General features: G+C 34.5%; 6 protein-coding genes and 1 long non-coding RNA gene across 10 annotated transcripts; 4 read left to right on the top strand and 3 right to left on the bottom strand.

Moving 5' to 3' along the window:
* Nucleotides 1-12133: 12133 nt before the first annotated feature.
* On the bottom strand, nucleotides 12134-19216 carry LOC131953227 (protein NipSnap homolog 3A-like). Of its 2 annotated transcripts, XM_059316323.1 has the most exons (7): nucleotides 19046-19216; nucleotides 17677-17881; nucleotides 16389-16556; nucleotides 15575-15641; nucleotides 14823-14869; nucleotides 12857-12922; nucleotides 12134-12441 (listed from the first exon to the last, which is right to left on the bottom strand). In XM_059316323.1, the coding sequence occupies exons 1-7, from the start codon at nucleotides 19121-19123 to the stop codon at nucleotides 12380-12382; spliced, it is 693 nt and encodes a 230-aa protein (XP_059172306.1). In that variant the 5' UTR covers nucleotides 19124-19216; the 3' UTR covers nucleotides 12134-12379. The 2 variants fall into 2 exon arrangements, with proteins under 2 accessions (XP_059172306.1, XP_059172305.1); XM_059316322.1 differs by lacking the exon at nucleotides 14823-14869 and having other exon boundaries at nucleotides 15528-15641; nucleotides 19046-19214.
* A 4587-nt stretch (nucleotides 19217-23803) lies between these two features.
* On the bottom strand, nucleotides 23804-29587 carry LOC131953258 (uncharacterized). The gene is made up of 7 exons (XM_059316367.1): nucleotides 29536-29587; nucleotides 27478-27662; nucleotides 26493-26697; nucleotides 25843-26010; nucleotides 25308-25421; nucleotides 24342-24407; nucleotides 23804-23986 (listed from the first exon to the last, which is right to left on the bottom strand). The coding sequence occupies exons 1-7, from the start codon at nucleotides 29564-29566 to the stop codon at nucleotides 23925-23927; spliced, it is 831 nt and encodes a 276-aa protein (XP_059172350.1). The 5' UTR covers nucleotides 29567-29587; the 3' UTR covers nucleotides 23804-23924.
* Nucleotides 29551-30788, top strand: LOC131953260 (uncharacterized). The gene is made up of 3 exons (XR_009388611.1): nucleotides 29551-29687; nucleotides 29778-29895; nucleotides 30002-30788. It is a non-coding gene; the product is annotated as an uncharacterized LOC131953260 (long non-coding RNA).
* A 3155-nt stretch (nucleotides 30789-33943) lies between these two features.
* Nucleotides 33944-40735, bottom strand: LOC131953256 (protein NipSnap homolog 3B-like). Of its 2 annotated transcripts, none has more exons than XM_059316363.1 (6): nucleotides 40331-40735; nucleotides 39005-39209; nucleotides 37020-37193; nucleotides 36590-36706; nucleotides 34596-34661; nucleotides 33944-34216 (listed from the first exon to the last, which is right to left on the bottom strand). In XM_059316363.1, exons 1-6 carry the CDS (start codon nucleotides 40505-40507, stop codon nucleotides 34155-34157), a joined length of 801 nt encoding a protein of 266 aa, XP_059172346.1. In that variant the 5' UTR covers nucleotides 40508-40735; the 3' UTR covers nucleotides 33944-34154. The 2 variants fall into 2 exon arrangements, with proteins under 2 accessions (XP_059172346.1, XP_059172347.1); XM_059316364.1 differs by having other exon boundaries at nucleotides 33946-34216; nucleotides 40337-40733.
* A 2832-nt stretch (nucleotides 40736-43567) lies between these two features.
* Nucleotides 43568-49842, top strand: LOC131953255 (CKLF-like MARVEL transmembrane domain-containing protein 4). Its single transcript, XM_059316362.1, has 5 exons — nucleotides 43568-43807; nucleotides 45473-45616; nucleotides 46402-46596; nucleotides 47087-47185; nucleotides 47936-49842. Exons 2-5 carry the CDS (start codon nucleotides 45500-45502, stop codon nucleotides 48080-48082), a joined length of 558 nt encoding a protein of 185 aa, XP_059172345.1. The 5' UTR covers nucleotides 43568-43807; nucleotides 45473-45499; the 3' UTR covers nucleotides 48083-49842.
* Nucleotides 49843-51599: 1757 nt separating this feature from the next.
* On the top strand, nucleotides 51600-57339 carry LOC131953229 (plasmolipin). Of its 2 annotated transcripts, none has more exons than XM_059316326.1 (5): nucleotides 51600-51709; nucleotides 52655-52792; nucleotides 53050-53217; nucleotides 54263-54361; nucleotides 54780-57339. In XM_059316326.1, exons 2-5 carry the CDS (start codon nucleotides 52679-52681, stop codon nucleotides 54900-54902), a joined length of 504 nt encoding a protein of 167 aa, XP_059172309.1. In that variant the 5' UTR covers nucleotides 51600-51709; nucleotides 52655-52678; the 3' UTR covers nucleotides 54903-57339. The 2 variants fall into 2 exon arrangements, with proteins under 2 accessions (XP_059172309.1, XP_059172308.1); XM_059316325.1 differs by having other exon boundaries at nucleotides 51602-51709; nucleotides 52667-52792.
* A 3222-nt stretch (nucleotides 57340-60561) lies between these two features.
* Nucleotides 60562-67872, top strand: LOC131953247 (plasmolipin). The gene is made up of 5 exons (XM_059316352.1): nucleotides 60562-60656; nucleotides 63154-63274; nucleotides 63551-63718; nucleotides 63868-63966; nucleotides 64364-67872. Exons 2-5 carry the CDS (start codon nucleotides 63161-63163, stop codon nucleotides 64508-64510), a joined length of 528 nt encoding a protein of 175 aa, XP_059172335.1. The 5' UTR covers nucleotides 60562-60656; nucleotides 63154-63160; the 3' UTR covers nucleotides 64511-67872.
* The last annotated feature ends 3765 nt before the right edge of the window (nucleotides 67873-71637 follow it).

The following is a 71637-nucleotide window of genomic DNA, read 5'->3' as shown; positions in this document are numbered from 1 at the left end:
ATGGACGTGATACAGAGGCAATACCGGGATCCGAACTCGAAACTTTCGGGCTACAAGTCGAACCACTCGACCACACTTTTATATAAAAACTATGTGTAAAAGGCTTTAAGAAGAGTAGACAAAAAATTTCCTATGGCCAGGGCTGTAGACGTTTTGACTGTTTCAATATTAACCAACCACGTTGCTATTTCTTGATAGATTATGTAAAAAAAAAAATTATGAAAAAAAAAACCAAACCAACAAATGAACGGTTTTTCAAAGATTTATGTTCAGGGAAGATCCGTGGCCCGGGGTAGGGCGGTCGAGATTTCTGTCCTGTAGGGCGACGATAACTGAGGGGCCAATTTTCAGCAGACGACACGAGGAATGGTGTGCTGATAGTATCGGGGGAGAGGGGGGGGGGAAGGAGAACGACAGACCAGGGATCAGTGCTGACAATCACCCACCAGATTAATTATAAAAAACGTCAACGTTGGCCCCCCGATAAGGCCTGGGATGAAATGATGGTTACAGTTTAGACGTCCGTCATACCGTCATATCACGGCGATTCTGCTTGCCGGCTGGAACCACCGGTCTTATGAAAGCGACCGGCTTTTGTTCGTGCCGGAATGTTTATCCCGGAAGACATCCGGTCGCTATCACATACAGCGTCGTGGTGCGTCTGAGAGTTTGAGGGATTTTTTTTTTATCGTTGAGAAAAATCTTTCGTTTAATATTTTATTTTTCATCATCACTTACAGTTTGGAATTATTTCACACCTCTTCCCCAATCTTCCCCTACATATAGATGCAAAGTTGTTGTTTTTTTGTTTGTCTCACACACGTAGTTACAGACATAGAGTCATAGAGTAGATGCAAAGCTTTTTTTTTTCTTACACACGTACACGCAGACATAGAATAGATACAAAGCTTTTCTTCTTACACACGTAGTCACAGATATATAAACCCACAATTCCTTTCAATCTACCTCAACAATACCAGGTATGCTGACCACAGTGGCGCTGTTGGATGTTGCAGGATCACACTAATAAATAGCTGGTGGCAGAGCGTATGAAAAGACATTAGTTTCCTGCAGAGGCGTAGCGAGGGGGGGGGGACATATATCCCCGGGCGCCGACCTTAAGGGGCGCCAAAATGGTTTGGAAAAATAAATTGAAAGGGGGGGGGGGGGTAAATCGAAAGTTTGAGGTGGAGCAAATAGAATGCGTGAGGGGGGTGCAAATCGAAAGTTTGTCCCCGGGCGCCGGGAAGGGTCGCTACGCCTCTGGTTTCCTGCCTAAGCTTGAGACAGCGAGTCCAGATGCAGACATATCTGCTCTCAAGCTGGGCGGGATGTCAATTTTAAAAATCCTGGAAAACATTTCTGGTTACAAAAACCCTAGATATAACCCCCTGGACACAAACTCCCTGGACATAAACACCATGGATATAAACACTCTGGACATAAATCCCCTTGTCATAAACACTTCTGACACAAACCTCATGGGCTCAAACCCCATGGACACAAACCCACTGGACATAAGCACCCTGGTCATAAACCCCCTGGACATAAATCCCCTCGACATAAAACCCCCTCGACATAAACCCCCTCGACATAAACCCCTGGACATAAACCCCCTGGACATAAACCCCTTGGGCACAAACCCCTAGACATAAACCTCCTGGACATAAACCCTCTGAACATAAACCCCCTGGACATAAACCCCCTAGACATAAGCCTCCGAACATAAACATACTTTTGCTATCTGCCTAGCTTTTGAGAGAATAACTTGAAACGGCCATTCATAAATAAGAAAAGAAAATAAATAAATAAAAAACTTTAATGTTCACCAAAATCAATTATTTTTTCTTTTATCTAGTACCTGTGTTTTAGTTAGATCGAATTTTGTCGCTCCCATTTACAAAAAAAGAGCCCAAATTTTCAAACCTTGACATAAAACCGTGACAGATAAATCAAGAGATTCATTTGATACTTGTCATATTTTTCCCGCTCTCTCGCCTTGACGTGTCATTTATGTCACGTGGCATCTGTTCTGTCCAATCAGATCGAATGTTTTCATTTGAATTTATTTTTGTCAAACTTCTTCGATCTCCACGATCAGGTTTTTTCTTGTGAAACAGCTAGGCTATTGCGAGACACGGGATTGTCGAAAAGTCTTGCTACTCTATAAAGGCTCGATTCTTTATGTCACGATATTTCTATTCCACGGGGTTAGATTTGTTTGCAACAATCTTACAACTAATCATATTGTCGTATCTTAAGAATCTAATAGGGATGACGTGGTTTGGTGGTAGAGCGTACGACTGTTAACCCGAAAGTTCGGATCTCGGGGTTTGAGTCTGTAAGATGTCGCTAAACTCTAATGGGCTGGCATACTTGATTCACGTTAGGGAAAGTCTAGGCTGTTGGCTATAGTGCAGTTAGGGTTAGGGCAAGAGTTTGGGCTAGGGTTAGGCTTGAACCAATGTCTAGCGTTGGGTTAAGTTTTAGGCTGAGGTGAATGCTTAGGTTTAGGCTTTTTCTTAAGGTTAGGTTTAAGGTAATATATAGGTCTAGAGTTATCGTTAGAGTTAGAATTCTTGAACTAGGGGGAGGGGTGGGGATAAGTCCCCGGGGGGGGGGGGGGGTAATTGACAGGGGGTAATTGCTCCGGGGGTAATGTCGTGGAGGATGTCGGGGGGGGGGGTAACTAACGGGGGAAGGGGGTAATGTCCTAGACCCGCCGATACTATCCCTTCATATGTCGAGGCCACAGAAACAGGAGAACATAGTTTCTGCCCCATAGTCCACTAATTTGGAAAGGGTAACTTTTTTTTCAAAGTATCAGATATTAGTCAATGTTTAGGTCACAACTAATAATGCTGTAGTATCTTTTAGTATTTATCAATCTCCCCTTCACCTTCTCTCTATCCCCTCTCTCTATCCCCCCCCCCCCTCTCTCTCTCTCATCCGGTCACTGTCGGTCTAAGCACATTAGCCAGGCAGACTGGAATAAGGTTAAGAATCGAGCATTTCTACCACCCATTTTACCAGCCAATACTTGCTACTATCTGTGATCGTTTATCACAAGTCGACTTCCGTCGATGATGCTTTTTTTTTAAAACAAAAATATAAATGCATTACTCTTTATTATTCCATGTCTCGGGCCACGTACCGTATCTCAAACAGATAGTCGACAAGTTATTTCACTCGATGAACGTCTAGGACTATCCACTTTAACCATTTTGCAATATTTTAAGCTCCAGGTAAATCCCATTAAAATTATAATAATCTTTGAAAGTCCTGCGAAATCCCATTCCACAACCTTGCAATATTTGAAAGTCCATGTAAAATCCCATTTAACCTACCCCTCCCTCGACTATAAACCGAGTTAACCATAATCGACCCCTGGATATAAATATGACATCAGGAACAATCTTACCCGGCTATCGTTGGACTTCCGGTTTCTGACATAGCCAGTTACGTAGCCATTTCATGAAATTTATTTTAATCGCGGTTTTTTTTTAAAAATGCGATACGTGCTTTTTATAACCTGGGCGGAAGAGGTTAGAATTTCTAGGAAACGGGCGATAACGATAACTTATTTTATACATCAGGTACAGGACAGACACTCTCACTGAATGGTGTGGGTTCGAATCCCTCTGGCTCCGCCACTCAGGGGCGTCACTGGGTCGGGTGACACCTAATGAGGTAATTAAGTGTTTCATTCCCCCCCCCCCCAACCCCCCACCCCCACCCACTTCCAAAAATTTTCCATTCCCGGTTTGATGTCATCCTTGTACTATTTTGAAAAAAAACAAATTTCCCTACATTTTACGAATTTCGTCGTTGTGTCACCCCCCCCCCCCCCCCCCCCCGTAATTGGTGTCATTTTCTGCTTCTATTTATCACCAGTATAGATTTCGCCACTGCTATAAATAGGTTAGGACACTTACCCCCCCCCCCCCCCCTGATTACGTCACTGCGGTCAGATCCATATATTTCAGGCGTCGGCAACCTGCGACTCGCGAGCCGTATGCGGCTCTTTTGATGTCAAGATGCGGCTCTCCAGTTTTATAATAATTATACTATTTTACTTTCAAAACTCATAAAAATATTATTCTATAAAAAAAACTTTAAACAAGATAAAATCAATGAGAATAGGTGAAGTAGAGCGTATACGGACAGCTGACAGCTGCTTGGGTACAAGGCCCGGCCCCACAGTTGTGTTGTGGCCAGTCCCGTGGCAATGGTTCCATGCTTTCAACTACTGAAGTGCATGTTTTATTCGAATATCGTTTAATAATGAATGTTATTTTATTCTGAACGCATTTCTTTATCTGCCAGTATGCAATAATTTTCGGATATTAGATTCTAAATTGAGTAGGGATAGTGCTATAGTCAACTAATTTGATTTTATTATCATAGCAGAACTAGCTAAAATACTTTATTCTGTTTTGTGCGAAACTTGCATATGTTTTTAAATGAATACATATTATTTCATACTTAAACCTATTTTAAATGTATTTACCTAATCCTAATCCTCTACCAAATATTGAAATAAAAATTTCAGTGGCTCTTTAAAAACTGGGAGGTTTTTTAAATTGTCACTTTTGGCTGTTGAGTCTCAAAACGTTGCCGACCCCTGATCAATTTCATCGAAAATCGAATATTTGCGTAGAAGTCAAGTTTTCAACACTAAAACACTCGAACTCGTTGTCAAAGACTTAATTATCCTAACCATTTTTATTTTAAACACGCAACAAATAGAGTTTGAGCTAATGAAAGAATAGAATGGGGTTACTATTTTTAACAGCGGATAAATTCATTACATTTTTTTTTTCTCCGAAGTTTCTAATCTTGAAATCAGAAGCGTTTTATAAATTAAACGAAAAAAAATAGAGTGATGCCCCTTTTTCTGGTGCGGTTTCCCTACAGGAAATGACATATTTTTTGTGCAGATAAAACCGATAAAGTGAGCGAAAATGGGAGTTTTTAAAAGCATGTTTCAGTTGCATGTTTATAGCATGTTACAGTTACATATTTAAAGAATGTTACATTTACACGTTTAAATTATCGAAATTGCGATGATGTTGGGGGATTTATGTTTATATTTATGAATCCACCCCATCAGAATGCATAATCTAAGACCACGTGATAAGCTCGTGTCGGAGCTTCCGGTATTTTATTTTCGTGTATCCCCCCCATTCCCCCCCCCCCCAAATCCCTCACCATAAAAATGCCCGAAAGAAACTCATAACAACGCGAAGCCCGGTAATTGAACGCCATGTTTCCGGGTTAGGGGTCGTCAAGAGGGTAGGTAATTCAGTGTTTCTTTCGGATTTTTTTCTCCGGGGGGAGGGCACTTGATATTTTCGAGGGGCGGACTAAATTTTTCAGGGGAAGGGGAAACTGGTAAAAGTATGTATTTTCTATATAAGTTCGATTTCGTAGAGGGGGGGGGGGGAAAGCGAGGGGCGGTAGACTTACTTCGTGGGGGGGGGGGGGGGGGGGCTTCCCGAAGAGATGCCTATAAGAAACTTTGGTAGGAATTATTTGACGAGGGAGATGGGGTGGGGGTCAAAAACTTTGATGGCACACTTTAGTAATTTTTAATTGTTAGAAACTGAATATTTGCCAGCTGGTTTTTTTTTTTCGCGTTTTTAAAAAAATCTGTTCTGCACATTGTAATAAAAAAATACTCAATTGTTTACTGTGCTTAGAAATAATTTTTTTAGAAAGAAAAAAAAATCAATTTTGGAGTGGGATCCGTTTTTTTTTTACGAAGTGTGACAATGAAGGGAATGGGAGGGGGGGGGGTAAAAATCGTCACTAAAAGAATGACATATAATGTATGGATAACAACCCCCCCCCCCCCTCATTGCGATAGTGCGCGCTACTTAAACTTTTGAACGCTGCGCTCTTACGTGGACGTAACAGTAAGTTATCAATTTAATGAAACACGTTAAGCCGAGAAGAAAGTAAAACCACTCTAGTCAGCTGTTGAGAGCGGCGGCTTCCTTGCCCCGAGAATTACCGTCATGTAATGTAGGCTCTTAACACCGACAAAAACACATCAAGGCATAGTTGAGTCACCGGCCAATTAGGTATTTAAATCCATGCGGATATCGCGTCCCATCTCACTGCGATAATCGCCATAAAAGTTCTTTCTCTTTTTTTTTTTCGCGAGTTATCAGCCCGTGGCCACGCCCACAAAGACAATACATAATGGCGGCTCTGGCGGCGAGCGATTACTGTGATTAAAGGCCCTGCTTGTTGATGGTGGAGATAGCGACCACGGTACCGGCACCAGCGTCCAGACTGGGCTGTGTACAGTTCGTCTAGTTTGTACACAGTCCAGTTTACGTGGGCTTGTACGCATGGGTTTTTATAGACATGTACACGCGAGCTTTTGTAATACTCCGATCATGGTTTTTAACACGTTTTTAACACGTTTTTCTTAACTCAGCTTCGCGTTTGTTTGTTTGTTTGGATGTTTGTTGTTAAAATTGACATCGAAAATTAGCCCACTTCTGATTGTTCTATAGACCTGAAATTTGGCATGCATGCTACTTTTGCCTAACAATTTCAGATGCAATCATAAAAACTAGCAATTAGTGACCGTAATTAGCTTAATTTAATTACGCCCCAAGGACCATAAAATTGAGGACATGATTTCTAAAGATACCGACAAGACTGGAGGCCTATTGACCCAGTTACTTCGGCCCCAATCGATGTGAGCGCGCTGGCCGTGATCGTATAGTGGTTAGTACTTCGCGTTGTGGCCGCGACAACCCAGGTTCGAATCCTGGTCGCTCAAGTTTTTAGTCCGTGTATTTATAAACACTTTTTTAAAAACCACGTTTTTCATGTGTAGCAACGGACTAAAAAGGAGAAAATAAAATACTTAAAAAAAACTTTTTAAAAAACCACGTTTTTCTTGTGGACTAAAAAGTAGAAAATAAAATTTTCTTTTGTGCTTCCTCGAGCTGTGCAGGTTCTTGTGATGACTGACAAAAAACGTGGGTCGGGCAGATGGGTCGGGAAATTTGATGGTGAACGTACCCACGTTTTTTGTCAGTCATCACAAGAACCTGCACAGCTCGAGGAAGCACAAAAGAAAATTTTATTTTCTACTTTTTAGTCCACAAGAAAAACGTGGTTTTTTAAAAAGTTTTTTTTAAGTATTTTATTATTAACTCAGCTTCGCGTGGATGTGTTTGTTGTTAAAATTGACATCGAAAATTAGCCCACTTCTGATTGCTCTATAGATCTGAAATTTGGCATGCAGGTTACTTTCGCCTAACAATTTCAGATGCAATCATAAAAACTAGCAATTAGAGACCGTAATTAGCTTAATTTAATTACGCCCAAAGGACCATAAAATTGAGGACATCATTTCTAAAGATACCGACAAGACTGGAGGCTTGTTGACACAGTTACTTCGGCCCCAATCGATGTGAGCGCGCTGGCCGTGATCGTATAGTGGTTAGTACTTCGCGTTGTGGCCGCGACAACCCAGGTTCGAATCCTGGTCGCTTAAGATTTTTTTAGTCCGTGTATTTATAAACACTTAGTCAATTCATACTTAATCAAGTCATTAGATAAAGTAGAAAATAAACTACATAAAAAACTTTTTTAAAAAACACGTTTTTCATGTGTAGCAACGGACTAAAAAGGAGAAAATAAAATACTTAAAAAAAACTTTAAAAAAAAACACGTTTTTCTTGTAGTTGTAGACTAAAAAGTAGAAAATAAATTTTTCTTTTCTACTTCCTCGAGCTGTGCAGATTCTTGTGATGACTGACAAAAAACGTGGGTCGGGCAGATGGGTCGGGAAATTTGATGGTGAACGTACCCACGTTTTTTGTCAGTCATCACAAGAATCTGCACAGCTCGAGGAAGTAGAAAAGAAAAATTTATTTTCTACTTTTTAGTCTACAAGAAAAACGTGTTTTTTTTTAAAGTTTTTTTTAAGTATTTTATTCATAATATAATATGCTTTTATAAGCATGTTGATACGAGATTTTACACTTGTAAATGATGGCTTAGATTCTACTTTGTACACATCTGTTAATATCGTGGGCGTATACACATAAAAATTAAAACAGTTTTGTACACATAGAAAGTAAGAGTGGGCTACATGCAGAGGCGTAGCGAGGGGGGGGGCGGGACATATGTCCCCGGGCGCCGACCTTAGGGGGGCGCCAAATTGAAAGTTTGAGGTGGGGTGCAAATGCAAAGTTCGAGGGGTGGGGGGTGCAAATCGAAATTTTGTCCCCGGGCGCCGGGAAGGGTCGCTACGCCTCTGGCTTCATGACGTTTAAGACTGCATAACTATTTTCTTCATCGCTTATAAAAAAAAAAGAAAAATAAATTCCCTGTTAATGGGCTATGAAAACAAATCTACCCTACCCCACTTATCATAATTGCTACGTTGCCTTTTTAAGTCCGATCGAAAATGTTTGCATTTTAAACTGATGACTTTCATGTAACGAAGTAACAGCTTGTATATATCGCATTGAATAATGGTAAGGATTGGAGATCAACCTAGACAAAACAAGGCAGTTGAAGTGAACTCACTTGTCGCTAAAATACGGTAGAGAATAGGAGCTGAGCTGAAACAGAGACTCCAGTTGAAAAAGTGAAAGTTATTTACCGACTGTGTGTATATGCGTGTATACATGTTTGTATGTATATATGTATGTATACATGTGTATGTATATGTATATACGTACATGTGTGTTTGTATTTATATATGTGTTTATTATAGTCAGAGGGGTGGGGGGGGGGGGGTGGGGGGCGGGATGAAGCTGTTCCACAACAGCGATTAAAAGAGAAGTTAAAGAAGCATAAATCTAATGGCATGCAGCAGTAAATGGGATCAACTATTAGTAAGCGTTTAAGGTCGCCTGGTTAATTAACATCCGAGATAAGTGATAGGCTCAATCTGCGGCCCCCATCTGGTGCAACAGCTTTGGTCTATTGTTGTGGGTATGTTGCAACTCCCGGCCTAGTGACGCCATTGACAGATACAGAATGCTGATACAATTAGAGAGCAGGGGTGGAGGGAACTACAATTATAGAGCAGCGGGGGGGGGGGGGGGACTTAAAATATAGAACGAAGCGTAGATATCATTTGAATATTACGGAATAGAGGTAAGAAAAGTGCTGGAACCATATGATATTACCATGAGAATGTAACTTAAATTTATCATGTTTTACATGCGAGTGCTTTTTAAAAACATCCTGTTATGCATGAGAATGTTACTTAAATCCGCCATGACTCACATCAGATAATGACTTAGATCCACTATGTGCCACAATGTATAATTATTTTGATCCACTATGTGCCACATTGTATAATTACTTAGATCCACTATGTGCCACATTGTATAATAACTTAGATACACTATGTGCCACATTGTATAATAACTTAGTTAAACTATGTGCCACATTGTATAATAACTTAGATCCACTATGTGCCACATTGTATAATAACTTAGATCCACTATGTGCCACATTGTATAATAACTTAGATCCACTATGTGCCACAATGTATAATTATTTTGATCCACTATGTGCCACATTGTATAATAACTTAGATCCACTATGTGCCACATTGTATAATAACTTAGATCCACTATGTGCCACATTGTATAATCACTTGGATCCACTATGCCCCACACCACATAGCTACTTTAATCCGCCATGTGCCACATTGTATAATAACTTAAATCCACCATACGCTACACCAGATAGCTACTTAAATCCACCATACGCCACACCAGATAGCTCCTTAAATCCACCATACGCTACACCAGATAGCTACTTAAATCCACCATACGCCACACCAGATAGCTACTTAGATCCACCATACGCCACACCAGATAGCTACTTTGACCCACCATACGCCACACCAGATAGCTACTTAGATCCACCCTACTCTCTAAACAACGTTAGATTCCCCATCAACGGGCTATCACGTATCCCCCCCCCACCCCCATCACAGAGGTGTTAAACAGATGGTGTCGATGTTCCGCACCAGTTCACCTGACACCACTCGGGCAGCGTGCAACAGCTCCTGGACTGCACCACGCTCCAGATAACATCTGACTGACGTCCGCGGGCTCTCCCGGGGGGTGGGGCGTCCGGCCGTAATTACATACAAGTGAGCCGTCACGTGAAGCCATCAACACGTTGTTCACAGATAACGCTGTGGTAGATTAGTCCGTCAGTCTGGGGGGGGGGGGGGGGGTAGCTTGGATGTGGACAGTTGGGCTTGGTGGAGATGGGTGGAAAAATGGGATGGGGTGGTAGAATAGTCCGTCAGTCTGGGGGGAGAGATGGGTGAGGGGGGGGGGGTAGCTGGGATGTGGACAGTTTGGGGGTGGATAGCTTGAGAGGTGATGGGGGTGGGGGATATGGGATATGGACAGTTGGGTTTGGTGGGTATGGGTGGAAAAATGGGATGTAAAGTGGTAGTTTGTCAGTCTAGAGGAGATGGGTGAGGGGTGGGGGATATAGACAGTTGTGTTTGGTGGAGATGTGGAAAAATGGGATTTGGATGGTGGAGTGGAAGATGTCATGAAGTAGACAGTTCCATGAGATGTTAGAGGAGGGGGGAAGCGATGGACAGATGGAGTGTGGTCTTGGATGAGTCGATGGAGTATGGTAGGGTGGAGTTGGGTGGAAAGATGGGATGTGATGGAGTGAGGCGGAGTATAAAAATGGGATGTGGTGGATTAGTCTGACAGTCTGGTGGGGGATGGGTTTTTTTTAGGGAGAGTATATAGACAGTTGTGGAGTGTATAGTAAAAAATGTGGTGAAGTTGAAGCAAAATGAGGTGGAAAGATTATATGTGGTATAGTAGGGTGGACATTTGGGTATGGTGGAGAAGTGTGGCCACGGGATTTGACAAAGTGGGATAAACCATAGTGGTGACAGCAAAGTGGAAGGATATTGTACAGTGGAGTAGGGTTGGTGGTGTACTGGAGATGTGAGGTGGAAAAAATGCTTTGCAGTGGAGCATGCAGAATGTGGGGGAGATGGATGGACAGATGGAGGAAGGTGGAGTAAATATACAGGGTGTGGTGGATAGATTGGGAGAATGGATGAGGAGTGGAAAATGGAGTGAGGCTGGGTGTAATTGAGGTATGGATATAGTTGGATAAAAAAATATGGGATGTGGGAGAAGGATGGAAACATGGGATGCAGCTGGATGGTTTATGCGAGAAGTGCAGAGAAAGTGCAGAAAGTCATCTAGTGTTATTTACTGCAATGTATTTTAGCTGGAGCTATAATGAAAAACCTTAATAAGGTGTTTACTATTTATATATTGACTTTTTGTTACACGGCTCTAGGAAAAACATTGACAGTAAAGGATCAATCATGTGACAATATAATTCACAGGAATAGTAATGGTCACATGACAATGTAATGGTCACATGACAATGTAATGGTCACATGACAATGTAATGGTCACATGACAATGTAATGGTCATATGACAAATAATATGGTCACATGACAATGTAATGGTCACATAACAATGTAATGGGCACATGACAATGCAGCAGTCAATGCATTGGGCACATGAGAAATAATAAGGGCATATGACAATGTAGCGGATATTAACAATCACATTGGAAAGAAACCTAAAAATTCATGACAAATGTTTTAAAATATTTATTTCATTCATTGATTATAGAGATAACAAATTTGTGTAGATATCCTCACAACACACAAGCAATTATAACATTTTACATGAACTGATTTATCCTTGATAACAATCAGTCAGATGGTGAGATTCCAGAATGTACTGTAGTTAACAAAAATTAAAAGGCCAAGTTTTAGTATGAACACTTCCCCCTATCCACCAAACCTGTTATCTAGACGACTGACTCAAGCATATCATATATAACATAATATTTTTTGTTTTTATTTTATACTCAACATACAAGTCCTGATAGAGTTCATTCACCTTGATAAGAGTAGCATACTCTTTCTACTAAGATGTATTAAACATCTTATTGCTGACCCCAAAACAATAAAAATTTCTATAGCTAAAAATGTTCTTTTAATTAATGTAATCAAAATAAAGACTAAAACCATAACAATTTTTTATTTTACAAATAATTAGAGCAAAAAAATTGTTAACACAGAAAATTCTTTTTAAATGCAGAGCAAAAATATAGCAGGAAAGCTTTGAAAGCAGCAGAATAAACATTTTTAAGACTGGTTGGATATAAATTGTTATATCATCAAAAAATCAAACTGGGACTAGAATACTATAAATAGAAATCACAACTTGAAGATGTAAACAGAAACATTACATTGATTAAAGCTTTGATACACCTTGATTATGCTGGCAAATAAAGTTTCTAACAACAAGCAGTTTATCACTGAAGTGGTGAGAATGAAATGGGGTAGAGCAATAGAGAATTTCCATCTTGAGGCTCATCTGTGAAACACACACAAAAAATTAAGTTTTCACATGTTGAAGTGAATATTAGAGAAGAAAACATTCAGAACAAGAAAATAAAAATGAAAATTTATGTTAGTCAAAAAAATAAACATTTAAAAAAAAAAAAATCAACCACAAATAGAGCTATACTGCTTATTCTTACACAGGCATAAATGCAGTTTTTATATTATAAATTGACTGTAGTTATCTCCCTTTTAAAATCCAATAATCTCAAAATTCAAACAATTGTTACATTGTACATTTTAAAAATTTCAATATTTGAGACCAGTTAATGGTAAGGTTTTAAATAATTGACAGGGTAAGTATTGATTAGAGCAATTGAAATAAGTCCCTTGTAAAAAATTTTTTTCCCAATATGCCCCCATATCATAACTAGGGCGAGCGAACTTACCTAATGCTCTCTTCCAGGACGCAGCAAATAGATCATCAATGTCTGCATAGCGCCATAGCCTGTATTCTGTTAAAGGACAAATAATTTGTTCAAGTTTCATGCTAAAATTTAGCTCACTTTCTAAGGTGTACATAAGTTAATTGAACTAATAACCATAACCAATAAATACTGATGATTTGTGCATGCTTATTTCCCTTAGATAACTTAAAGGATTGTGACATTTTTGTATTATGTCTAATATAAAAGTACTTTAAAATACTGAGTGACAGCTCAGAGTGTTTAAACCACACCATCATGTGACACCATGCAGCAAAGAGACAGAGTCCAGTATCCTATCATTTAAAAAAACTTATTTTCATTGCTTAATACACACATTTACAATGGCCATTCTGGGCTGTATAATCCCAAAAGACAATTTATTCTGAATTTTTTGTTAATCACAACTTTCGTTCTAAAACATTATCTTACTACAGTGTGTGAAACACAGGAATCAAAATATCTATGAGATGTAAATGCCAACTACATTAGTGCCGGTATGATGTCACGGTCTTGGATGCTGTCTAGCTATGGTCTGTCTAATCTGGCAAAAGTGGAAAGAACTTTCTGTACCTGCCCCATGTGTCTAGAGTACAGAAGGGAAAACATGAATCTGATGAAGGTCTGTCTGTATAATAAATCTCTCCATCGTTCTCTTATAAGAGAGAAACTGTTTCAAGCCTTGGTCTTAAGCCAGGCAGACCAAATAAAGAGCATTACTTCCATAGGATGTCAGCTGCTAGACCACTATCCCCCCACCCCCATTCCCTAAGACAGATGCATAACGCCACATTTATATGGGGAACAGGGGGGCAGTTCAGTCAAGGACTTGAGACCAGATATGAACTCATGACTTTCAGATATCCAAGTGCACATTCCACCACTAGATCAGAATGTCCCACACTGTTTAAGGACTACATCTGTCCAATTTGTCATCTTATTAACTTTCCATTGAATCCATGCCCCATCACCTACCTGTATTAGTTTGTCCTAACACACCAACAAATCACCTACCTGTATTAGTTTGTCCTAACATCCCCATAAATCACCTACCTGTATTAGTTTGTCCTAACACGCCCACAAATTCACAAATCTGCCCACAAATCACCTACCTGTATTAGTTTGTCCTAAAACACCCACAAATCTGCCAACCAAGATCACCTACCTGTATTAGTTTGTCCTAACACGCCCACAAATCACCTACCTGTATTAGTTTGTCCTAACACACCCACAAATCTCCTACCTGTATTAGTTTGTCCTAACACACCCACAAATCACCTACCTGTATTAGTTTGTCCTAACACACCCACAAATCACCTACCTGTATTAGTTTGTCCTAACATCCCCATAAATCACCTACCTGTATTAGTTTGTCCTAACATCCCCATAAATCACCTACCTGTATTAGTTTGTCCTAACATCCCCATAAATCACCTACCTGTATTAGTTTGTCCTAACACGCCCACAAATTCACAAATCTGCCCACAAATCACCTACCTGTATTAGTTTGTCCTAACACACCCACAAATCACCTACCTGTATTAGTTTGTCCTAACACACCCACAAATCACCTACCTGTATTAGTTTGTCCTAACACACCCACAAATCACCTACCTGTATTAGTTTGTCCTAACACACCCACAAATCACCTACCTGTATTAGTTTGTCCTAACACGCCCACAAATCTGCCGACCAAGACCTCCCCTCTCTCCTACCTGTATTAGTTTGTCCTAACACACCCACAAATCACCTACCTGTATTAGTTTGTCCTAACACACCCACAAATCACCTACCTGTATTAGTTTGTCCTAACACGCCCACAAATTCACAAATCTGCCCACAAATCACCTACCTGTATTAGTTTGTCCTAACACACCCACAAATCACCTACCTGTATTAGTTTGTCCTAACACACCCACAAATCTCCTACCTGTATTAGTTTGTCCTAAAACACCCACAAATCTGCCAACCAAGATCACCTACCTGTATTAGTTTGTCCTAACACACCCACAAATCACCTACCTGTATTAGTTTGTCCTAACACACCCACAAATCACCTACCTGTATTAGTTTGTCCTAACACACCCACAAATCTCCTACCTGTATTAGTTTGTCCTAAAACACCCACAAATCTGCCAACCAAGATCACCTACCTGTATTAGTTTGTCCTAACACACCCACAAATCACCTACCTGTATTAGTTTGTCCTAACACACCCACAAATCACCTACCTGTATTAGTTTGTCCTAACACACCCACAAATCACCTACCTGTATTAGTTTGTCCTAACACACCCACAAATCACCTACCTGTATTAGTTTGTCCTAACACCCCCACAAATCACCTACCTGTATTAGTTTGTCCTAACACACCCACAAATCTCCTACCTGTATTAGTTTGTCCTAACACACCCACAAATCACCTACCTGTATTAGTTTGTCCTAACACACCCACAAATCTGCCAACCAAGATCACCTACCTGTATTAGTTTGTCCTAACACCCCCACAAATCTCCTACCTGTATTAGTTTGTCCTAACACGCCCACAAATCACCTACCTGTATTAGTTTGTCCTAACACACCCACAAATCTCCTACCTGTATTAGTTTGTCCTAACACGCCCACAAATCACCTACCTGTATTAGTTTGTCCTAACACCCCCACAAATCTGCCCACCAATATCTCCCCTTTATGAGCTCCACTGTGAGGTTTTGTAGCTGATCCTTTAATGGTCTCTAGCTGGTACACAGCTAAATGTAAACCAATGCTTTATTTTAATAAACATAGTATGTTTAAAAAAATATTAATGAATTAATTCAAATTTCATAAGTTCTTTTTTCCAGGTCTGATGGTCCCACAGAGTAGATGAAGCAGAGTTAAGCTATTTGTCTGACCTACACATAGGAGGGGAATGAGTGGGTAGCCATAACATCTTGGTTACTCAGGGACATCTAAGGACTGGAGTCAAGGAAAAGAGCATGGGACTTCCAACCTACCAATTGTGTGCTCTACTATTCATTTAAATCTACAGTATGTATTAATTTTATTTTCAGATAAATTTAAAGTGAACTAAAGCATAGTTAGTTATAATAAACAAAGTATGAAATTTTACAAAACACTGAATGATTTTTTTGTAGTCTAATATTAAAGCAAAATGTTTCAAAACTAAACAAGAACTCAAATGTGTAACTAGACATTTATTAACAGTGCTTTATATTTATCTATTTATAATATGTCTCTCAAAGTGTACCTGTTCCTTAACCCCAATCTAACTATGTATAAATCTAAACACACCTTTTTAAGAGTTGAACCAGTTTAATAACTTTTAGATGTTTCAAGTATGTTTAATTGTATTGGGATCCTTGAATAAAAGAATTATCAGGATAGTTCCTCTTTTATTTCATTGTAACTATCTGATTATGCTTCCACAGTTACACATAGGATCAATATATAAGCCAGCTTGAGGGGACTGTTATGCATTAAGTTTTTATATGTACCTCCAGGTTCTGAAGGCAAATCCAGATTGAGCTTAGATTTAGGCAATGGTGCCACCAATGCATTTGTCCAGTCATCAATTGTTGGCAACAATTTAGGCAGAAAAACTGTGGTCCACTCTTTATCCTCCATCATGCCAGTGCGAACTTTACGCCTGTGGCTTAAGCTTTCTGTAATTTACAAGTAAAGTTACAAAGTTAAAGCCATAGTGCTAACTTTTAACTGATTATCAGATGGTCCAATAAATAGAACCAGGAGAGTGCACGCCTACGATCAAATGAACGGCTGTGATACAAGAAAATGTATACATGAAAATTTTATGTAATGAAAATGATGAATGCATGAAAATGTTGTATGCATGAAAATATTGTATACATGAAAATATTGAGTACATGAAAATATTGGGTACATGAAAATATTGAGTACATGAAAATGTTTAAATGAATTGTATGCATGAAAAGGTTGTGTACATAAAAATAATGAGTACATGAAAATATTGTATACTTGAAATACTGAGTAGGTTGGGCCTACATGAAAATCTTCTATGCATAAAAATATTGAGTATGTGAAAATGTTTAAATGAACTGTATACATGAAATTGTATGCATGAAAAAGTTGTGTCCAGGAAAAAGATGTGCACATGAAAATGTTGAATGTATGAATTGTTGTATACAACACACAAAAAATGTGTACCTGAAAATGTATGCATGAATTTTATACATGAAAAAGGTGTATACATGAAAATGATGTGCACATGAAAATGTTGTATAAATGAAAATGTGTTATACATGAAAACTTATACATGATAGTGTTGTACATAAAAACATGTATACATGAAAATAAATTATAGCAATGCCAGATTAATTTCAATATTTACAAGCTTTCAAAATAGAAACAGAGCATATTAACACATAACAAAGCACCTTAAGTAAAGAATCCATATAGGAGAGAAAGAAATATATGACATTTTTTATGGAGCAAACTTAATTAGCCACTAACCCTTTTAGACATTTATATCAAACATGTAGTTGCAAGCAGGGAGATAATCACTTAAGCCTCTACAAATTTCCCTGATTAAGTCTTTAAAATTGGTCCTTTAAAGGGTACAGTGGACAAAGTCTACAGTTAAAAAAAAGGTACATCGCCTTGTTAAGTCAGACATAGAAATATATAGTAATTTAAGTTTAGGCCTGGGTTGATAGCATGGGCTTTTTGATTAGCCATACATGTGACTTGAATACAGTTAAACCGGATCAATCAACAACATAGGGAAAATGTTTGGGAGCCTACCATATTCCCATAAATGGACAAGTTGGGTTATAGAACCCCCAATCTCTCCATTCCAGAATCCCAACAGCTTAGAATGCTTGGTGCGCAGGGAGATATACTGCTTGAATAACTCTGTGGTGCTCTTGAAATCTTTGGCTAGAATTTGATAAATGCGCAGCTCATAAATGGGTGACGGCACAACTTTGGCATCTTTGCTATAGAAATTCTGAGGGAATATAAGAACAAAATTGGGAAAAATTAAATTTTCTGGGAGGCAGACACTGGTAAAAGTATATTTTCGATTTAAATTCTATCTCAGTGAATGAGATGGTAGACGTGCTTTGAAGTGTGGGGATGGGGGGGGGGGGGTGTAGCCTAAAAGAAACTCTAAATGCAACTATTATCATGAATGAGATTAGGTGCAAGGTTAAGTTGTATGGCTATGACTATATTTAGTATCAATGTGCAGTAACTACGTGTAGATCAAGCTTAAATTCGATTAAAATGGCAATTCTGGATAAAAATCCATCTTCAATGTCATTTTTCGTTGACGGTTAAATTTGAAGTTTAAGTTTAAGTGGTGATTTTGGTTTTGGTTCCAATTTAGAGAAAAGACAACACTATCAACCTAGCGCCCATTGTATCCCTCCCTCAACGGGCCATTATCTCGAAAGTAAAAATTAAAAATAGTAATAGTCTATAACTCTGTAGGCCTCAATATAACTCAATTACTCATGTTACTGTGTTATGAAATGTGTAACTGTGTAAGCACATGACACATGTTTATTTACTATATCTACAGTACAGTGGCGTAGCCAGGATCGTCTCAAGGGGGGGGTTCCAATTTTTACCCGGGGACAAACTTTCGATTTGCACCCCCTCCCCCTCAAACTTTCGATTTGCACCCCCCCTCAAACTTTTTATATATACCGAGGGGTCTATGGGGGGGGGGGGGGGGGGGTTATGACCCCCCCTAACCCCACCCCTGCCTACGCCACGTATATCTAGATCTAGAATCTATTTAGTTAGGGCCTAATTTAATATAGATTTCTAATTTCTAGATCTATATCTTGATTCTAGATCAAGATCTATATGATTATGTTTATTGTTAGTCTAGAGTCTAGCTGATGAAGGAAGAACCGTTGCTCTGGGTGCTCACTGCCGCTGCAGGTAGATCTAGAATTCTAGATCTATGTAATAGGCCCTGATAAGTATTATGATAAAGTATTATTATGTATTGTGCATAGTGCATGCATAGCATTGCGTCTAGAATCTAGATCTAGACCTAGAAATCTAGATCTAGTTAGATCTAGATCTAGATCTAGAATCTAGATTCTTTGACTTTCTAGATTCTAGATTTCTAGATCTACAACAAAAAGCAAAAACTTACACATTTTACTGCATTACAAACTCCGTTTTGTTTACTGAGATTGGTAAATAGGCGCAAGGTACTCGTTGACTTTAACATGATAAAACTCTAATGAGCTTACTTATAAAATAACATAAAATCAGGTGCAGAACGTTAAAAAAAACTTAAGTTAGGGGTTAAACAATAAAGTGGGGTAGACCTTTTTTAGGCCTATTGTTAAATAGGTCAGAGGTAATAGGGTCATGAACGTACTAAGAGAGATAATTCACACTAAATACTTATCAAGGAAAAGAATGAATTATTCCCCATTAATAGATTAAATTTAATGCTGTAAAGGATTTTTTTTTAATTTATGAAAAAATACCTGTCTGAATGCTGTAAACAAGAGGTGTGGTAGAGCAATCGGAAAGTCTTGAATTCGGTCCCTGGGCTAAAGTCAGATAGCCACTCCGCTATGATGGGTACATAAGGCCGGGAAAGTAAAGGTGGCCCCACAGACCACTAGGTTTGAAAAGGGTACATTACTTTTTTTTACTTACAATACTGTAAACCATTTACAACTACTACAGAAAAACAAACATATTTGACTGATCTAAGCAAAGTATTTAGATGGGAGACCAGATTAGATAAGATGCAGTTTCTTCCAAGTTAAGAAAAAGTGAAATGCTTTAGGAGTTTAATGTTATAATTTTGTGATCTAAGATCATTTAGTTATTTTTAAATTAATTTATATTAGGAACCATTACTCCTCAAATTCCATACTGGTACTACTAATTAACATCTTATAGTGTAAATCACACCATTTAAAAATTTCTTTTGACAGATCTAGATTGTTGTTCTCAAACTGTTAAATACCTGCAAGCACTTGCTAACAATTTCCACTCAATACTTGAAATGCTTTTGTTTTAAACATGGCTATTTGGTATTTGACTAAAGAAAAATATATAGATCCCTACACTGAAAAGTCAGACAAAAAAAAGGATAAAAAACAAAGGAAGTCACTAGTAGGTATTGTATTTAAAAAAAAGGTTTAATTGTATAAGTCAGACAGCTGCCAGTATAAAATTATAAATATCCTAAAAACTGACATAAAATAACATTGTTTTATTCTGAACACTGATAATTCAAACTAAATAGCACCAGAATTAGTATGAGCACAGCGTACTCATCTTCACAAATACTTAAAATTTTAGACACAAATTATACATGAACACAACTTTAAAACCTATTCTTAACATCCAAAATTTTGACATCAAGACAAATTTTTACCATGTATAACAACATTTTAAAATATATTGTCACAATCCATTTTAAATCACAAAATAGAATGAAATGATTTCTCTAATGCTTTAAATATTTAATATTATAGCTTAAGAAGATTTATGTTTATAATATTTATATACCCTTATTTTGTAATGTTTTTCCTGGTCATTCATTCTTGAGAGGTCAGTTTTGGTGACTAAAACTATACTATAAACTGATTTAAATCCTTGACCAGCAACTTGCTATATATTAACTCTCAATGACAATTATCTACCACATCTTAGAATCTCAGCTTTAAGGCTTGTAAGCAACAATACAAGTGAAGAGGAGTGATAATTTGTTATAGAATATAGTAACCTTTAATTTATTTTTTATAACTAATTTAATATCTGGATAGATTTGAAAATAGTAATGGATTTGTCTGCAAAGTTTGAAAGGAATTGCTCAAATTAGAAATGTGACAAGATTGAGTGACAATATTTAACCAAAACCTGATATACAACAATACGGCTAACCACCATGACCAGAGTAACAGCATGTATGTTTGTAAGTAAACACTTAATAAGGTAAAATATTTAAAAATAATGATTGCTGACATTGTCCCAGATCCATTTTGACAACACTTAACTTCAGTAAACATTAAAATATTGACAACATGAAGTTTAATTAGGGGTCATCCATTTATGACGTCCACATATTTTTGGGATTTTGGACCCCCCCAGTGGATGTCCACACTGACTATAAGTTTTTGCATAATCTTCTTCCACTATTACTCAAACTACTGCATTAAGTGTGTGTATATACTCTGTGTGTATATAATATTACAAATACCGGTACAAATATATTTTATTAATCTTCGTGTCTAGATTTACAATGGAATGTGTTTACAAAAATAAATGATGAAAGCTTGTTTTATTGAAATAGCTTTTATTTTGAATCAAACCAATACAGATTGCTAGGTTTTAAATGGTAATAAAATTTTAAAAGTATTTTGGATAAATTAAAAGAATATATTTATAGAAAACTAAATTATATTTTTAATTTACAATATTCACAAAATAAACGGTCACGTGTATCAATTTCTGATACTTTTTAAATTTGGAGGAAATAATGCCCAAGATCACACACCCTACAAGGAATGAGGGTCCTGGAATACTAGCAGCACTGTAAAAGATGCTTGTAAGTCACACACAGAAAAGTAAGCAACAGTCTTACAAAAGGGCAGCTGCTGGCCTTAGAATAAAAATTACTTTTGAATTGAGTCTTTGTTAATAACTTAATAAATAATTTTAAAATTTAAATAAGACAAAGTTTAGCTGATCCTTTAAAGAATAAATTCAAATCAAAATTAGATTTCACAATGTATTTACAACAAGAAATATTTTTTCTATTAGGTAGTGTTGAACAATTAATTATGTTATTTTACACTGCTTTTATTATTAAAATAAGGAATGTATTCATGTTTGGTTATCCCACAGTTTTTTATAAAGTGTCTAAGAAAACATGCCAAAGCCTAAAAATTTAATAATAATGAAATAATTTTTTAAACACTATTTTTTTAAAGAAGTTTAGCAATCCTCCCAGGGGCAGTTGAAAGTGTCAAAATTGTTCTGCATCGACCGGATAACCATCAAATTTGATATTGCTCCAGATCTCAGCCAACACCTCTCCTGCTTTTTAGAAGTTTTTTTTTTCTAATTCTGGATCTACAGTTCTTCCAGAGGCATTTAAATGGCTACTGAATGAATCATGTGGCTATATCAAGCCCGCCAGTTCCCTTCTCAGTGGGGCCATTCTTCATTCAACATAATTGTAGGCAGACATTCCCAGGGCATGTGTCATAGCTATGTACACATCTAAATTGTACTTTCGTAACCTGTCTGCACCCACAACTAGTTTTTAAGAAAGCGTGAGTTCTCCTCAGGTCCTCCATCCACGAAAGCAAGGAATATTGGCTTAATGTTGCCTTCATGGGTAGCTACCGCTTTAAAAGAATCAAGGTGTAGCAAATGATCCACATCTCTCCCATGTGTAAACGCCGTGCTGCTGTCATGCTTGGCACGTCTGGGGGCTATATTCCTTGGCCCAGAGTGTGTTATTGCAAACTCAGAATGCTCTGATGGTGCTTTAATTGTGCAAGCTGCATAGACAGAGGGTATAAGCTTGTGTTTAGCAGCTATAACAAAGTCATGATCTGGAAGTCTGACTTTGTATTCCAGACACATCAGCAGTGGGGCTTGTTTGTTGGCTGCAGCCAGACAGATGAGGACTTTAGCCTTTTCGTCAACTGACAAGACAAACACAGCCTGTGGCCCAAACATAGAGGAAATACTTTTTAGGTATTCCTTTGTTGAAAATGCAAAGTTTGCATTTTCATGCAACTTTCGCTCACTGTTTTCCGGCCGCCATAGCTTTACCGGTACTGTTTGGATATGTTTTTTCAGTGGTGTCTGTGGTGAATCAGTCTCAAGTGTAACGCTGACCTGCTTAGAGAGAAATCTAGATTTTTTAGCTCAGCTGCTAAGTCATCCAGAGTTTAACAGGCATGCAATACTTCCGCCCTTCACCTTTTATCTGCTCCAGCAACTCTTATGCAGATCACCATGTTCTTCTCCCAGAGATGGACGCCCACATCTCGGCCAGGCAAACTTTTCTACACTTTCGTGAACTTTCCAATACCAATAAGGAGTGATTTTAAACTTGATCGGCGCTCCCTTTGTCGCTCAGCATCTTTCTGCATACGACTTAACTTTTGTTCACAATTTTTAACCAAATTTTTGGAACATTCTAGCTGTTTCAAATTTTTCTGCCGTCGCCAAACCAGTCTTTAAGCTCTTGTAATTGGACGATTCGAGCTTTTTCTAAGTTTATGTTTTCTTTTAATTTTTCTTGCGCTGGTGCATTTTTTTAATAGAATCATCCACATCTAGTTTTGCTTTTATTGCTTCTAAAACTGATGGTCCAGACTCACTTGTAGAGGTGGTTGGTTTTTGTTCAGACTCTGATGGACCAGGAGCTTGAGTTTTATTAGTTCGCTCAGTAGCAATACTTTCATCAGTCCCTCTTTATTCTAGACAATCAAGATTTTAAAAAAATTAAATCAGATCTTATTAAACTTTTTTACCATTTTCATATTTTAAAATACTGAAAAATCACATTAATAAAATAGTAGACCAAAGTATTTATTACCAAAAAATATTATATTCCTGAAATAAAATGCAATTCTTACCTGTATCCTTTTTGGGTAGCCTGGCCCAAAATGATAAAGATTGGGACTGATTTATCCTGATGACATCCTGCAGTTCTACTAATTTAGCTGTACATTGTTCCTCTGGCTGCCTCTTTAAATTAAGCCATAGGCTATTAACCACTTTTTGAGGTTGAATTTTTTATTTGGAGGGATAAGCCTTTTGATACAAATCATTTAATTTAGCATATTTTGCTCTGTTTTGACTAGCCATTATTTCTTACACTTGTAGCCTAATGGACACAAACATTGGGCCCCCCCCCCCCGTGTTGACGTCATAAATGGATGACCCCTTAAGTAGATATAAAAACCTGACAGAAATGTATATAAGTAAATGTATAAATAAGGCCTGAGTGGATTAGATCTGCTGCCAGCTGAGTATTGAAAAGTTTATCTCAAAGCTGAGAACTTGGTAGGATACAATAGGAGAGATGTGCCATCTTCAGGGTTAGCTGTAGAATAAAATAAGCGGTTTTATTAAGTGATTTTATTTTATGTTATAACAGACTTTGATGTCTGCAGTTAATTGAATATAAATAATAATATGATTAGAATACATGAAATATTAGATATACTTTTAAGCCATTTATATCCTTGCAGAAGTACCAAACAATAGTTTATAGTCACTTTAAGGCAGCATCAAGAATCAGAAATTTAAATAAAAAAAAAAGCAGGTTTTATTTAGGTCAAGTTTTTTCTTCTTCAGGATTCAATAATGCTGTTTTTTAACATATACTTTAAGTTACACCAATGAGCCATCTTGAAATAGATAAGTTATGCTATAAAATTAATGACTATTTCAATTACATAATATCTTCTTCCATGATGAAGCCTGCAGGTGGTGGATTGAAGAATAGCGCCACAGTCTGTATTCTGTAACATCAACACAAAAAAATTTCAATATTTCAGCCACCTACACAGCCAATAAGACATAAGAAAATGAAAATTTAAAACTAATCCGGCCAAATATATTGCAGTAATCAGATTACATCATGCCTACAATCTTATTCTACTAATCATTTGAAAAATCCATTTTTCCAGCATCATACATGCCTCCTAGGTTATTTATCAACCATATTATTTAAATAATAGATAGCGTTAGTATAATTAAGACAGTCTAGATGTGCTAGCTTACTCAGGAGCTAGACACAACATGTCTCTTCTACAGCACAACTATGAGAAGCAGAGGATGGGTAGTTTGTGTTATGGAGACACTTTTTGCAAAAGTGTCCTCAAAGTTGTGTAAAATATACTTAAAACTGTACAGTCTTTAAAATAAATTCACTTAACCTTTAATTATACGGTACACTAAAAATATTTTATTTAAATATTGGAAATTGGTTTCTGGGTTTAATAAATACACTAAAAGGAGTTCAAGACTTTGTTACTGAAGTGAATAGGCTTTTATTTATACGGAACATTAGCAAACATATTGGCTAAAAATCTGAATATATAATAAACTGAATCATAATAAAGATAGATTGAATCTCCTGGTGCACTGTGAAAGGGGTTAAATAGTACATGACAGACAAAACTTAAAATGAGATATTTGAAATTTTCTGTTTGCAGGCTTACACATTCAGGTTTGTGAAAAAAAAAATCAAGTTCTGTAAACATTTTAAAAAATGAATGTTCTAACTCATTTAAAAGACACTGATATACTAATATTGATTAATAAACAATATGGAATTTAAATTTATGGAATTTAAAGAATAATGATCCAAAGTTTAAAAAAAAGGCAGACATGATCAATAGAAATTAGCAGCAACATACCAGTGTTGGTGGATCCAAACACACCAAGAAATCTACCAACAAGAACCTCATTACCGTCTTTAGATTTACTGGGCGCTGCTTTGTATCCTTTTAGAATTTCTAGCCTGTAAAGAGCTGGAAATATTTATAAGTTGTGTAGAAACACAAATGAAAATAAGTGTGCTACAATAGGATTTAAAAAACTCTGTACTTGTAATTTAGAATAATAAGTATAATGCTGATCACTAAACCTATTAAAAGAAGCTAATGAACTCTACTTCATTGACCATATAGGTGAATTTTACTAAATACTTGCTATCAGATTTGTGCCTTCGAGTTAGTTAAAGGAAACAAAAATGATAAAACCATTTTAAATATTTTGCTTTATCATTTCATATTTTTCATTCTGTTTAGGGTTAGGGCCAAATAATCATGTTTGTTTTGTAAGTAGAAAAAGTTAATATTACATTAATTTGTTTCCAATATATTTCAAATGCTGTGCTGTTTAAATCGAGAGACCCTAACTGTAAACCAACAACATACAGAGCTTAAGTACCTTCTGAGGAACTGTCAAAGGTGGTGTTGATCTGAGAATGAGGTACTGGTGCCATCAGAGCATTGGTCCAGCTTTGGACAGATGGCAAAAGATATCGCATAAAGCCTGTTAGCCATCTGATGTTGTTTGATAATTCACCTTGAACTTTCTTACGGTGATCCAAGTGATCTAAAGAGGAACATTTCATGGTACAGGCAACAAAGTTGAATTAACTTTCTGGAATACCAGTATTGAAAATCTCAGAAATATTTTTAAATACTTTTTTTTTAAAAATCTAATAATAGAAATAGAAAACGGATGTGATTAAAAGTTTATTAAAATAATATTCACCATTCAACAACTACAGAATATTGCAAAAATAATTATGATCTATTTTATTCATTTCAGAATTTTTTTTGGGGGGTTTGAGTTAGTTTAAAATGTTTAGTTCACACATTTTTTTTTTATTTATGGCACAAAAACGAAAGGAAATCTGTTTCATAAAAAAAAAAAATTCCTTTAGACCTAAAGGAGATTTTAATTTTTTTTTTTTAGTTTCTTCAAGTTTACCCACAAGACAAAAAAAAAAAATATGCAAAAATCATGATGATATATAAAGATCATATTTGCTGCTTTGTAAAACCTAAAAGAAATTATGAAGCAACAATTACCATACTGCTCTATCTGTACAATTTGATTTATTGAGGCGCCAATCTCTCCTGTCCAACAGCCCAAGACTTTAGAAAAAAGGTTGCGATGTAGACTCATTTCTTCAAACAATTTCAGTGTGTCTGAAAAGTTCTGTGCATAAATATTATATATGCGCAACTCAAAAATTTCTGAGGGTTCTTGGTAGTTTTCTGCATTGTAATGGACCTGAAAGGAAAATAAAAATAAATAAAATTATTAGTACTAAACATAAAAATAGTAAAGAGAAAGCATTTTTACAGATGTATTTAAGTTTGAAACAGTTTTAAAATAAGATAAAATTTGGAAAACCTTGTTTAAAAAGAAAATTACATTCTATTATTTCCATTGACAGCAAATATCACTAAGGTTATTGTGGGAGAGAGATAGCATGTTTGTATGGTAGACTGCTGACTCAAAAGTCTCAAGTTAAAATCCTAGGCTCAGTCCATTGGACGTCCCTGAGTCCACCCAAATTGATGGCTACGGAAGGTGGCTGGGCATAGAGCTGACCACACTATCCCTTCATATGCCAAGGTTTTAGAAATTGGTGAACTCTACTTTACCTGACCCATGGACCCTCAGGATTTAGCATAGAATAGATATTTTGATGAAAGCGAATAAATCAATAAGTTTGCATTAAAATATGACTGACAATGCAACAAAAGAAGAAAAAAAAATCTACTCTAAGTTTTAATGTTTGTTTTTACTCAACACCGCACAATTAAAAGAAAAAGCTAGCTCAAATATAAGGTAAAAGAAATTAAAACAAATGTTTTTGAGTTTTAAAAGGGAAAAATATCTTAACCAAACAAATCTCACTGGTAAAGATAAAAAATTTGTTTTACCAAAAAATACCCAACTTCTGCTTGTATTACTAATGCAGATATATTTTTAAACAATTAAAATCTGTTGCTTTTTTACTTCTTATGTTTTATTGAAAGCTACATATATTACTAGTTTACCTACCTGTTGTGATTCATCCTTGCTTTTAATGTGAGAGCCAATGATAATAACCAGTAGAAGAACAGTATTTAGTATGATCAACAGGAGGAAAATACATGTTATGAGTGCTGACTTCCTATGAAAAAAATTGTTTCTTATCAAGGCTTTAGGGGTTGTGCTTTCTTTTTCTTTAGGTTGTTCTTCCAGAGCTTTAAATAAAAAGAACAGTACTACTAATTACGAGCCGACCCGCGGCGTATCATACGCAGCTATGTAGTTGTTTTATTTTCTACTTTTCAGTAATTCATAATTTGTGAATTCAACAGTACAATGCTGCCACTGAAAATATTTGCTTTAAAACACTATCAGTAGGTCGTTAAGGATGATAACCCCCATTACCCTCCTTTCCCCCGACCCCTGCCCTACCCCCCCCCCCCCCCCCCCGTGAAAGCAGAAGCAGCATCCTCTTAATTAACTCCCTAAGTTTAAAATCGTTTCAAACTAAATTATCTGCCCCTAGTAGCCGTCACTAAACCAGGCTCTACGATTGTAAACATTTAGCGTGAACCACAGCTCACCAGACCATGTGGGGGTGGGGGTGGTAGGGATATGCTTAGAGAGGAAGAGAGGGGGCTGCTATGCGCGCTGAGAGCTTGGTGTTTTCTAGGGTATCCAAGAAGAGAATTATATATATATATATATATATATAGATAGTTAGACCTAAAACTTCTCCAAGATATAGGGTAAACTGTAACTCTTTGCTGAAACTGTTTTCAAAGTCAAGCTAAAGGAATTTATAAATACAAATTGAGAAATTTCAGGACGTATAATGTCAATCAGATATTTTGTTTTGTATTGAAAAGAGGTTCACTATTTATTATGAATTATTTCTTGATCTCATTATTGGCACCTAATAAAAGAAGTGAAATGTTTCAGTGAGGTCACAAAAAGAACTATTCGCTGTTCTGGTTAGAGTCGGTATGGTATTTTCCCAGTTAAAACCAAAGCAATTCTCAATGGACACGAGCGAGAAAACTCTCAAAGGTATTTGAGAGGTGTATAAATTAGTTTAAAAATCATGCACAGCGTAGTTACAATTAATATGGTTATAAAATCCTGTCTATCTGGTTTTTTTCGGACTTTACTAAAGATTGGATGTATTTGATGTTTATAATATTTTCGGTAACTAAATAAAAACTAAAAAAAAAAGCAAAAACAATTTGGTTTTCACGTGTAATGGCGACATAAACAATGGCATCCTGCTATTGGATAGGCCGTCATTGATTTTATTGTACACATTGTAAGCTAAAAATAGAAAACTAGGTCATGGGGTTTTTAATTTGCATTGTTATTTAAAAACTTGATCTGCAAAGTTTTGTAAACAAATAGTTATCGATCACTAAGTTACTGTACAGCCAATCAATATTTGTCTTACGAAAGTGAAACATCCGGTTTTAACTTAGGCTTGATGAAAATAATTAGAAATGTAGCCTTAAACTCAACAAATTATTTTCAAGTTCTCTGGATTTGCAACTTTTATAGCATTTATTCTAAAAATATAAAATTTCTAAATTAATTTTAGGCTTAAGTTTTTATTTTTTATTTTTTTTTACGGTCTAAATCTTAAAAAGCACGTTTTTATTCCATGTCAACAACATTGGGGACGGAATCTCGTCAACTCGCTCGCCTCCATTGCCAAAGCTGCTTGAGTAGTAGATGAGAATTCTACCAATATGACAGAACACTTTACAATCAGGAAAAAGATACATCAGGATGGTTAAAAAATTTAATTTGAGGTTGGTTTATTTGCAAACATTGGGCTCTCTAATTAATTGGTATTAATATATTTATTTTTAGTGAGCTGTGTTCTCACTGTGGTTCACGCCGAATGTTTTCAATCAATCATGGTCTAATGTCTAATACTACACCAAGGGCCGACAACTGCAGTTTAAAAAGTCATTGACGACTTTTATCTGTACACGGCTTGCGTAATTTGTTACATTCTTTGGCCTAGTTCAACGTTTTACTCTGCTAATGTTAGGCCTACACTTCGTAGTAAAAACAGTAGAGTATGTGACCTACCAATCAGCGCAGCTGTTTTCTCTGACGCCATTTTATTACGAGAAGGCCGAACCCGCCAGTAAGCTCGGTTTACACTGGAGAGGTGTTGCTGTAAGGGAAAAAATTCAATGAAAACAAAGTGGGAGTGACCTCCCCTAAACTTTAATTATCTTGTAAGTATCCTTGAGTTTTATAGCCTGTATTAATTAGATACCTAATTTTTTTTTATTATAACTGACTTATATTTTGCTTTTTTATTCAAGGTCCCTGAAGTTAGGATGCTCATCCAGACTACGTGTGAAAATAACGCAGGTGGGGGACTACAGCCAGTACAGGTTGTGCAGTCAGATCACACATACAAATCATGTTTTGTCAAAAGAGGTAGATCTATATTCTATGTCCAGTGTTACAATATTGGTTGCTGATTAGTGCACAGGTTAGAGAACTCATAATGCTAAATTTCAATTGATCTCTTACTTCTTTTTAGGTGGCAGATGCTCTACCAGAAAGACGGCATGTGTGTAGCCATGAACCCGGTTATTGAGACCCTCGAGATCCTTCGGTGCACTTCTATTTCAAACACACATGTGAGAGATGTCATTTTTTCAGATCCGAATGTTACAGTGGCACCAAAAGATGTCAGCAATTTAAAGCCAATGCACAAAAAGAGACAGACCAACAAGAGGCAGAGAAGATTTTAAATGGGATAGTGAGGTAGGGTGGAAGGGTTGATTTTGGTAGAAATGAGGGAGGGGATTTTGTTTATTTAGTAGTGTATATGACTAGGGACTTGGTAGATAGATTCTACACTATTTAAGTTTCCTGAAGTTTTGGTGATGAATATTACTTATAAAACTAATATTTATAATTTGCCACTGTTAACCATTATGGTTATTGACAACAATGGTAGTGGTCATCCTGTCTTTCATGCTTTTTTTAGCTCAGAGCAGCAAGATGTTCTTCTTCACTGTTTGTTTAAAGATTAAGAATGTTACAAGCATTCTGTTCCTTGTTTCTTTATAAAGATTGGTCTGAATTAAACACTCTGTTCAAAATGTTTTTGATGGAGCTAATATTATCTTATGTGCTTTTCACATACAATTAGCTATCCAGAAACCGGAAAAGATGATAATGATGGCCCATAATAATTATATAGACACACTTGATAAATAATTTGTCTGACAATATCAATATATTTACAGAAATATAACTTTGCCCTAATCAAATTAAGATCCAATTTAGCGAACATCTCTAGCAAACTCTGGGGAAGGTTGGTAGACAATTTATAATTGAAATTCATTTTTAATAAAAACTAAATGAATGAATTTAAGACTATGCAAGTAAACTTCTTTTTCTTTTACAATTTTTTTTTGTCTTTTTGTACGGAGTTTTGCATAAAAAAATAAATACATCCTGAATCTAGTATTTAATTTTTTTATGTTTCATTGTAAGTAATAGTGTGCGCATCTTTGTATAGCTCTGTTTCGTATCGTATTGTACCAGAATGAATCTGATTGAACTATGTTGTACGTATGAAATCGTATCGCATCACATCGTATCTTATCTGTCGTATCGTATTGTGATCAAGGTAATTGAATAACATAAATACTTATATGATTGTGTTAAAAAAAAAAGATCGTATCCCGAACTGCTCACCGTACTCTGCAATGTGGACGATCATATTAATAGAAGTCCCGATCTTCGCCGCCCAAAACCCAAACAGCTTTGAGTAATTGCTCCGGACTTGGCTGATATTAGCCATCGCTTCCATGATGACCTCAAAATGTATATATATATATATATATATATATATATATATATATATATATATATATATATATATATATATATATATATATATATATAATTGTATTCCTTATCACTTGTGGGCTCAAATGAGAAACCCACCCCCCCCCCCCCACACACACACACACACGCACAAACCTTTTTAAACTGACAGCTCTCTTAGCTCACACCTCTAAATATAAAAGATCACCGCGGTTCAAATTAAAATCAGTGGCATAGGCTAGGGGGGGGGGGGTTAGACCCTGACCCCTATATATTATATAGTCATATATATAGTCATATATATAGTCATATATATATATATATATATATATATATATATATATATATATATATATATATATATATATATATATATATAGGATTATATACGATAATATACGTGTGGAAACATTTTTGAACCCCTCCCATGAGCAAATCCTGGCTACGCCACTGATTAAAATAATTATGGTTTTTACTATTTTTATCCTTTAAAAAATGTTTAAAATAAAAAAAAAAACCAACACACTCTAAACACTGAACCGACCCCCCCCCCCCACACACACACACCACACGTCACAATAATCCGAATTCACCCCCACCCCATTCTCTACTTCCAATGCGACTTTATACCGACGTTAGTTATCTTATATAGCAAACTTACCTTTTGTTTCTGACCCAAAGGGCGGCCCTGTACTCCCAGTACGACGGCAGCGATTAAAAGCACAACTATAATCACAGAATACATAATTATGATACATTTTAAATTTGAAGGTTTCCCTGAAACAGACGCACTTATCCTAATTATCTTCTGATGTGAATCTGTCTTTAGCTATTTTTAAAGATCAACATTGATTAAATATTAATACAAACGATTATATATATATATATATATATATATATATATATATATATATATATATATATATATATATATATATATATATATGTACACATACCAATCATGTTGAGGCAATTCTTCTGTATATAAATTAGTATCATCTAGCTTGGACAGATAAACAACATTACAGCTGTTCACGTGTTAAGTGCCCCGCCTCTTCACCTTTGACTTTTAAAACAGTTTTTAAAAATTAATTTGGTTAAAGTACATTTCCCAGTGAAATAAACCGTGTCTACATCCCGGGTGTTATTTAGAGATACAAACTGACCAAATATTCACGCATCAGTTAATTAACAACACGCAAGTCGGGCTAGTTAAGAGTCAGTTTGGATTGTCCATAGCTGTCACACTCTTGAAGGGTTGGGGGGGGTGACACTGATAGGCATGCAGCTTTCCTGCTTTAGTAGGAGGCGGCGTGGTGGAGTCTATAAAGCTCATGGTTGATTAACCGAAAGTCTGGCAGGCGAGTCTCGTTAGCTAGGGACAGCAACTCTTCTAAGAGAGACAACTCCAAAATAAAAAAGCTGCTGCCTTTTTGTAGTTTGTTCTTGGTTGGACAAAGGCTATGGAAGCAAATCTAAAAAGAAAAGCAGGCTGAAATCCGAGTCAATGTTGACATGTTTACTTAATTGTGTAATTAAGAACAAAGAAGAAGAACTGTCTCTTATTTTGTTCGTCCAAATTTACAATCCGACCATGTAATTTATTATTCGAGATCGCTTAATGACACGACTTTACCCAAATGATTTGTCGGGAGTTGTACTCGGTACTGCCACTAACTTCAATTCAATGACGTGTACGCAAACATTCAATTCAATTCTTTAAAATAAAACACAACTGTAAGGGAATGACATTAGCATAAAATACTCAAACGACTGAGTTATATACACAATTCAATTTAATTGAAATACAGACACAAATAGCAAAAGAATTTTGCTTTTTAATGAACTTTATTTTTCATGCAATATACAAAAAAAAAAAGGTACATTTTGTATAGTACTTAAAATGAAGTATATATATATCAAAGGTTTTAATTTTTTAATATAAAAAAGTGACGCCCCATTGGTAAATGACTTCAGATTTAATTGATTTTACCCCACATTTCTATCCTCAAGTTATGTAGTAAAGCACCATTTTCACCAAGCCGAGCTATAAAAGGATGAAACCATTTCAACCACCCTCTAAAGATGTATAATTTTTATTGTATTTAGTTTTACAGGAATTTAGAAGTACGATCTAATAAGTCAAGCTCTTTACTATTATACGCTTGTAACACATATATACGAGATTTGAAACTTTTTCCTTTGCAGGGTATCGTGTTAATGATAGATTACAATCCTTTATATGAAACGGGATAGTGAACTCTGACTATAAGCTATAGTATCAACAGAGTTTATAAAAAAATAAGCAAAGTAATATAATTTTACACTACCAGTGCTTTAATACACACACACCTTTGTTAGGCCGTATATTCATTAAACATGTTCATTATCAAACACATTAGAACAATGTTAAAACATGAAATGATTTTTTAATATTGAAAGGAAGATAAAATGTTAAAAACATGTTGTATGCTAGTATAATCTAAAGCCTCAGGCCACCAAGGAATGCGAAAAAAAAAAAAAAAAAAAAAATATATATATATATATATATATATATATATATATATATATATATATATATATATATATATATATATATAAATACACACACACACATATACATATATATATATATATATATATATATATATATATATATATATATATATATATATATATATATATATACACACTTTGTGTCTTCATCTACATCTACGGAGAGAGAGGGGGGGGGGGTGGGGTGGGTAGTCGACGGCTCCATCACGTTGCATCTATTCCCTAGATTCGCCTGGGAAGACCATGTAGACCAATGGCTGTATATATGATGGGTGATAACATGGACCAGGATGACTCTAAGCCAGCCGGGAGAATTCCGTGGGGTACAGCAGCATTGATGTCCCGTCCTGTGGGTTGGCTGTCAAACAAAAACAATTCTTGGTTAATAGAGTTGCCATTCAACAATATCAATGTGATATTTCCAACGCCTCACGTATATAGCAGCTTGTATTGTTAATTTTTTGTATTAATACCACCCTAATGTTATACCAACAGATTAGTAATACCAACCTATTCGTAAAGCGAGTATTTCCTATCTCAGAAAAAAAAATTCCAATTAAAAAAAAAACAGAGCCCAGAATGCTAATAACCGAAAACCTCATTTTAAGCAAAACACTTAGTCCTAACATTTTACCAAACTTTGATCCTATATTTAGACACCAACCAACATATACTTTACCTGTGTCACCAACTAATGAATATTGCATTATTGTAGTAATCAAGACCTTGTGACTCACCTAAGGACTTTTTCCACGAGAACTCGAAAAGGTCATCAATGTTTGCATAGCGCCACAGCCTGTATTCTGAAATCGTATTGTATGTACATGATGTAATAGTAAATTTTTGAACAAGAGTTTTTACATGTAACATGTGTCCTATAATTTATGCAAGACAACTGTGCTCTGTACAAAAAAGCTCTAAAATTGGGACATCCCCTATCCCTCATCGGGTAAAAATGTCTGAAAGAATCCTTGCGTTAACATATTCTTTCAACCTTTTCATATTGTTCAGTACACAAAAAACAAAAAATTAAAGAGTACGCAAATACAGTTTTAAATAACGTTGCAGTATAATACTAAAATCGGAAGGATTTACACTGGATATATAAATAGAATAATAGAAATAGATAGGTTTTATAGAATAAATCATGTGAATTGAAGCTTATTGCACAATTGTGTTACCGTAAAAAAATAGTGATATTAAAATCCGATGTATTAACGTTTTTCAAGACAGGGGGGGGGGTTGCTTTTCCGCCAACAAAAATCACAAGGTTTACACTGGATTAGTAAGAAGATTACCACGTAGATAAGAAACCAATTAAAGCGCGTTGTACGATTGTGTAATGTAATATTAAACAATAAAGAGTTAAAATTAACGTTAAAACGCGCTGTACCAGTTTTGCCCAACATGATGGGATTTGTGGCGTTTTTTTTTTTTTGCCAATAAAAATCGAATGGATTCGTACTGGATTGGTAAATAGGCAACATTTCGTCAAATCACTTGATTTTTATGAAGATCGATCTCTGATAATCCAGCCTCCCCCCATCTCTTTTTGAAACGATTTCCTTCATGACTTTTTTGTCTCCCCCTCTTCTTCTTACCCCGTTAACTTACACCAGCACCTGCTTAATGATGTTATTTACTGTCTTTCTGACAAAATGCCCTAACCACCACCTTTTTCTTTCTCCACTTTCTGTAAACTAGCTCCGAGCCATACGGTGAAAGAGACTTCACATTTAGCTATAGATCCTGCCTGAATTTTTTTTTTAACAATGTGTTTGAATTCCACATTGGTTTAAAAAGTCAAAAAGCATTTCGTCGCTGCTAATTCTAATCAGAACGTCATGGGCGGTACCACTATCATTAAACTGGTTATTACAGCTTCTTCAACCAGCACAAGCTTGTTTCGTCATACAATAAACAAGTCAACGAAATACCCATGCCGTATTCCAATGTGAACAATAAATGTTTCTGATATTTTGTTATTGTGTATCACTGGTATGACCTTTTTCTAACAAACTTATAATCCAGCTGTGTAGCAAAGATTGTTCCGAAGATAGAACATAAAAAACTGACCTAAACAAATTAGCGCCTGCTAAAAACTACCGTCTCTCTCTATATTTCTTTCTGACATTGTTAATATTTTTTTAAGGATGACACATCTTAAGGGGAATTTAATTGGCTTCGAGTAAAGTTTTAGGGAACGAAAATCGTACACTTTAGTTATTAAGCCCTTTTTCGGACTGTCGCATATACTCACACATACATACACACATTTTATATATATATATATATATATATATATATATATATATATATATATATATATATATATATATATATATATATATATATATATATATATATATATATGTAAATATATATATGTAAATATATATATGTAAATTGAAAGTTCGCCCCGGACGCCAGGAGGGTTCGCTAGGCCCCTATACGATGTTACATCCGCCCTTGCTATCTACGTGACCCTCAGGCCTTAGCTAAACGTGAAATATTCAATAAATTGTTAAAGTTGAGATAACTTATCTCCTTTAGTTCAAATGGTTTATTATAAATTGTCTCCCTTTGCGAGATAAATGTTATATACATACATATATATATATATATATATATATATATATATATATATATATATATAATCTTGTTAAATAAAAATATCATTACATAATAATAAGAGTGACTGAAATATTCTTGAACTGATATTGCAACATACCCGTGTTGGTGGGACCTAGCACACTTAGGAACCTGCCCACAAGAATCTCTTTAGTATCGTCGCCAGATGCAGGAGGTGCCGCAGCAAACCCTTTGAGAATCTCCAACTTGTAAACAGCTGAAATGTGATCAAATATTTAATCTGTTGCTGATTTCGTACTGTATTATGTAACCGATGCTTTATTATAATGCTGTATTATCATGCAGCATGTATCCTATTTTGGTTAGGAAAATTGATTAAATTAGATAAAAAATTGTTTAATAAGATTTTTTTTAACTGTACATATATAGTCCACACTATATGAAAAAAAAACTCTTTAGATTTTAATATATATATATATATATATATATATATATATATATATATATATATATATATATATATATATATATATATATATATATATATATTCCTAAAAACATAAATTTACCTTTGCGGTCTGGGTCATTAACAAAGTTCGTATTAATTTGCGTGTGTGGTACAGTTGTCATTAGTGCATTGGTCCAGTCGTGTACAGCAGGTAGAAACTTCGAGACAAACTCGGTATTCCAGGTATCATTTCTCCCCAAATTGGTACGAACCGTTCTTCGCTGGGATAAGCTATCTGATGATAAAGATGTACAGAATTTTTTTTTACATGATTTATAGAGGAAGTAGATTCTAGGTCCAAATAGCATCTTGGCACAATTTATAAGGAATGATTTTGGTCCAACATAATAATGAAAAAATATAATGTTAAACCTAAGTATGATGGCTTTTCATAACAGATTTAACAATAGTTTAATGTTGTCTGTAAATATGATGCCAAACTGTGCATTAAAACATATATTTGATCAATTGTGTGTATAACATGGAGGAAGTTAAATGGCCAGGAGCTAGTGGATAATGTACAACATAGTTTCGTTCTAACTTAAATCTACTAATATCAATTATTTCACTCTTGTGGTTGGGGGGAGAGGGGTGTTGTGACAAGTGAGAAGAGTGGGAGTTGGGGTTGGGGGTTAAGAAAGTGTGATGTAAGCAGTTCGTTTTTTTTTTCATTTTAAAACTCTGATTACTTAATTTCTTCTTCTTCTTCGTTCTTAAAGTTTAGTGTTGGGAGTGGTCGAGCCTTATCTGCCAGAGGGTTTGAACTCGAGACTTTTTTAGAATTTATCAACCATGAGCTTTTGCCGACTCGACCATGCTTCCTTCACAATTAAGGATTATGCGCCATTGACTCCGATTTCAGCCTGCTTTTCTTTTTGGATTTGCTTCCATAGCCCTTGTCCAACTAAGAACAAACTACAGGCAGCAGTTGTTTGATTTTGGAGTTGTCTCTCTCCTAGAAGTGTGGCTGTCCCCAGCTAACGAGCCTCATCTGCCCAGGGTTCGAACTCGAGACTTTTTACCGACTCGACCACGCCGACCCCATTCCTTAATTAAAACAATGACTGTAATTTTATCAGTTTTGTTTTTCATTACATTTTTTCCTTTATAATAAATAGTGATAAACCAATCTATTCTTGAGGTGAAACTATAAGTAATAAACAGTGATTCTTTCGGATATAGGGCTGGTAAGTAGGTCACCAACCAGTTCTTAGGCTCATGCAGGTTTTATTGAGCCGTAGAACTGGTTGGTGTCCTACTTACCAGCCCTATTATTTCCACGAAATGTATGCTTGTCTTCTTTTGATACAAGGTAGGTTGTATCATCATCATCATCATCATCACGATCATCATCATCACAAAAGGTTTTTAAACACACTGCTGCTTAATTAGATTTCTACTTTATTTTCGTGCGTTTCCTCTTTTTCCTTGCTAGAAAAAAAAAATATCATCTAACTTGTAGTCTTATGTATCCTAAATTGTCACGACGTACTTAGAATATGTAGCTTATGGTTTGACATCTCTTTTGAAACTTAGATTTATTTAGCAAGTTCTTACGGCGTACAAGCATTCCATGTTTTCCCGTTAAATGATAGATACCTTTTGTGTAAGTGTATCTTTTTCATCGGTTTTTAAGTCGAGTCAGCCTTTTGACTTTCAATGCGCACCAATTTTAACCTTTTAACCTTCTTAGCATAGCTCCGCTCTCACTTAAGTTTTTTGTGGTTTTGTTTTTTATTCGATTTCTGTTGATTTTTCCATGGGCGCGTTATCTGCCTACCGCAAAACCCAAAAATCGTGCGGAGGATTTAACTCCGTTTGTCTGACGCGTCTGACAGATTTCGACCAATCAAGAGCTATGTTCCCGCCCGTATGGCTATAAATATCGTCACATACTAGGTATGTGCATCGGGCAACAGATGTTCATTGATTTGGTTATTCTTTATAAATTCATACATATACTGTGAAATTTAAAAAAAATATTAGTGTGTTTTAAAACATGCAAAATGTTTAAAATTGTGTTTTAAAATTCCTAATGGTATTTACCGTACTCCGCAATGTGGACAAGCTGATTGATAGAAGTCCCGATCTCCCCCGTCCAAAAACCGAACACTTTTGAGAAACTGCTGCGCAGTTCGCTGATATTTTTAAACGCCTGCATTGTGGGTTTGTAGTCCTTGACGTGGATGCGATACATGCGAAGCTCGTAAATTTTGGAAGGTGGGGAGTCCACATCGTTGCTGTAGTTAATCTGTAATATGATATAGACTCTATATATATATGTGTGCGTGGGTGCGTGGGTGTGGGTGTGTGTGTGTGTGTGTGTGCGTGCGTCTGAAAAGACCACTTCATTCCTCGTAACTTCTGCTTCCATTTCCATCAGAGAAATATTAGTTTGACAGCTTGAGAAATGATTGTGTAATGCTTGTAATATTAGTTTGACAGTTTGAGAAATGATTGTGTAAAGGTTGTAATATTACTTTGGCAGTCTGAGATATGATTGTGTAATGCTTGTAATATTAGTTTGAAAGCCTGAGCAATGATTGTGTAAAGCTTGTAATTTACACAAAAAAAAATAAACATGTTGTTACGACAGAGCTATGACTATTCGGCTAAAATCCAGTACGCAGTATATAAACATGGACACCCTCTGCTAAATGTTTTCCAGGAAACCATATCTACAAATATGCTGGAATGGGGCCAAATTGTATGAATGGTTCATATACGAGAATTCATAACTTGCTCTGGTGTTAAATGATAAACTTCCACCTCAGCGAATTTAGATGCCATTGGTGCTTACATTTGTCCCCAAAAGACGTCATATATCATATATCGAGTTAAAAGAGAAAAAAATCAGACAATTTCTGAATGATGACCTTTTGTATGAAAGGGGCGGTGGGTGGGTGGCGGGTTAAATTATGGCCAAATTGGTCGCGAGCTAAATTAACATAATTTCTTTCACGAGTAATTGCATTTTTGTTCAGGGTCATACATGAATGACGTCATGCTTTTTAAACCTGATTTCTACACCCCCCCCCCCGTTAAATCACCTTAAATCGCTACCACCTTAAATTACACGTTTCCACCCCCACCCCCCCCCCCCACACACACACACACATACACACACACAACGTCCAGTCAAGCATCTATAATTCTAAAAGAAAAATCTAATCATATTTTTCTTTGTGTTATCATTGTATCATTTTCTTTTTTAAAACAATAAAATAAACACTAGTTAACACCTTCTTACCACCATCATTCCCTCGTCACACAATGTCACAAGACAGAGACCCCTCCCCCTCATGGGGAATGGGCATCATTAAACGACCCCCTTTTCAATTACGCAATAACCAAAATACCAATTTTACTTACTCTTACCTTCTGTTTCTCACTCGAGGAGTATTTCTGTACACCAATGACGATGACAGCGATTAACAGAACAAAAATGATGACGGAGAGCAGGATGATGATACATTTTAAAGGCCTCGACTTCCCCAGAAAGACAAACCTGTCCCCAGTCACTTCACGCGGAGTGCCGTCTTTAATCATTTTTTTTTTAAATTCTCCAAAAAATCAGCGTTGATAAAATGTGAATTAAAAACAATGTCAACACTGCCTTGCGCAACACACAGCTACACAATAGCCAACTGATGTACTTTTTTCCAAGCACTCCAGATGAATATGCCCTCTAATTAGTAGCACATGTCACCATTACACATAACCCCTGCACAAATTAGTGCTTACAGTTTACTGGGAGAACATCCAGCAGTTGCGAGCATTTCGGAGAATCCGTAGCGCTTTTTCTAAAAATAGTTCAAGGACAAAAGATGCGATATGGTGGATCAGTTAGGAGTGTGGGAAAAGTGCGTTTAGATCAGTCTGTCGACAGCGGCATAACTAGAAAAAAAGCTACCTATGTACTGACACACACACACGCACACGCGCACGCATCCACGCACGCACTCACACACACACACACACACACACACACACACACACACACACACACACACACACATATATATATATATATATATATATATATATATATATATATATATATATATATATATATATATATATATATATATATATATATATATATATATATATATATGCACAAACATACATAATAAGCAAGTTCAAAATATTCTTTGTTTACCATCCAATCAAAAAACACATAAACAGCTAAACCCTTTTGTCACGTGGGAGGTGCGCTCGCCTTGACCTTTTACTTTTGTTAGGTCATGTAGACCTTCCCCATTTGTGTTGGGCACAAAAAGAAAAAGAAGATGTAGACCTTGGTTTTTGTTGTTGATGTTGCTATTTTTTTAAATTAGATTAGATTTTTAAAATAATTCTTGTTTAACTACTCGCAATAAAGCTGTGTGTACTTTCAGTGTGAACTTAGACAAGCGACGAGAGAGATAGAATGTATACAGGTCTGTTTTTGTGAGGCGGTGGTAGTTGTGGTAGGTTAGTGTTGAGCTTAGAGTGGAGACTGGGTTAAGATTTAGGTGGGAAATGATTTAGGGGAAGATTTAGGTGGGGAATTTATTTTTTAAACAAACAAGTTCATGTGTAAATGGGGGGGGGGGGGAATAGGAGGTACGCGTGTTTCATTTTTAAATAAAATCGAGGGAGAATAGGGGGGGGGTGTTGTGTGATGACGCACATGCAGAGGCGTAGCGACCTTTCCCGGCGCCCGGGGACAAACTTTTCGATTTGCACCCCCCTACCTCGAGTTTTCGATTTGCACACCCCCCCCCTCAAACTTTCGATTTGCACCCCCCCCCCCCCCTCGAGATTTCGATTTGCACCCCCCCCCCCCCAAACTTTCGATTTGCACCCCCCTCAACCTTTCAACTTATTTTTCCAACCCATTTTGGCGCCCCCTAAGGTTGGCGCCCGGGGACATATGTTTCCCCCCCTCCCCCGCCCCCCCCCCCCTCGCTACGCTACTGCGCACATAATAAGGAATTTGTGAGGGTGGTGTTTTTTTTTATAACGAGACGACCGTCGAGTCCAGTCTATATTTATGGAAAACTCATTAAACTTTCATGGTCCACTGAGATAATAAAAACAAATTAACAATGCAACCTTTCTCGACACTCCCATCAGGAAGCGAAAACAAAACACAACAACCATAAACAAGTGGTATATCCCCAGCTGTTGGCTGTTGTCAGGAAACGACCACTAAATTAAATGAGCGCTAGGGGTGTCGAGTTGACCAACAACTTGAGATATCTTCCGGTATGATGGGAAAATTTAGAGCGTTTGTTTAATTTTTTTTTTTTTTTTTTTTTTTTTTTTTTTGATGCATGCCGTTTGAAAAATGTATCAAACGAACTGGAAAAATAATAAAAGAGTAAAAATAAGAAATCCTCTATAGACCTAGCGATCCATTGGGCAGCTGTTTCTTGACCTCGGCATATGAAAGAAAGGTGTGGTCAGCACTTTGCCCAGTCGCATTTACTTTCCCTAACATGAGTTAGGTACCCATTCGAACTCGAGGCTTTTTCCGGTTAGCAGCCTAGCATCTACCAGGAAAGATAATAGCTTTCAACGAAATGGAATATATAAAATCAAAATTGTTGTATTTTCATTTTAGGTTGAAATTTTTAAAAGTGGTGTTTCTTGTTTTTAGTGAGTAATTATAAATGGAAGTCACGTGCTTTTAAGCAGTGTTTCTTCCAGACTTTTTTCTCCGGGGGGACGGGGGGGGGGGGGGGGGGGCATTTTTCGGGGGGGGGGGGGGGCGGACCCTGGTAAAAGCATATGTTTTCTATATAAATTCCATTTCGTTCGGGGGGGGGGGGCTGGAAGAAACACTGCTTTTAAGCATTCACGATTCCTGATATTTTTTATTTTTGTGTCACGCAATTGATGTAAAAATTAGTTAAATAAATCAGTAAAGCTAAGTAGTCGTCTATATTATTGACTTCGACTGTGTAAAATTCAGATATGCACTTCAGAATGAAGTTTATTTTTTCCTTAGGGTCGGCGCCCTGGGCGGCCGCCCCACCCGCTCTCCCCTAGCTGCGCCAATGCTCGGGCGCCAGAATAGGTCGCTACGCCTCTGGTGAAGAATGTGTTGTTTTATTTTATAATTAGACGGGTGGTCTATGGAAATGTACAAAATCTATTCTTTGTCCGTGTATAGTATAGATCTAGTATTGAACTAATATGGGTAAGATCGCTCAGAGGCGTAGCGAGGGGGGGGGAGGGGGCGAGGGGTGCGGACCGCACCGGATGACACCATTTAGGGGGGTGACACCAAGGCAAAAAATAGCAAAATTTATAGAGAAAAATGATAATTCCATTTAATTAAGTGATTAATTCGAGTGTTAAATAGTCTTTTAAGAGGTGCAAATCAAAAATTGAAAGGGTCGCTACGCCTCTGGGGGGTGACACCATTAAGTGCCGCACCGGTGACACCCGACCTCACTACGCCACTGCGATCGCTTTCAACCTGTTTTAAGTTTTAATTGAGATTTTTTTTCTTTTGTTTTGCAAGTATATCTACTACAAGTAGTAATCGTTATTTTTAATTTTTCGATACTAAAAGTGGGTGTGACTGCGTAGTGATTCTATTTCCGTTTTCGCAATACTTTCGATATTATAGAGAATTACTCACTATACTCTGGTTCCGGTCCTGTTAATCACTGTTATTGACCTAGAGAGCTAGTCTATGTGCCTAAACAATATCAACATTTGAGTATGAAGTTGCTTTTTATATAATAATATAATCAGTCGTATCTTTACTGCTTTAACTGCTAAAAATCAGATCAGATCTAGACTAGATCGTAGCAGCTAGCCGAGACTTAAACGAGGGCGAGGAGCCGAAAGGTATTTTTTTTTATTATTTTTTTCCCCAAAGTTCCAAGAAGTTAAAAAAATCTTAGATCTAGAATCTAGATCTAGTCTAGATCTAGCTAGATTCTAGTCATAGTGGGTTTTTTTAGTAGATATTAGTTCTAGAAATCTAGATCAACTTGTTACTTGTTGAACTTAGTCTTTTATTCTTAGATTAATAGATAGGCCTACAATAAAACATAGATGAATAATGAGTCAATGACAGCCTGAGAAATGATTGTGTAAAAAACTGTAAAGTAAAGCTTGTAATTTAAAATAAAACCCAACAATAAACATGTTGTTAAGAATATTAGAATAAGTAAAGAATAAAGATAGAACTGTGACAAATCAGCTAAAAAACACTTTTTATATGTTCTATAACATCGTCATTGCTCATATCATAATATTATATCTATATTATCTCATGTCAAATTGTTCCTATCTTAAACTAAGCAATGTTCAAATTTTTTTTATTTTCCCCATTGAAATTTATAATACGAGCCGACCCGCAGCGTATCATACGCCGCTATTTAGTTGTTGTTTTTTCTACTTTTCAGTAATTGAATTCATAATTTGTGAATTCGACAGTACCAACGCTGACACTGAAAATATTTCTTTAAAACACGATAAGTAGCTCGTTAAGGACCATAACCCCCCCCCCTTTCCTCCCCCCCCCCCCAACATTTAAAATCGTTTCAAACTAAATTATCTGCCCCTAATAGCCGTCACTAAACCCGACTCCACGCAGGTAAACATAGCGTGAACCACAGCTCACTAAGACCATGTAGGGGTGGGGATGGTAGGGAGCGCGTTTACAGCCTTGTTTTCTAGCGTCTCCCAGAAGAGAATTATATATATAGATGTAGCCTACTATTGTACTAGTAGTAAGGGGTCAGTGGTCAAGCCGGGTAAAGCTCATGGCTGCTAAACCGAAAGTCTCGAGTTTGAACCCTTATGCAGACGAGTCTAGTCAGCTGGGGACAGCCACTCCTCTAGGAGAGTCAACTCCAAAATCAAACAACTGCTGCCTTGTAGTTTGTTCTTGGTTGGACAAAGGCTATGGAAGCAAATCCAAAAAGAAAAGCAGGCTGAAATCTGAGTCAAAAGCCTATATGATATGGCGCATAACAAGTTTACACGTATACTTAATTGTGTTGGAGGGAATCCTTTCCAACACTAGATAATTAAGAATGCAGAAGAATAAAGAAGAAGAAGTTGTAGTAGCAGAATTTCTTCCAGGCATCCCCCCCCCCAAATGAAATGAAATTTATATAGAAAATATATACTTTTAACAGTGTCCGCCCCCCCCCCCCCCCCCCCCAAAGAAAGTCCACCGCCCCCCCAAAAATTTCAAGTGCCCCCCCCCCCCGGAGAATAAAGTCTGGAAGAAACACTGACTAGTAGTAGTACTATTTAGTCACATACAAATAATACATTTCGGCCTAATCCTCCCAACTCCAGGGGGTAAAACTATGCAGTAAAAGAAACTAATAAAAACACATTTTTTGTTTTGTAAAAACCAAAAAAGCCTGCTGGTTTGGTGCTATATCATATAATTTATTCTTTCTAAAAACTTTGTTCATGCTTTGTTAGTCAACATTTACCAACTTAGTAAAATATATGTATATTTGTATTTATGTTATTATTTTATATTTACAGTAATTGAATTCAACATTAACCATTTAAATGGAGGAAACAAGTTCACCAACAGCTGAAAACAGCAATACAATTTACATTTGGAAATTTCCCATAGACAGATCATATGTCAAGTCTATAAGTAGCATTCTAAAAGTAGCAGCTGCAGTAAGAAAATTTTTAATTAGTAAATAGAGAGTAGATTATTTTCTATTTTTAATGTTCAATTTTTTAATAAGTAAATAGTTAGAGAGTAGATTATTTTCTATTAATAATGTTTAGTAATTTTTTTGTAATTTTTAGATATTTTTTTAAAATGAGTAAAAAAAATCACAGCTTTTGCCCCTTTGTATAGTCTATAATCTGGATTTCAGAAAACAAAATTGCATTGTCCATTGTCTTTTCAGGGCATAGCAGGCATAGTTGTACACAGTTTGAATTGCTTCCCTCTCAAACACAAACATTGACTTACCTGACTGATAGTCTTAACATTAACCTTAATACTTTAACCATAAATAACTTAAACATTGCTTGTTATTTAATATGAAAGGTTGACAAAACAGTACTGGCTACTTAAAAACTTTGGTGACAGATGAATCATGAAGCACTACTCTTAATAGTGAATCAATTCGGGATAGTTCCTCATCCATTACTTGAAAAGTTGATTAATTATGCCATATTATTTAGTACATCTTCTGTTTCAAAATATTTTGGTACTTAGTGTAATTTTGATTGTTTAAATTATGAGGCAAAAGTTTTATAAACTGATCATCCTGCTCAATTATTGACTGGTCATTATTAGCCTTTACATCATCACAACACTTTAGTTAAACTCGTTCTAAATTTTCCCTTTTTAGCAACAACTTTTCAGAAACCTCCATGCTTACAAATATGGCAATAATTACCAGTAATCAACAAGAATTACAGTACTTTGTTATTTCTCTTCTCTACAGTGCATAGCACTTATTGCTTTTATCTGCTGCGCCTCAGGACGGTCAGATGTGTGTGATAAAAGCTACTCGTCCACCTACAACTTCTTTGAGTTTGTCACTATGTCATCATTCATCACCCTTCTGATTCTGTGGTTCTTTTTTGCCCTGACTTTGAATACAAAACTGTTTTTCAAACTACTGCCCTGGACTCTTATAGTAAGTAGCTGTGTGAGACTTTGTCTCTGATTTGATTGTAAACATTTTCATAACCACACAATTTAAAAAATTTTTTAGGTTAAACAATGAAAAAGTAAAAATGTTGTGTGCGTTCTGTGAAATATATTGTCTAATGTTAAATATAAAGTGTAAAATGTTTTTCAATGTAAGAAAATTCACCATAACAGAAAATTTAGAAAAATAGAAAATAACACAACTTAAGTTAACTCATTTTTTAAAAAATGTGCCTGGTATTTAAAAAACTTATTTTCACGGTAAGAAGTAGGGGTTTCAGACTTTTATATCTGGGTGGGGGGAGGGATGTTTCACAATTTATGATGTATAACAATGTAATTACCAGTTATTTAAATTATTTTTGTGACTAGTACTACAAAAATACCCAGCTCAGTTAGTATTTTTTAAAAAGAAAATGAAATTTAAAAAAAAAATGCTGTACATAATTTGTGCTCAAAATTTTGTAATCTTTCAGGATCTGGGTTACCTGATACTGTACATCGTACTCTACCTAATTGCAAACATTGTTCTGGCCGCCCAGGCATGTGGCAAAGACAGCAATAAAGCTGGCGCAGTAAGTCAATCAATATCTTTACCCTTATAATAATTAAGTCAATCAATATCTTTACTCTTATAATAATTAAGTCAATCAATATCTTTACTCTTATAATAAAGCTGGTGCAGTAAGTCAATCAATATCTTTACTGGGTATCAATTGTTACATATAGAGTAGCAGTTGGTGCATATTGTATTGAGTGATCATTTCATTCTGATAAATATCAAACACTGATAAATTACATCGCCTAAAGAAATAACCATATAGTTTCACTACATTCTCTGAAGGAGAATAAGGAGTTGAAAATTGCTTGTAGAGTTTTGTGCCCCTTTATTATATGGCTAAATTTTGAGTGAAGCATACACACATTAATCTATGAGACCTACGAGACACATCTAGAGTTCGAACACTGAACAGCGCAGTGAGATGTTAAACTTTTCAAATTACCCAGATATGAATTAATGTAATAAAAGTAAATTGAAGCATCATTTTCTAACATAAGAAATATTTATAAACCATTTTTTAAAAGCATCTCTTTTTGCTTTGTGTTTGTGGGAGTAGTTAACCTGTCATTTCATTAGGGCATTAGTCTCTACTTAATCCTGAGCTACTTTAATTAACACCCCCTCCCACTCTATTGTTAACTTATCTTCGTATTGTTAGTACAAACAAAAACGATTTATATTATTCCAGTGATATCTTAAGTTAATTAAATTGTTTGTTTGACTAATTAGACCAATATAGCTAATTAATAATTCTTTTCTACAGGCTTTTGGCTTTTTCGCAATGTTTTGTCTGTGTGGGAATTTCTTCTTTGTATTCCGTGATTGGCGGTCATCAAGAAATCAGTCGGCTTCTTCCAGCGCAGGAAAAACTCAGGAGTACAACTCTGAGCGCAACATAGAGCAATATTAACCAAATTTAATACTGTTTAAATGATCATATTATGTTTACATTTGGTGATAAACATTTATTGTGAAATGTATTGTGATCCAGCTATGACTAGTATAGTAACATGACTATCTAAACATTTTGTTTCTTGCTGCCAAACTTTACTGCACCCTTTAACTTTTGAGCCCGTGCAATTACTTACCTACCACCGTAACTATTTTATACACCAATTACTCTTCAGAATGCTTCTGGCTGATATTTTTAGATTATTCTTATTTTTATAAAATCTGATGAGCTGTGAAAAATTTAATGTTACCTTTTTTTAAAATACTTTATGATTAATGTTTTGAATAATTTACAAAGCAATTTTTTTTTTAAATTTGTATTTACTAAACACTATATTATAAACTAATAAAGTTTAAAAATCATTATTTCAGACTATAAATAATCCGGTTATTGAATTTGTGAATAATTTATGTTCTTTTAATTAAACAATGTATTTAAAGATTTTATGCAATTTATCAGTTATTCATTAGAATTTTAAAAATTCTCTGTGTTAGTGTTTATTGAGAGAAATTTAGGAAGGTAATAAGTTAAAAGTCTTAATAATTATGTACATTTTCTAGTGTCAAGCAAATGTAATAACAATAGCAGTAAATCAAATATTTAAATCTTTAAATGAAAATGTAGTAATTATAATTATTGATATTGTATTTAAATTAAACTATTAAATTATTATTAAATTACATAAAATAAATTGTCAATATATAATACTTTATTGTAAAAATGTGTTCTTGTTATTGATGAATGAATATATATTTATTTTAGAATACATTGTATTTAGCTGCTGAAATACCAGAGACAAATTAGAATAAAGTGCAAACAACAAAATAAAATTTTTGAGTACAGAGTTATTAAAGTGTGATGTAATTCTTATAAGAGTGATTGATGCTATAACCATTCCACTATTTATAACTGTTGTTGATCAATGAAAATATACACGTATTTATGTTATTCTAAATTATATATTTTTATACTTATTCTGCCTTTAAAATTAATAAGCAATTCAAATGAATCATTTTAATTGTTTATTTGATGTTTTACAGTAGTTTTTTTAAAAATCAGTATTAATATTACCATCATATTTTAGTTTTACCAACTGGGAAGTAAATCCATTTCATTTTGATTTCATAAAAAAAAGAAGTGTTTACATCTCACATAAGGACTGTTAGGTCTCAACAAGATTTGAATTGTCACATTTTTTTGTAACGAAGTTATGTCCTGTTATTGTAGTTTTATTTTTTTTAAATTAAATTTTTAAATTGTACTTAATTTAATTTTCCTCACTAAATTTACCTGTTCTTAATCTAAAGAAATATTAACTTTTAGCTAATGTGAAACAAAAAAGGTTAGTGCCTGTGTGCTATTTACACAAGAGTTATTATGTATGCTTTTTTAAATATAGTTATTTCTATTAGATTTGCTTTGACATGGGTTACTTCCCTGTTTTTTAACTCTCTTACATAATATATCATCAGTAAAACTGTATGAGTTAACATGGTGTAGTTGTAATGTATGTTCAACATTGCCAAGATCAAATTGTAAACATATTCATTTAATTTGTTTGTGGACTTAACACCCCAGCTATGTACAGCACATATTAGATGTTCAGTTTTAATTTTAAGAATTTTGCTGTAATTTTGCTCACTTATTTTAAAACACTTTTTTACATAATATTTTTTTTTTTAAACTTGTTTTATTTCCACAAATCCAAATGAATTAAAAGTAACTATGAACAGAATGTGTTAAGTTATTCAAATTACAGAAATTTTTTTTTAAATTACATACAAATATTAATGCATTGCCTCCCTTGGAGTGTAATAAATAACATGAAATCTTATCTTTAAAAAAACAGAACTAGTTTGTTTATTTAGGAACCACCAGTTGTGTATCCTTGGAAATCCAAAATATTGATGAAAAAATGACCGCATATGCTACCAAGGACTTGAGACTTAACTAGATGTACTACAGATAGGAGCTGAGCTGTATGTGTTTTTGGTGGCAAGTCTGCAGAACCAGTACAGATGTCAAGCATAACAAACAAAATGTAGTTTTAACTTTCAGCTTAGCTCTTCTCTTATTTTCTCTGAAGCTTATAAATGCACACCCAGGTCTGAAGTTTCACATATATAAATATATATATATATATATATATATATATATATATATATATATATATATATATATATATATATATATATATATATATATATATATATATTTATATGTGTGTGTGTGTGCATAAGATGGTGTCAACCTATACCTGACGAACTATTATGGATAGATATTTCACCGTATTAAAATTTTAATGTGCAGTTAAAAATCGTGTAAGGTGCTCAATCTTGTGGTCAAAGAGGAACAACTGCAAAAATTACACATCTAACAAAATATATTTGGTTACCTCCCTTATTTAAAAAACCGTTTATTTTTTTAAGTTGAAGTAGTTTGGACGCGGAAATCATGGTTGTTTCTTATTTTATAAATCAAACCAGAGCATTAGCAGAACCGTAATACTTTTTTAACCAGATCTTTTTTTTCTAGTCTAAGGGGAGCAATTGCAACAAACATTTTTTGAATGTACCTTTTTTGGTTATCTCTTTTCGATCGTCGAACATCATTATTTTTTTAAAATTCGTTTGCTAGTTAACAAGTGGGGAAAATGTATTGTATCAAAAAAATAGATATTTAGTATATTGGGTCTCTTATATAAATCAGACCAGGGCTACAGCAGAACCGTAAACTATTTTTCTTTACCTTAAAGGGGAGCAACTACAACGATACTCAAGAAAAGAAAATATCATTGGTAACTTCTCTTTGACCGTAAAATATCAAAACTAAAAAAAAAATGCACATGATTACGGATGGGAATATATTGTGAATGTAACCAAAAATTACATATCAATTATAATAATAATAATTGGATTCATAAATTGGGAACAATAGAAACTTTGGCGTGACACTCAATATAGTAACTAAACGCATCAATTATGCTGATATCGTTAACCCATCTTGATATTGACCGTAAAAGAAAATCCTAACATAGCGGTAGTGGACGCTAACACCCTCTATGAATAGAGTTCGTGTAAAAAAACTTGTTTGACATAATAAATTAAAAAAAAATAAGTTGTGTAAGTGTGATATACAGAAAGCCTACAAAGAATAACCAGTTACGTCCCAATCCTCCATTTTGCGCTCGAATGTTTAGACAGAGGCGTAGCACCCTTCCCGGCGCCCGGGGACAAACTTTCGGTTTGCACCCCCCTCAAACTTTCAATTTGTTTTTCCAACCCATGTAGGCGCCCCCTAAGTTCGGCGCCCGCGGACATACGTCCCGCCACCACCCCCCCCCCCCTCGCTACGCCTCTGTGTTTAGATGCCTTTGTTGGTATGTTTCCAAACAGGGGAGTTTATCAGAAGTCAACACTGGAACACTAATTTAAAGAGAGTAGTTCCCCATCTGTTTATGCCGCCAGTATTATCTTCCGGACAAATTGCTAATTGTTTATAAGAGGAATTGTCCACTTTCAGTAGATTCAAAGTGCTGAAAGTCAACGCCCATAAATCTGAGACTGTTCGCAATTTTATTATAATGTAAGTAGATCTAGGTCTAAAATTTAAACCGCCTAATGTTAGATCTAGATCTAGCTAGACAATCTTGATAATCTAATCTAGATCTAGATCTAGATCTAGAAATCTAGATCTAGCTAGATTCTAGTTTAAGTTAAGTAACTGTGTTAGTAACAGGCTCAGTTACTTACTTCCATGGTGTGTGGCTCCCCCCCCCCCCCCCCCCATCGCTTGTCAGGATCGTCAATTTGCACGTAAAAGTCTTGTTAACTCTAATTAATCATTTATTAAACTGGCCAAAAGCATTTTTTAAAATAGATTGTGCAATTTTTCGTCTTGGTGTCACCCCCAAATGATCTTAATTAAAATAATGTTAATAACAGATTTTTTTCCCTTCCAGCTACTTCTCTGTATAGTATAAAGTATAAGTTGTAGGCCTAATATTTATAATATTTATATGCTTTTATATAAAAAAAAATAGATAACTACTGGCATCTTATTATGTTCATGTTGCTGTGTCTTTTATACACTGATTTGTCAAACTTTAAGTGTTAAGGCCCTTATTACTTACACTACAGTATAGTCAGTATAGTGTATCTTCATCATCATCTTATATCCCATTCGTGCCCAAGAAACTTGGGGGAGATGAAATAAAACTCATTTTTTTCAATGACCTTAGCATATGAGGGATAGTGTGGTCAGCACTATGGCTCGTCGCTTATGTTTTCCTTTACGTGAATCAGTGTTGTGTGGGCTCTAGGACATCTTACAGAATGAATCTTGTCCGGAACCCAAAGTTGAGACTTTCCACATAGCAGTTGTAAGCTGTACCTTGATCAAGCCGTCCTTGCAGTGTATTTATAAGATGGCTGTAATTTGTTTCACATGTTTCTCATATAACTATAAAAACATTAAACATTTTGTGTATGTTTTTTGTACACAAAAGGTAATTAAAATTCTAATACACAGATATGTTTTTAGAGATCCCAAAACATGGACCAAACAACGTATGAACAAACCACTGAGAAAGCTATCGCCAGTTCAGGGTTAGGATCGCACCGTGAATATATTAGAACTGTTCCAGGTATACTCAAATTAACTGAAATTGTAAGTATTTTTAGTTATAGCTTTTAGATTTATTTAATTATTAGTTTTATATATTTTTTGCTGTATTTTTTTTTTACAATATAAAAATAATTTTAATGATTTTTATTGCTCAATGAAATTCAATGTTGAAGTGATTTAAATAATAGATTTAAAATAATTGATTGGGTTTTCATTTTTAAAATAAAGTTGTTTTTTTTTTTTAACAACATGGCAGGGGGCTTAACTGATGGCTTTCTATATGTGCATTGTATCACCAGGCGGTCAGTGTTCTAGTCCTGATCTGTGGATCCATTGACTACTGGTCACCTTCAGGCGGAGGCTGGGTGTATTTTGTCGGGGTCTCTGCCATCATTACAACACTGATCGTTTTCTTGTTGCATTTCTGCGGTGTGGCCAGCAAATTCAGTCCCAAGCTCTGTTTTGTGGTACAACAAATTATTATCCTTTGTTATTTTAAAAACAAAATGTAATAGCACGTTGAAAACAAACAGTTAATATGAGAAATAACAAGTATAATACAATATAACAAGTATAATACAATATAACAAGTATAATACAATATAACAAGTATAATACAATATAACAAGTATAATACAATATAACAAGTATAATACAATAAAACAAGTATAATACAATATAACAAGTATAATACAATATAACAAGTATAATACAATATAACAAGTATAATACAATATAACAAGTATAATACAATATAACAAGTATAATACAATATAACAAGTATAATACAATATAACAAGTATAATACAATATAACAAGTATAATACAATATAACAAGTATAATACAATAAAACAAGTATAATACAATATAACAAGTATAATACAATATAACAAGTATAATACAATATAACAAGTATAATACAATATAACAAGTATAATACAATATAACAAGTATAATACAATATAACAAGTATAATACAATATAACAAGTATAATACAATATAACAAGTATAATACAATATAACAAGTATAATACAATATAACAAGTATAATACAATATAACAAGTATAATACAATATAACAAGTATAATACAATATAACAAGTATAATACAATATAACAAGTATTATACAATATAACAAGTATTATACAATATAACAAGTATAATACATTTATGTTTGGTTTATCTACACAAACTTTTGAAAAATAAATACCAAGGGGTTGTCCATAAAAATGTCAACAATTTTAATAACCTCTCTCCAATGTCAAATCTCGCGAAATCCTTATATGACTTTACACACACACACCCCCCCCCCCCCCCCCCCCCCAACACCTGAGTGAAATTATTTGTGGTTGTCTCCCAAGCTTAAACACATTTGTACTTCATCAACCCAACCATTTCAGCAGAAATAGCAATTCAAAATATATTTATCTTTGTTTTGTCAATGTATTTGAAATGTATTTATCTTTGGTTTGTCAATGTATCTGAAATGTCTTTAACTTTTACCTTCAGGAGTTCTGCTACTACTGTGTGTTTGTGTTCCTGTACATTACAGCTGGCATTTCCTGTGCAGCCTTTGCACCTTACTTCCCATCAGTTGGAGCTGCTGCTGTAAGTTCTTGCTTAGATCTGTTCATTAAGTTAAATAGTGCTATAGGGGTGGGTTACATTTCCAAGGAAACCCCCTTAATTTATCAATAGTTATAGTATTTTTATAGTTGATAAGCTTTGTATTAGATCTTGTAAAAATTGTTAGTACTTTCCTGTTTAATCTGAGACTTAAGTCAAGACTAACATGAATAGGTAATGCTCAAATGTTATCATTGCATAAAAATCTTTATTGCCAATGTGTGTGTACAATGTTGATATTTATTGTATTCACCTTAAAGATCAATTTCTTACCTTTAAGGTTTATCTGCTTTATATTATTTCTAATTTTATTGCTTTTGCTTTAACTTCAATAAATTGAATGGATTTGTAAGCTTCAAACTCTATATACATTATCAATATCTTTGCTCCCAACTTTTAGTTTTTTGCCTTTGTGGCTGTGGCTGTGTATGGAGTGGACACATTCCTTACGTACCGTGTGTGGAAAGGGAGCATCCCAGCCACAACCACCACAACCACATATGAAACCAAAACACAGTACTAAAAGCTGGACAACGGTAGTGTTACTGATGTGCTGAGCTGATGCACTGAGACTGGGTGATGTGCTCTGTTTCTCTTTCTATTTATTTACAATTAATTTAATCTTCTTTTTCTTAGCCTAGACTGAACAGAACTCTTTTCTTTTGCTACCTGTATCATTTCTTAATTTTAAAATATTAACCCTTTTAGCACTATAGTTGTATCATCACCTTATGTCATAGTTGATATGTTTTTATACCCTTTATTTTGAGCCTCAAAACTAAGGGACCAATTGTCAAACCATATTTATATCTTTGTTTTGTATTTCTAACTTATTTGTTTGTATTTACCTAATTTTTAAACAATGCACAATTTTTTAGTTATTGTAAAACAATATTTGTTTACTTTAAACCTTAAACTTGTACTTTTTTTTACCTTTTTGATTTTAAACCACATTAATATAAATAGAATATATATACACTCCTTGTTTTTGTTTGAGTTTAGGTTATGTAAAAAGTGTAATTTTAAAATTATTTTACAACACAATCCTCTGTTTTTTGCAGAGTTTTTCACCTTCATTAAGGCCAGCAGTATTATTATTTTACTTCATATTCTTTAGCAATATTATTAATGAATTATTGGCTTATTCTGAAAGGTCTTTTTTATTTTAACTTTCATTTTACCCAACATTGAAAAGCAATGGATGAGCTAAGTGTTTAAGTTAGTATTGTGTATACATTTGATAAATGTAAACCGCTTGTATCAATGTACCGCTCATAGTTATGTCATATGTTCAGCTGCCAAGTGTTAATTATGAGTTTTTAAAAACAATGTCATAAATAATTAGCCATTAGGCAGATCAAAGGTCAAAGATGGGCAAAGTAACACCTCATTGGCTCATTATTTTGAAGAAAGAACGACTCATTATTCATAAAGACATCAGATCTTTAAAAGTAATTTGTTTAACAAGTCACCTGTCTTTATGTTATGGGCTAACTTCAATCTTGAAGGTGGCTATTCAGATGTGGTTTTGTTCCATTTTTATCTCTTAAAAAGTTTAAATAATTAAGCAATAATATTTATTTATTTTAAATAAATCTCGTAACTCATGTTAGTATTATATACAAAATTGTGTCCAAACACATTTTATCAATATTTAATTTTTTTATCCATATACAATATCAGTACTGCAATTTAAAAGATATTATTCATAGTTTTAGTTTCCATCTCATTCTAAACTATTCAGTTTAAGTTATCACAATACCAGTTATAATAGTTTAACATGAGATGCTATTCATACAAAGTTTGAATGAACAACAGTGGTTTTATGTCAAGTTATTTTTATCAAATCTCACACATTCTAGTTCTCCACTATTTTCAAACTTGTTGTGTACAACTCATTCCAAATCTATGCTCCAATATAATGTAAATAGTTTTTCTTCACAAGCAACTCCACTAGTTTAATATGTCTAGTCAATATCAATTGATATTTTTTGAGAAAGCTGAGTGTAAAGTGTATACTTTGTTTACAGTTTTAACTTAATTCTATGTGCAATTAAAATTACTTGAACAAATTTATCTTTTGATATCTTTGATAAAGCTGAGTTTAGAAATGTATATCTTATGAATAATCTACAATTTTTTAACTTTTATTTTATATACACAGATTACTTAAATAAATTTACTTTTAATTTGTTATATATTGAAACAAACCACTTGCAAAAAAAAAATTCTTATGTTACAAGATTAAAATGCAACGGCAGATTTATTAACAATGGGGAAAACTAGTAATTTCTAAATTATGTTTTTTATTGAGATATAAATGTAGATTTAAAAATCTGTTTAGTAAGGTCTGAAGTAAAAGTATACTGTGTATGTAACATTAGTAATTGTATAGTAATTGATATTAAATGTGCTCAGTGTTATTTAAACACCTTTCAAGGTTGTCTGAACTAGTTAATATTTTATTATAAAATGTGTTAATGTTATTAACTTATATTAAAGCTAATTTTGTACCTAGTATCAGTACATCTGTAGGAGCACCAAAAAACAATAATGATAGCTTAAATTAGATAGGTAGATAGAGAGACAGACAGATAGAGATAGATAGACAGACAAACATACAATTTTAGCTTATTTTTACTAATCCTCAACACTACCACAAAAAGCTCTATAGATATGTTTTGTCATTTATATGTATGACCATTTTTGTTAGACCATTCCAATAAAGCAAGACCATCATAGCAAATTAAGAAAAATTCCTAAACAATAAGCATTTGTTATAAAAATGTGATGAAATTGTGCACTTTTTACAAAAGATATTCCACTATTTATTGAAAATATTTACTCTTTAGAAATTAAAATGTACACCTTCATTCATATTTATAATGATTTATTTTCTACAACTACAATGTAATTGAATTTGTAATGTAATAATAATTCCTAATTGTTAGTAGCATTGTTTTTGTGAAAAAAAGTCACAGGAAAAAAAAACACAGGAAAAAAAAACACAGAAAAAAAGTCACAGGAAAAAAAGTCACAGGAAAAAAAGTCACAGGAAAAAAAGTCACAAATATATATTTGCATGATATTTGTTAATACTTTTATGTATTAAATATTTAGAGAGTGCAAATTAACTTAGGATTAATTAAATGTAATGTGTGTAGGCTGTATACGCATAGGAATTTTTATAATTCATCTAAAAATATTTATTATGAAGTATGTAGATTGTAATTATGTTAGACTTAAGATTAGTAGCATTTAATAGAATGCTCCAAAGTCCACGGTTTTCATCGTGTTTTTTTTTTTAAATACCAATATTAAATTACCGTGAAATGGTAAGTTCATCTGACTTGCTGCCCTCAACTAATGGCAACAATAATTATGTATTATGTTTAGTTCAACCACCTTTACTGCCCACATTTATCACGCTCATTACATGACAAAACTTAGGATCAAAACAGAAAGCCGACAAGGTTCAAAGGCGGTCATTGACGCGTAACGTCAACAACACAAAATATGTTCGGACAATGCCTACTGAGGAGAGGCCGACCAGAGAATAGCCTACGGCAAAATTTGCCTAAATTTCTTTTATAATTAACTTTTCTACCGCGTATTTAACTAAATACGTAACAAGTTGAGATTGTTGTGTAAATTATCTTAGAGTATTTTTACTTACAATTGTTATAAATCATAATGCTTTTAACGTCTATAAATAATTTATGCTATAAAAAAATACAACCCACAATAATAAACATACAAAATTTTACAATTCTTAACAAATTAATAAAAATATTTCTAAAAAGATTTTTGTGACTTTTTTTCTGTGACTTTATTTCTGTGACTTTTTTTCCGATAAAATTTTTCCACTGTGACTTTTTTTCTGTGACTTTTTTTCCTAGCAAAAACTGTGACTTTTTTTCTGTGTTTTTTTTTCCTGTGACTTTTTTTCCGTTTACCGTTTTTGTAATGTTGACCTTAAATAATATAATTTGCTCAGTCAGTATTAAAATAAAATGTTCTGATCAAAGGAAATATACTTAATAGATCTTTTTGTTTTCAAGGAGTTTTGTTTCCCTGGATTGGCTGCTTAAGAAAGGACATGTCATTACTTTTTCTTTTTTCTTTTTTTTGCACCTTATTTAATTTTAGGCTATTATCAAATACTCATTTCTGAGTCTAATGGTAAGCCGTACTTAATTTCTTTTCCTATTTGATATTACTGGAATTACTTGGATATTAAATGGTGAAACATTTTAACTTCATTATAGTTTATTTAATTATTGGAAAATGTGTTAGTTCTATGTACTAATTGATAAAATGTTTTAAAATTGAAAAAAAGGTTGTTTTATTTTTAAAAAATGTGTTTGCAGTATATTTTAACAAATGTTAATTAGGTAGCAATCTTTGGAAGGATAATAAACTGTACTTGTCCAATTAGCTGTTTGTTGTGCCTTTAATAACTAGACAATTGTGACAAACTTGTTGATTTATTTTATGTAGACGTAACCACTATTTTTACAGCACACATGGGTGCTTGCCTGTTTTGTTTTTATTTATCTCACTACAAAAAAGTGTGATTGAATGTTGTAGTTAAAACAATAGGGCTGGTAAGTAGGTCACCAACCAGTTCTATAGCTCATGCAGGTTTTATTGAGCCATAGAACTGGTTGGTGACCTACTTACCAGCCCTTGTGTGGTGTTAAAATTTTTTATTTTAACAGTACAATCTGCTTCTGCTGTGCCTTTAATTTAACTAGAGAATTTATAGACTACTTAAATCATTTTATATGTGAACTATTATTAGAATTTTATTTATACAAAATTTAGGTCATTTTTTTTTTAAAGATTAAATTAGACTTAACATTGTTTAGAGCTTTATTTTACAAAATTGTGTCCTTTTGTCAGATTAAATCATACAGTCAATTGCAGACTTTATGCTTTTTCATTTAAGACTTGATAGACTGTTTAAAAATTATTTTTTTAGTGAGAATGTTTGTTTGCATTGTGGCATTGACCAGTTTGGTTTGGTCTGAAAATAAAAATTTTGGTCTGGAAGTGGTGCAGCATGGTGCAAGAGGGGAGCAGATCTGCATCAACAGGAACAATGACATGCCTGAAAAAAAAATTTCTGAAAAAATAAAGGGCCTTGGAATGAGGGGGGGGGGGGGCTGAAAATTTTTCAGATTTGAAGTTATTTTTATCTACACTTTAAACAGACAGAAGTAAAAGTAATAGAATAGACTTTACTACCATATCATTAGAAGTTTTACATAATTGACACTTAAGACTGCACTTCAGTCCTCCCCCATTCACAGAACTGCCGTTAAAGAATTTTTTTTCTAAATTACTAGCTTAGATTTAGTCTGGGTTAGGGTTCTTGCCATATTTATTACAATATACAGTCTTTAAAATGCACAATAACTGATATAAATTCAGTTTTAAAAATTACTTTATACAATGCTCAAGCGTGATATAACCCTTTCTGACCCCCTTACCCCCCTCTCTCTTTTCACCTTTCATCCACCTCTAGAAAAAAAGACATGCTAGAATTAATATAGCCTGCTGAGCTTTCATGGCAAAGCTCTGCCATCTCCAACACTACAGAAATTAGGATTCTAAATTTAAATGTCCAGGTGGTTTTGTTATATGGAGCAGAGAAATAGTGAGGGAACCAAGATCTGCATAGACAAGATACAGACCTTTAACAAATGTCTCAGATTCTACATTTGAGGTGGTAGGACAAAGTGCCTAGTATAGACCTATATAGAAAGACAAGGCAGGAGGCCATTACAGTACAATTAAGGAGAAAGTGGCGCTGGGTGGGACACACAGTGAAAGGCTCACTGTGACTAATGTGAAAGCCAGGCACTTTATAAATTTCGTTCGGGGGGGGGGGGGGGTTCCCCTCCGAAGAGATGCCTGGAAGAAACCCTGCAGGGGATTGTGGAGGAGAGGGCACACAAGACAGACCTGAAGACAGGATCATTTTGAAGAACTGAAGAATGTCTTGGGAGGCTGAAAATCAAAAGTATAGTCATGTATGAATGACCCATTGCCCTCATACAAATACAATACACAGAATACTTATTTCCACCCAAGGGAGCTTACCAGAAATCGACACAAAGAATGCTAATTTGAAGAGTTATTCCCCATCTGATTATGCCGCTAGTGTTATCTTCCGGTTAAAACTGCTTATTGTTGTGTTTCAAGATTGAATAGTGTTGTTGACGGTTTACGCCCATAAATCAGTGACTGTTCGCCCATACTTTTGATAAGTGTAAGTTCAATTTTAAAATTCCGCTCGACAAATAGTCTACAATGTAGATCTAAATTCGTTTCTGAAGTTTAAAACAAAACCCGAGATCTGTGAAGAATTTAATCAATTTATCGACTCGCTGGTTGACTCGGTCTTCGGATGACGAGCACACACCACCAGTTGAGTGCGCCGAGTCACGGTTTATTAAGTTTAATCGTCATCGTCGTGTCGTCTACCAATAAATGTTTTTAGTTTTTACTATTTTGATGTATTCTAGATCTACATGGGTTATTTTCACCACCATTGTCTATTAAATTATAAACACTCATGGAAAACGGACCATAACCAACCTCTTGACATCAATAACATTGATTGATAACATTTTTAAACAAAAACAAGTAAACTTCAACTTAGTAAACGAGCACCTGTTGAGTGTTGGTTCACAGTTCACATTAGTTAGTAGATCTAGAATCTAGAGATCAGTATTATATGTACTAGATCTCTAGATCTATATGATGAATATGATTGTTAGTTGAGATATTGATAGATCAATTTTAGATCTAATCTAAATCTTGTAATCTAGGATCTAGAACTAGCAAAAATTCCTCAAGTAACGAGTCAAGTAGTACTTACTAGTACTTAGGTAGGTCCCCTAATTAAAAAAAGGCACTTTTAATTAATCTAGCTAATTAATAATTATCCCTATGGTCATCCCCAGTGTTTATTCCAGACTTTGTTCTCCGGGAGAGGGGGGACAACACTTGAAATTTTCGGAGGTCGGACACTGTTATAAATATATAATTTCAATATAATAGTATATAAATTCCACTTCGTTCACTGATTCAGGGGGCGATAGGCATATATAGTGCCCTATCACACTTTATTCTTCTTCTTCATTCTTAATTAAGTATTTGAAGTAAACTGATATAGGCCTAATGATAATATTATTAACGAGCCGACCCGCGGCTTATAATACACCGCTATTTAGTTGTTGTTTTTTCTACTTTTCAGTAATTCATAATTTGTGAATTCGACAGTACCAACGCTGCCACTGAAAATATTTCTATAAAACACTATAAGTAACTCGTTAAGGACGATAACCCCTCCTTCCCCCCCCCCCCCCTCCGTTAAAGTAAACTCCACTTAGTTACCCCCCCCCCCCCCCCTTCTACGTTTAAAATCGTTTCAAACTAAATTTTCTGCCCCTAATAGTCGTCACTTAACCCAGCTTGTGTAGCGTGAACCACAGCTCACCAGACAATGTAGGGGTGGGGGTGGTAGGGAGCTCGCTTACGTTACAGCTTGTTTTCTAGCGTCACCCAGAAGAGAATTATATATATAGATAATATACTTTTGGGTACTAGGCCTAATCTTCTAATTTAGCTAACAACTTATTTGCTATAGTATATGGTTATAAGCTATAGGATAAAAAAATTTTGAGTCCAGTAATTCTAGCTACATGTCTGTTATATAATATTCAAACCATCTCACTCTCACTGAAAAGTAATATATTAATGCACACCAAAATTTACAAACTTGATAACAGATAATAATGTTTTTAGTTGATGAATTACAAAAGTAATTATAATGTCAAACCTTACCCTTACAACTTTAAAGAGCATTCACTCTTGAACAATACATAGAAAATTTTCCTCATATCTATGTCTGGAATTCTTTTTACATCCTTAGTCAGCTCTCAGATGTGAAAACAACTAAACACCAACTTAGTTCATTAATATGGCTAATTCAAGTAATTGGTTGATTGCTTGTCCATAATCCTGTTATCTCCCTTTTTATCATTATTAAATATAACTAAATTAATTTTAACGTTACTTACTAAGTAATCTTTAAATTAATTTTTGATGTTTAATTAAATATCTAATTAGATAAAAATTGGATATTTGTGCATTTTTATTGGAGTTTAATTCATGTGGAAAGCTTGAAAAAAAAACAACCTTAAAATAGTCTTTAACAGTGTGGGTTCATCTTATCGACTTTGATTTCATTTACATCTCATGTTACTATTGTTTGCCTATTTAATTCTATGAGTATATTCCTCTTCTTTTTTTTATCAATTTTATCATGCACTGATAATGGCATTCTAGATTCCATTTTCTCGCTATGTTAAGCAGACTCCTTTTAGGATATCTTGAAATCAATCTCCACTTCCAGTTTCTTGTCTCACATGAATTATTTTACTTCTTTTTACTGTATGTTGTTGTACCATGAAAATAAGACTACTACTACTGGAATAGATCTGTAGCATTTGCTGTTCTCTTGTTTGTGTGGCTATCAATACTATCATTTTATTTTAACTGATTTTGTATAAAACTGAGTCTGTTATTATTGTGTTAATTTTATTAGATACTGAATGAGTATTACCAGTACATTAACCAAAATTGTCTTTGTTTTAAGTTGTTTGCTCATCTATGGAAATATTATCATGTACAGATTGTTGTATCATCTTTTAGTGCACAAAAATATAAATAGAATTCTGAAACACATATTTATTTTTCAGATCCAAAATGGAACAAACAACTTATGAGCAGACAACTGAGAAAAGGACAGGTGATTCGGCGATACGACCGCACCCTGAGTATGTTAGAACAGTGCCAGGTATTCTAAAGATAGCTGAGATAGTAAGTACTTTTTAATAAATCATTTAGAGTGAAGTTAAATACATTTAAAATTTAAATTGACTTTATTTTTTCTGTAAAGAAATTTTAAAATATAAAAAAATACACACCCACTCTTACTATTTAGTGAATTTTTGAAAACTATACCCTATTATACTTTTTAATACTGTCCTTTAACTTAAATAAATTTAATCTGTAAGTGTAAGACTATTGTTTTTGAGGTAAATGAGAGAAAAAAGTACCCAATATTTAGATAATGGTAGTTTATTTTTTCGCCAGGTTGTGAATATTCTCGTGCTGATTTGTGCGTCAATTGATTACTGGTCACCAGCAGGTGGTGGCTGGGTGCAGTTTGTAGCAGTCACAGCCCTCATTACTACATTGATCAACTTTCTTATGCATTTCTTTGATGTGTATAGCAAATTTAGCTTCCAGTTCAATTTTGTGGTACAAAAAATTATAATCTTCTGAATTAATTTTAAAATTTTAGACAGTGCCCATAATAATAATAACGAATATTTAAAATGTAAAAAATGAATAAGAATAACATGTTAAATTACGTTTATGATTTTTATTAAAAAAATCTTTATCTACAGCTGTTCATCTACTACTGTGTAATCGTGGTCTTGTATTTAATTGCTGCCATCGTTTGCGCAGTCAGGGCACCCTATTGGCCAGCAGTTGGAGCTGCTGCTGTAAGTTTCATGTTTTTCTTCTCATGCCAGCTTAGGTTATAATTTTGTATACGTTAAAAACTGGGGAGATTAAAGATTATGTTCTGTAAGATTTAAATTTAAATGATATAACCGTTAACATTTTTAAAATTTTAATATGATCTTGTATACATTTTTGTTGTTCCAATGTGTTCTTTGTCAATGTGGATGTTACACACTGATCCTAGTTATTTTTAGTTTAATAGTATGTACAAGTTACTTACAGTAAACTTACACTCATTTGAAATGTGTGCGCACTATCTTATTTTCATTCCCGTTTTATTTTCTTCTTTACTTTACATTAATAATTTTATTTTTAAAAACTTTGTACAAAGTATCCATATGTTATGCAATACTGGATATTTTCCATTTCTTCCAGTTTTTTGCCTTTGTGGCTGTAATCCTGTATGCTGTTGACACCTACCTGATGTACAGAATGTGGCAAGGGGGTGTCCATCACACAACTGCCGCTACCGCCACCACAACTACCACCACTACTTCATACGAGACCAGAACGCAGTACTAACAACTGGACTACTGAGAGTGTGAACTTTGACATTGGTGGATGTGCTCTGTAGGTTTTCTAAAAATATTTCTCATCCTAACACATCATCTACATCTTTCTATTGTATAACATAACTTCACAGAGCTTTTTAAATATAATTAAACATTATTTAAAAAAAAAACATATTTACACTTAATTGTAATAAAAAATATTTCCTAAGCTTTCAAAACTAAGCTATTTTTGCTAAATTTATGTTATTATAATTTTAAAGCTATATTATTTGTGGGAAGGTCTACCTAGTGCTGCCTTGATCTGAAGGGTCTTTTTATTTTAATATTAACTTTTATATTAGCCGCTGTAAAAAAAGAAAAGCAATGGATTAACCAAATTTGTAGATTAGTATTGTGTATATATGGTATGTGGGCAGCATGGAGACTTTTGTGGCTCATTGTTAAATATTGTATGTTCAGCAACTGTGTTCATTGTTAGTTTTTGAAGTATGCACCACTTTAAGAAAATAACTAGGAGAGTGGAAAGAAGAAAGCTTGCTTCTATTTCTATATTATTAGGCAATATAAACCTTATTTCTAATAGTAATATTAGCGATGTGTGGGAGAATTCTATGAGAAAATTCATCTTAGCAGTGTTGTGTTAAAGTTGTGAGATGTACACTGTTTTCATGCTGTTAGCATCTAGTTTTATTCTTTGAAGTGGTTACTCTGACCTTTTTTTTTTTTGTTTTGCTTCTTTTTCTCTCTAAAACATTCTCATTTTACATATTTAAATAATAATTTTATTTTTATTTAAATGAATCTCATCAAAACACACTTATAAATCAAATAAATTTGTAGACTGCTAAACAGCTTGTGTCCAGATAACGAATCCATCAATATTTAAGATTAATTTTCAATGCTCTGTACCATGTCTATACCATGTTTTTTTTTTTTTTTACCTCACTCATACTTTCAATTTCATTTCCATCTTGTTCCATTATAATTAAAACTTTACACAATATCCAAATATAAATAGCTTACCATGAAATACTAGTCATACAAAGTTTGAATGAACCATGGTGCTTTTGTGTGTGAACATATTTTAAATTATATATATTTAACCTTATTTTTCTCTCCACGGTGTTGAATAACCATCATGTATTACTCATTCTCAAGCTGTGTTCCAATATAATTTAACTAAATAAGAATGCACCTGAATAAAGTCCCTATATAACTGCTGTATTGGTGTGAGAAGTTAACATAGAATTTATATCTTTGCATGGTTATGCTGAGAGTATATCGAACTAGTAATTTGTAATCAACATTTTTACTTTCAATTTTGTTTGTATTATATTATAATTTTATAAGTAACATCTTATTTGAACAAATTCACTCTTTTTTTTGTGTCATTCATAAGATTAGATTTACATTGGTTTAGTGTAAGCCTTTCTTGTTTGATTGCTGGCAAGTTTTTAATTTCTTGTATTGTGTATCAATGTTAATTCAAAATCTGATTGTGATAATCACCTTAGGTTTGTATTTCCTACATATCATTTCATTTAGAAACTTTGTTTTGCTTATTTTAGCTTCATTGTTTTCCATTTTTGTTGAAGGACAGAATTTTCTTACATTACCTCAGATTAATCCCAGTAATATAACAAATTTATTTTTCTAAGATCCAAATTATTGCTATCTGTTCTGAACAAGTATTTTTTTTAAATATGTTTTTTTTTTCAAATAAATGCCAGTACACTATATTTAAATAACAATACCTTGTTGACATTTTTGATGGAAAGGATTGTCTTTTATAGTGATTCTAGATCTAGATTAAAAATAATAAACTAATTGCTCTCTGGATTCTCTCATGTTCTTTTGTGTTTTATATAGTCAGGTTATTGGAATGTTTTTCCTCAAGTTATTGTGTTATTATTGTTTATTTGAAATCCTGTACAGACTCACAGATAAAACAGAGACTGAAATTTTACCTGGTACATGTTTAGAGAAATATAAGAACCGTAAAAAAAAATTTGGATTTATCTGCATGCAAAATCGTTTAGCAAATCTCTTTGTTTAAAACTTGGATTGTTTTGCTGTTGTTAGCATGGATACTGTTAGTTAGGACTGTAGGCTGTAGAATTATTGAATGTGTTAGCTGTGTTTTTCTGCTGACTGCAAAAGTAGACAATATTCACTAGTGACGACTTCATTGACCTGTTACACACTCACCTAACCTAAACACACCTTTGATATCAGTGTGTAATGTAGGTAGATTTGGTTCAGAATTGAAATTCTATGAAAGTAGTTGCTTTTTTTTGTTAGCTTCATAAGAAGTTCATGAATAAGCATTTTCTAAGATTAATGAAAACTCAATTGTTAACAATACAACATTTTGTTTGCAGGATGAGTGCTGAATTATTAGCAGAATAGCATTTTGTGTTTTTCCCCTCGTATTACTACACTAAGTAAATGTTTCTAGAACCACTGGTGAAGTTAGTTGCTTAACTTGGTCATACCAGACTTAATGTATTATTCTATTACTTTTCACTATAAACCTACATAAAGGATAAATAATTGTTTTTTTTTTCAAATCACTTACTACAAACAGCCTGATGCTTAACTTAAACTTAAAAGATTTCTCTGTCATTCCTCATGCCACTTTATCACATCTTTACACCGTATATTTTTTTATACTGCAATAGTCCTATATATTAATTGAATTTTTTATTTTGTAGCTGTGATTTATTTAAATTTGTATCACTCTATAAATGCGTGGGTTTGATCTAAGGAAATTTTTGTTTGTTTGCCAATTCTCCCATCTTGAATCAGTCATCAGCTACAGTGCCAGATTAACCAATAGACAAAGTACAGACTGTCTGTGATGGTCCTTTTAAAGTGGCGTCCAGCAATTTGTTATTATATTGCAACAACATAATTAGTTTTGGTTAAAAAGATTATTTCTGAAGATTGTGACTTCCTTTTATAGATAATTTAGAAGTAAATTAAAAATACTTTTTTGTAACCTGTTCAAATCAAATTATTTTTAAACCTGTAAAAACATGGTTTTGATTAGGATGGACTATGAGTTAAAATATAGTTTACCATTTAGTTTTATATCTAAGTTTTTAACAATTAGGTAACTGTAATATTCGTTTATAAATGTATAATACCTTAGACACTTTTTGTTGCTAATGGAACTAGAAGTAACATAAATGTGCCTGATAATTAAGAAACATATTTTTGATAAGTGTATTATTTATTAATATACAATATAATCCTTGTCAGTAGTTAATCTTCCCTTAGCTGAGACTGTTTTAGTCATATATGCTTATGATTTTATCTGTGAGCTATTTAGAATTTTTTTTTAATTGTATAATAAAGGCTTTGGTGTAAGCTAGTTTGTTGAGTTTGTGAGTGATAGAAGTTTCTTTCTTTGTTATTGCTTACATTATGCTTTTGTAGTGAGTCCTCCTTTACTTTTTCCTCAAAGAGGGGGAGGAACCCTCCTATGATTAATGTCTTAATGTTTTATTTATAACTTTAGGGATTAGGGTTTTAAAAATGAGAGCGGGTGGCTTTTAAAATTATGGCACTGATTTCTTCCCCCCCCCCCCCCCAATCAATAGAAAATCCTGCTAGCTTTAACGAGTACCAGAGTGTGCTACTTCGAAACACGTTGCTATAAATAAACACTGTCGCCCACCTGCACCCCACATCAAAGATGACACATCTGCGGCGTAGGCCTGAGTGATACAGTACGAGATTTGCGAACCCTCCTCTCTCGTGAGTTTATGGAACTCGGCGATAAATAATAATAAAAGTATTTAGCGAGAAAGCTATTTTTAAATGTTAGGCTTGAGAATGCCGTCTTAATCTGGTACAAAAAGCCATGAATACACAAGTACCCTCGCCTTAAATTGTATGAATCTCATTAACCGATAAAAGTTGAATGACACTACCCCTTCCTGCTCCCCATTAAATAAAACATTTCTTGAGAATGCGGTATGCCAGGCAGAACAGAATGTGTTCTCACGGCTTTATAGAGAGGTGTCAGTGTTTTGACTTGCCAAGTTGTCTGTGCTGTGCCAAATTCCTGGGTAAAGTTTAGAAGAAAAAAATCATAGTTAGCTTCAAGTAAACAACACTCTTTTAAGTTTTTTCCCTCGTGAAACTGAAATAAATAAATCGAAAGTGATCTTCCCTAAACTGTCTTGAACATTCTTGGATAATACTAACGAGATTGCTCAAAATTTGTCAGAAAACAGATAATTAGATATTCTACAGATATGTGAAATTTCTTCCACTTCTTTTTACCGGAAATCGATGAAAAGTTATACATAACTACAAATTTGGTTTAAAACTTATGTGAAATTACGTCAACCTAGCTATAACGGTAATCAAGTTCATAGACACACTGACTAAATTGTAGAATTAAGTTTTTCCAGCTTAGGGATGTGTAAAATGTCAGTTTCGATTTGTTGCACGATTACAATACTCCGTATGCGAGAAAGTAAAAAAAATTCAGTAATTAAATAAAGATATCGATAAAATACATGTCGATAGGTATTTCTTGTTGAGTGGTAAAGTAAACGGAAACACCAATATTGCCAAGCATACAATAACACGCAAAAAAATAATAATTAAAAAGTGGGAAAGCAGGTTTTGATTGTTCAAACTAAAAATAGCCACCAGAAAAATAAAATCACAAGAAAAACAATCCACGAGAAAAGAAAACAGAAGTAACTATGACTCTTACTTGCTAGACGGGTTTACCTCCTACCCCATCCGTCTGAATTGTTTTTAAAAACATACCTGACTTAATACATTTTACAACGTTTTTTACCAGACGTTTAATAAAACTGTATGGCTACATAAAAATATTCTTAAATGTTTTTATTTATATGATGTGACGATAAAAACAAAGGAAACGCTGACATTTTTGTGGCACAGTTATGAATGGGCAGTGTAGTTTATTAATAAAGGAGTCGAGCATATCCTCTTACACCCCCCCCCCCTACCCGCTCGCACATGCTACATCTATAATAGCCTCAGCTTTTGTCCTCCCCACCACGTGCATTGTTTATGATGAATCCCACAATCAATACAAGCGTGTTAAATCTTCTTCAGCTGAGGTGTGCTTAACAGGCTTTCTACTGAATATATATATATATATATATATATATATATATATATATATATATATATATATATATATATATATATATATATATATATATATTGAGCGTCTGCTTAATGGTGAAATAGCATCAACCACATCCATTTAATCATTATTTTTGTCTAAGACTGTCATTTTCATTTTCTTTGTAAACAGCGACGTGTACAGGATTTTATTATGGGAAGAGGGGATTAAATTTCACACCTGTAAGGATATAAAATTGTGTTTTTTTATGATATGAAATGGTTAGAACTTGATTCTGCTGGCTGCACAGTAGAGAAACTACTGAGAGACGGACTTTCTTGGGGAAATGCAAAAAGTAAAGTTGCCAGAGACCGGCAGAAGGGCAGAAGTGGAAAGAAGTTTATGTGACGGTTCCATGTATCCTAGGCATAAGATGACGATGAGTAGCTTACTTGAAGCGACACCAACACTGCTCACCGTCGTCAATAGTTATAACGATCTGATTGGGGAGGTGAGATCTAACCCCCCCCCCACACACACACACACAAGTCTACACTAAAGGATAAGCTAAGCCTACTTCCTTGTAAAATACAAGCAATATAAACTGATTGATTTCTAAATGTGGAGACGGCGTGGTCGGGAAGGAGCGCGCAATCAGAGTTTCCTCCAGGCATCTCTTCGGGGGGGGGGGGGGGGCACCTCGAACGAAATTTATATAGAAAATATATACTTTTAACAGTGACCGCCCCCCCCCCCCCCCCCGGAGAAAAAAAGTCTGGAAGAAACACTGTGCGCAATAATTGCTTAAACCAAAACTCCGGGGTTCGGAACCCGGGCAGATGAGGCTCATTAGCTGAGGATACATCATATGGCAACCCATCTAGGGGAGAAAACTCCAAAATAAAACTACCGATGCCTTGCACATTGCTCTAGCATCGACAATAGCTATTGAACTTTATCCAGAAAGAGAAGCAGGCTGAAGTTGGAGTCAACGGGCAAATATCATGTTGACACGTAATGCAAAATTGTTTTGGAGGAAATCCCCTCCAATATCACGAAGTAGATTTCAAGCCGTGTAATTTCTATTTTTTTTTTGGTGATCTATTTATACACAAAGATCATGTGTGAATCATTTTTCTTTAACTGGTGCCCAAGAACAGATTTTAATTACATTGTTTTTGGTTTTTTTCACGAAAGATAACGTAAAAAAAACAGAATGGGCTTCATTTACAGCAACAATGTAATACACGAAGAAAAAAAACAACAACGTATCAAAGTTGTCAAAGCTAGATTTTAATTTACAGCGTATGTATAAGTCACACACTGTGTATTACATCATCAACACTGCTGACTACCGGCACAACACATAATAACACTTCCTCCCCCCCCCCCACCCATCCGCACGCACACTCCTTTATATTAAACTAATGGTACGCAGACTTAATTCAATTAGAGCAAGCAGTTAGAAGCTACACAGAAAATTTAAAAACCAAAATTGTGTATTCTACACGTGTGAAAGTCTAATTGTGTATTCAAGCAGTCGGCATGTGTTACTTGTACAGCCTTCATCGTGAGTTCATACACTCGTGCTTGCACATTCACACCGCCAACCCGCCCCACATGTTGCCGAGTACTAAAAATAGAAATTATTCTTTTTTTTTAAATGCCATTGTGAAGCACACTTGCCTTACGTAATCTTAGATGAACGGTCGGTTCACCCAATGTATGAAACTTCTAGCTAATGTTTCTTCTAGCAGTTTAAAAACATAGTTAATTCAAGCATATAAGGTACCTGTGGGTTTTGTGTACGCGTTGTTGTACGTAAGCTATATAATTAGAGAATACTCCAATAGGCAAGGGCAAAGGGACGCTATCAGTGTGTTACCAAGGGACGTTAGTTATAGATTTAAATTTAAATTAAAAGACTGTTTTGCTTTACGATACTCTCCTAATGCGTAAAATAATGTAGAATGCCCTCTAAAACACGTGTTACACAATACTTCAACAAAGATGTAGGC

The sequence above is a fragment of the Physella acuta genome, unplaced genomic scaffold (assembly GCF_028476545.2).
Source record: "Physella acuta isolate Inbredline_101_S28 unplaced genomic scaffold, ASM2847654v3 ptg000914l, whole genome shotgun sequence".
NCBI classification, from domain to species: Eukaryota; Metazoa; Mollusca; class Gastropoda; family Physidae; genus Physella; species Physella acuta.
This window is presented reverse-complemented; position numbering and strand designations above follow the sequence as displayed.

Excerpts from the sequence above, each read along its gene's own strand:
- LOC131953229 (XM_059316326.1), top strand. The coding sequence starts at position 52,679 with ATGGACCAAACAACGTATGAACAAACCACTGAGAAAGCTATCGCCAGT. Across the intron at positions 53,218-54,262 it reads GTCCCAAGCTCTGTTTTGTG|GAGTTCTGCTACTACTGTGT; the intron begins GTACAACAAATT and ends TTTTACCTTCAG. Across the intron at positions 54,362-54,779 it reads CATCAGTTGGAGCTGCTGCT|TTTTTTGCCTTTGTGGCTGT; the intron begins GTAAGTTCTTGC and ends CCCAACTTTTAG.
- LOC131953255 (XM_059316362.1), top strand. The coding sequence starts at position 45,500 with ATGGAGGAAACAAGTTCACCAACAGCTGAAAACAGCAATACAATTTAC. Across the intron at positions 45,617-46,401 it reads TTCTAAAAGTAGCAGCTGCA|TGCATAGCACTTATTGCTTT; the intron begins GTAAGAAAATTT and ends TCTTCTCTACAG. Across the intron at positions 47,186-47,935 it reads ACAGCAATAAAGCTGGCGCA|GCTTTTGGCTTTTTCGCAAT; the intron begins GTAAGTCAATCA and ends TCTTTTCTACAG.
- LOC131953258 (XM_059316367.1), bottom strand. The coding sequence starts at position 29,566 with ATGGCGTCAGAGAAAACAGCTGCGCTGATTG. Across the intron at positions 27,663-29,535 it reads GAAAACAGCTGCGCTGATTG|CTCTGGAAGAACAACCTAAA; the intron begins GTAGGTCACATA and ends TTTTATTTAAAG. Across the intron at positions 26,698-27,477 it reads GCAAGGATGAATCACAACAG|GTCCATTACAATGCAGAAAA; the intron begins GTAGGTAAACTA and ends TTTTCCTTTCAG.
- LOC131953227 (XM_059316323.1), bottom strand. The coding sequence starts at position 19,123 with ATGTTAAAGTCAACGAGTACCTTGCGCCTATTTACCAATCTCAGTAAA. Across the intron at positions 15,642-16,388 it reads TTTGCCTTCAGAACCTGGAG|CTGTGTACCAGCTAGAGACC; the intron begins GTACATATAAAA and ends GTTTACATTTAG. Across the intron at positions 12,923-14,822 it reads TTTAGGACAAACTAATACAG|AATACAGGCTATGGCGCTAT; the intron begins GTAGGAGATTTG and ends GTCCTTTAACAG.
- LOC131953247 (XM_059316352.1), top strand. The coding sequence starts at position 63,161 with ATGGAACAAACAACTTATGAGCAGACAACTGAGAAAAGGACAGGTGAT. Across the intron at positions 63,275-63,550 it reads TTCTAAAGATAGCTGAGATA|GTTGTGAATATTCTCGTGCT; the intron begins GTAAGTACTTTT and ends TTTTTTCGCCAG. Across the intron at positions 63,719-63,867 it reads GCTTCCAGTTCAATTTTGTG|CTGTTCATCTACTACTGTGT; the intron begins GTACAAAAAATT and ends CTTTATCTACAG.
- LOC131953256 (XM_059316363.1), bottom strand. The coding sequence starts at position 40,507 with ATGATTAAAGACGGCACTCCGCGTGAAGTGACTGGGGACAGGTTTGTC. Across the intron at positions 39,210-40,330 it reads GTGAGAAACAGAAGGTAAGA|ATTAACTACAGCAACGATGT; the intron begins GTAAGTAAAATT and ends ATCATATTACAG. Across the intron at positions 36,707-37,019 it reads TAATGACCCAGACCGCAAAG|CTGTTTACAAGTTGGAGATT; the intron begins GTAAATTTATGT and ends ATCACATTTCAG.